The 72,089-nt window shown below is 38.2% G+C and overlaps 6 protein-coding genes across 9 annotated transcripts in view; 2 read left to right on the top strand and 4 right to left on the bottom strand.

Moving 5' to 3' along the window:
• c7b (complement component 7b) overlaps positions 1–2,032 on the top strand; it is a 15,494-nt gene extending 13,462 nt beyond the window's left edge. For both annotated transcript variants that reach the window (XM_026940846.3, XM_053240167.1), the window contains exons 16-18: positions 218–305; positions 894–1,075; positions 1,741–2,032. In XM_026940846.3, the coding sequence (XP_026796647.2) occupies positions 218–305; positions 894–1,075; positions 1,741–1,910 (440 nt within the window). In that variant the 3' untranslated portion in view covers positions 1,911–2,032. The remainder of the gene's footprint in view (positions 1–217; positions 306–893; positions 1,076–1,740) is intronic.
• Positions 2,033–3,091: 1,059 nt separating this feature from the next.
• Positions 3,092–22,340, bottom strand: c6 (complement component 6). 3 transcript variants are annotated; one of them, XM_053240165.1, is made up of 19 exons: positions 22,142–22,340; positions 21,026–21,057; positions 20,122–20,280; positions 19,884–20,040; positions 19,653–19,797; positions 17,430–17,577; positions 17,155–17,293; positions 16,858–17,052; positions 15,545–15,785; positions 15,335–15,457; positions 13,905–14,071; positions 12,810–13,035; positions 12,067–12,235; positions 11,847–11,964; positions 9,932–10,064; positions 8,849–9,043; positions 7,289–7,376; positions 4,953–5,185; positions 3,092–3,474 (listed from the first exon to the last, which is right to left on the bottom strand). In XM_053240165.1, the coding sequence occupies exons 1-19, from the start codon at positions 22,142–22,144 to the stop codon at positions 3,302–3,304; spliced, it is 2,844 nt and encodes a 947-aa protein (XP_053096140.1). In that variant the 5' UTR covers positions 22,145–22,340; the 3' UTR covers positions 3,092–3,301. The 3 variants fall into 3 exon arrangements, with proteins under 3 accessions (XP_053096140.1, XP_053096139.1, XP_053096141.1); XM_053240164.1 differs by lacking the exon at positions 22,142–22,340 and adding an exon at positions 21,296–21,331; XM_053240166.1 differs by lacking the exon at positions 21,026–21,057.
• A 1,444-nt stretch (positions 22,341–23,784) lies between these two features.
• rgs7bpb (regulator of G protein signaling 7 binding protein b) lies at positions 23,785–29,578 on the bottom strand. The gene is made up of 6 exons (XM_026941186.3): positions 29,121–29,578; positions 28,037–28,203; positions 27,821–27,951; positions 25,844–25,988; positions 24,991–25,061; positions 23,785–24,892 (listed from the first exon to the last, which is right to left on the bottom strand). The coding sequence occupies exons 1-6, from the start codon at positions 29,271–29,273 to the stop codon at positions 24,801–24,803; spliced, it is 759 nt and encodes a 252-aa protein (XP_026796987.1). The 5' UTR covers positions 29,274–29,578; the 3' UTR covers positions 23,785–24,800.
• A 2,743-nt stretch (positions 29,579–32,321) lies between these two features.
• On the bottom strand, positions 32,322–41,200 carry rnf180b (ring finger protein 180b). The gene is made up of 7 exons (XM_026940955.3): positions 41,055–41,200; positions 40,104–40,202; positions 38,149–38,235; positions 36,470–37,153; positions 34,716–34,929; positions 33,371–33,496; positions 32,322–32,715 (listed from the first exon to the last, which is right to left on the bottom strand). The coding sequence occupies exons 1-7, from the start codon at positions 41,070–41,072 to the stop codon at positions 32,522–32,524; spliced, it is 1,422 nt and encodes a 473-aa protein (XP_026796756.3). The 5' UTR covers positions 41,073–41,200; the 3' UTR covers positions 32,322–32,521.
• Positions 41,201–42,828: 1,628 nt separating this feature from the next.
• On the top strand, positions 42,829–44,465 carry htr1ab (5-hydroxytryptamine (serotonin) receptor 1A b). The gene has a single exon (XM_026941318.3). It carries the CDS (start codon positions 42,997–42,999, stop codon positions 44,248–44,250), a length of 1,254 nt encoding a protein of 417 aa, XP_026797119.1. The 5' UTR covers positions 42,829–42,996; the 3' UTR covers positions 44,251–44,465.
• A 6,602-nt stretch (positions 44,466–51,067) lies between these two features.
• LOC113543228 (homeobox protein Hox-A3) lies at positions 51,068–56,562 on the bottom strand. Its single transcript, XM_026941315.3, has 2 exons — positions 56,491–56,562; positions 51,068–55,406 (listed from the first exon to the last, which is right to left on the bottom strand). The coding sequence occupies exon 2, from the start codon at positions 55,269–55,271 to the stop codon at positions 54,645–54,647; it is 627 nt and encodes a 208-aa protein (XP_026797116.1). The 5' UTR covers positions 55,272–55,406; positions 56,491–56,562; the 3' UTR covers positions 51,068–54,644.
• Positions 56,563–72,089: the final 15,527 nt, after the last annotated feature.

A 72,089-nucleotide genomic window follows, 5' to 3' on the forward strand; every position in this document is an offset into this window, starting at 1 on the left:
AGCCAAGAAAGACATATGTTCCATGCTCTCCCTAATGTTGGCCAAGCTCAGAGCACAGCTGCCTTTTAAATTGAACAGTCTTTTTTTTTTTTTAATCCACTTTTTAGGAGTGTGCAAACCCTGCTGAAACATACTGCATTCTTTGGTAACCCTGTTGCTGTGCAACAATAATAATATCCTCTCATTTTCTTACACTGAAATGAAATGTGTGTTTTAGTGGTCCAGTTAGAGTCGACCCTGAGCTGCAAACCTTGGGAGAAACCTGGACGGGCCCAGTGTGTGTGCAAAATGCCATATGAATGCGGGTAAGCTGGTTTATGGGCTCAGTTCATGTATCATGTCATATACAGTACTCTGCAAAAGTCTTAGGCACCCTATTTTTTTTAAATACAAATTTTGTCTTATACAGTTATTTGATGTCTTTTGCATTATTGGATCAGGGAAATTGAGTAATTTTTAGATTCGCAAACATTGCAGCCTCCCTAGCCTATCATCCCCCCCACCCTGATTTTTTTACAAAAAAAAAAAACAACTTTTTTTATGTCAGTAGAACATTTGTATGTCAAAGAATATAAACATATTTTGAAATAGACATCATTTCAGACAAAAAAAAAAACATAAAGAAGTTGTCAGTGATTACCTGCAAAAACAAAAGCAAGTAGCAGTGTACCTGAGACTACTAATCCATATATACATAATATACATGTTACTGTAACATATCGATATTTTACTGATATTTGTCTTCTATATGGATCTGTATCAGTTATGTATATCATATAGCATATTGTTAGCTATCATTGGATACCTGAGCAAAACGCGCATACACAGATTATGTGCATTTTATATATTTGCAAATTAAAGCCTGTATTATTGCCTTCTGTCTCATTCCACAGGTCTTCTCTGCAAGTGTGTGTCTCTGTGCGTCCCGGCCTAGTGAACCGAATGGGTGTGTGCCAGCTTGGTGCCCTGCAGTGTCTGGGCCGGACATTCTCTCTGCTCCAGGAAACTGCGTGTGATTGGCCAGAGACCAAATTCATATCCTGTCAAGACTGCAAGCCATGGGAGGAGTGCACTGGTATGACTTCCTGATTATTATTTTAGGAATATAATACATGGGGGCATACTGTAATAGTAAAAGTTATTGGTACTACCTTGAAGTGAATTATTTTACTAGTGGATTAGATTCGTCTCATACCACAATAATTTGCCAACATTTGCAATTCTTCATTTATTAAAGAATGAAAAGTTGTGGAACATGCGTGACACAAGTTAGTTCCTGTTATCACTTGCACTGTAGCAGCTATAAACAATTATTCCCTCACCTAGCTCTCTTTTTTCTCTTTCTTGAAGTTAATAAGACAAAAAGACTTAGATTGTCATATTAGCAAGAAACCATGTAAACTCCTCTGTCCTGAAGATTTTCCTGTGTTGGAAAGCTTAAAGTTACAGCTTTACCTCTGACTGTTATACGCTATCACTGGAGAATCCTTCCATAAATGTTCAATAAAAATCTCTACACAGGTTTTAATCTGTTTATGTGAAGCATTAATATAAACCTGTGATTTGCAGCTGCACTACTGTCAGAGTTGCTGTTATAGAAAACAAGTCATCACTTTCTGACCAATCAGATTTGATAATTCAACAGCTCTGTGGTATAAAATATTATATTGAAAATACAGGTCTTGCACTACAGAGAGGGGGATAGCTGAGACTGATCTGAATGCCACTGTGTGTTTTCAGGTGTGAAGTGTAATTGTAAAGACCCAGAGGATTGCCCAGAAGAACCCGCCCACCTCTGCGTCTCTGTAGAGAACGGCGGCCATGAGTCTATGACAGAGTGTGAGGCTGGGGCTTGGAGGTGTTTGGGGAAAGACGTCAGAGTCATCAACATTGGAAAATGTCCAAATTGATCTAATTCAATATAACCTTCATATGATCCTTTTCTACTTTATTACTACTATTATTTAAAATGCTGTGTTCCACATGCTGTTTTTGCTGCTGATGTGGCTGCAAATAAAGCTTTTGTTTTGTATCTTGGGACTGTTAGTGTTATGTATTACTTGTATTACAGAATATATAAATTCAGAATTTATATCAAATGGTATTGATTAGTATAAAGCCGGCTTTTCCCAGTATGATTTTTGCCTGATTTTGCTGTTCCAGATGAAAATCATACATTGTAAAAGAATTCTTTGGTCATAGATGATCAGAGGTATTAAAACACATAATGTGCTCACCTGTGGCCGATTTAGTGCCATTATAACCAAAGACAGCCAACAACAAAGTCCTGCCAGTGCGAGACATTTTTGATTAAAAATCTCAGGTTATGCACTCCTATGATGCTTTTACAAAAAGCCACCAACAGGAGGATGGTAATGGCAAATGGTAAACAAAACAGGCTAATGGAAAGAAAATCTATCTTTATTACCTCAAGCTCATTTTGTCTTTATGTGTGTTTAGTTTTCTGCATGAACCCAGATCACGCTGAATGATGTAAGCAGAACATAGTAATTTTTTTTTAATCTCAGGTCTATCATTATCGTTAGTGATTGTATAATGGAAATGGAGAATACTGTATGTTATCACACGATCCGTTATAGAATTCAGCCACAATTTCAGTGAAAAATTGTTAGTGAGCAAATATGAGGAGATTTACGATTGATCATTGAATCAAACATTTTTCACTGGCAATATTCCAACGTTGCAATGTAAATAAAAATAACAGCATGTGTATTTTTGGGGCATTTACCAGTACATACAGTATGATGTCTCACTTTACCTGTGGCTAAAGTCAAGTCACACAAGCAGCTCAAATTCTCTTGATTTTCTGCCTCCAAAGCTACAGCGAAGGCAAACAACCTCCTCATCACCAGCATTACACCGATCTTTATTTCAACTTTATTTCTATATTTTATTTCATATTTTACTTAATATTTTACCAGTTATTATTGATAATAATAAATCAAATAAAAAATGTGATTTAAAGGTACCATTACTTGTTAGCTATTAAACAGTAAACATTTGGTGTAAAGGACGAACTTGTGTACAGTGATTTTTAGATAAATTATCACTCTAAACGAGAAGACACACATTACACTTGAAAATAGCTTTATTCAAAATAGTGCTCCACATAAATATTTAATACCAAGTAATTCCGAGTGAAAATGTGTATAAAATGTAAGCTCTGTGGTTGAAGATATCAGTAGAAAATGCTGAGTGAACAGGTATACGTAGAGGACGAATATGTCACAGGATCAGCTGTTCTGTGTGTAGATATTGAGTATAAATCTATTTATAGGCTTTAACATACACCTTCATGAAGAATTTCCAAGTCAAAGCCGCTGCACTTCATGGCAGCTATGGTACACAGACTGATGCTCTGCTGGCGCTGAAGTCTCACGATTTTTACACAGTAGGTTTGTCCCTCGGTCTTTGGACAATTTCTGGGAGGTTTGCACACACACACACCCAATGCTGGGGATAAACACAGAGAAACAAAAACAGTTGTATAAAAATACTAGCCAGAATATGATAGGTATAGTGCTTAGAAATTAGCTAGGACATTATTGGCTAGTCAACTAAGTTTAGCTAGTTGATTTGCTATGCTAGTACATTAGCTATACTGCTATATTAGCTACTTAATTAGCTATGTTTACACATTAGCAAGTGCATTAGTTATACTACAGTATTAGCTGATCTATTTGCTATACTAGTATGTTAGCTAGTCCTTTAACTGTGCTAGCTAGTCCTTTAGCTATGATAGTATATTAGCTAATTAATTAGTTATGATAGCACATTCCATTAGGTATTCTAGTATATAGTGTATTTGCTATCCTAGTACATTAGCTAGTTCTTTATCTTTGCTTTATTTTGCTAGCTAGTCTATTAGCTAGGCTGCTATATTGGCTACTGAATTAGTTATGCTAGTCTATTAGCTCTGCTCAGATTTATCAGCAGCCCTGTAGTTTTTGCAGTTTCTTCTGAAATAAAACATAGGCTCAGAATAAAGAAAGACAACATAAATCTTGTTGCAAACATTTCAAATCACTGTTTAAATGTAACCAAAACAGTGTAAATAATGTGTGGCATTGGGCTCAAATAACAGGGTGCATGTTTCTCCATAACTATTTATAAGGAGCAAAGAGCCATATATGTGTGCATCAGTATAAGAATCTGATAGACCCAATGCTGTTTATGTCTTAACCAACAACACGTTTGGCTCTTTTTACAGGAGGGGAAGGACTTATATAGTACAACCTCCAAGTTGAGCATTATGCAATGCCACATTCATAATTTAAGCAGTGGTCTGACTCTGTTCATACCATCTCTGATCCCAAATATATGTAGGAACTAGAGTTGTAGAGTAGTGGATCAAGGAGACATCATAGGAACTGCAACAAACTTATTATCCTTTGTGAAGATGGAAACAGCAATTATAAGAGTCTGATTATGAAATTTTTTAGTCTTTTCACTGACACTGACCCACTTATAGTGACCAAAAGCATTCACTGAGTTAAAGGGCACAGATCAGGTTTGGAATGTGACTCACATGAAAAAACACTGACAGATAAACATAGAGAACATGAAGTTGATTATGCATATATATTGAAATGTAGTGCTTTGGCTTCCAAGTTTCAATTTTACATTTTACAATTGCGAACCCCACCAGCAGCAACTGAATGAAAGGAAAGACTCAATCCATGGCAGTGACTGATACTGATTCATTTGATGTAGTGACTCATTCAAAAAGACTGAATCAATTGTCAATGAAATGTCTATTCAGATGATTTGCTTCACTAAAAAATCCTCAGCATTGAATTAACACTTATAGCTGGTATTGTACATGTTGTTGCATTATTTTGCTGTCATTCATTCTGTTAATTACCATAGATAAATGACAACTCTTGCATGCAGAAGTGTGTGTGGCATGTTCCTCATGAGAGCAGGTGTACCTGAGCAGGTCTCCCACTCGTAACAGGTGTCTGATCCACATGGCTCCTGCACCGAGCTCTTCTCAGAAATGCTGGCCCTGAATATGGCCCAGTTCACATCCCCTTTACATGGACCGTCATTAATGAAGTGTAGCTTGTCTCCATGGCAACGGTCAGCGTGAAAGGAGCATAAGGACATCATCAGGGCGCTGCCTTTTGTCGCGTCCAAAGCACAAATGTCGTTATTATACTTCCTACAAGAGATTAATGGATTTTCCAAAACACATAGATAATGTTCAGGTCCTCCACGTAATGTAATGAAAAATAATTGCTAATATAAGCAATAACACATGATCAATCGTAACACACCAAGCTGGCTTGATACAGCCCAACATGAAGCAGACTACAGTGATTTGCTGTACTATTACAATTACAATTTTTAATGTATTAATGAATGACATATTATTCATTATTCATTATATCATATTATTTAACCATTTCTAGTTACATTTAATGTTATGGAACGTCTGTGAGATGTTAGTTATCTATTCATAATAGCAGCTATAAACAGTCATTCCCTCACTAACCTCTCTTTTTTCTTTCTTTTGAAGTTAACAAGAAAATAAAATGCAGCTTGTCATGTGACTGAGAAACCGGCAAGTGCAAACTCCTCTGTACTTCTGACTGTTACAATGCACTGACACACAAAACTCCTTTCATAAATGTTACATAAATGTCTTCAAAAAGCCTCAACATATCAACGATTATAAGTTTTTCTTTGTTAAACAACACCATATTTTTTAACAGTTTATTATTAGGCATACACTGAAAAAGATGAAGTGGTTCAGTAAATATGACAAAAACAAATCTGTGGATTTTGCACAAAAAACAAATTCTTAGAATTACTATATAGAATTACTAAATACTGTACTAAATTAATTCCTGGAAAATATGCAGCTAAAACCCAAAGTGTACACCAAGCCAAGCCCAAAATGGCAAAAAAAAAAAAAAAAAAAAAAAAAAAAGCTCCCAAAATTAAGCTTTCATGGTCTTAACAACAAATCACTGGTCAGGAAATTAGCAAGAATTAAACAAATACTGTAGATCTCTTCCTGCACTATCAATCCTGGTTCCAATTATGAGTTTGCTATCAGACCCTTGATGGGCTGCATGAGGTGTGGCAGATAACCAAATAATGACTAATCTTTTAAGAAAAAAAAAAAAACATCCCAGAAGATATTTTTGGAAAGTTTTGTACACCCAGACATGTGTTAGTTTGAATTTTATATCAAACATTTTATCATTATTATAATTTTACCTTTGCATACAAGAATACTATATAAGTGAATTTCCCTGTTTCTAGCATTTCCCCAGACAGCTCACTGCAGCGAAAGTAAACCAGCAAATGGTGGCACAGGAGCTCTCAGGAGTGGATTTGTTTAATTCTAGCTAATTTCCTGACCAATGATTTGTTGTTAACACCACTAAAAGCTTAATATTTGCCATTTTGGGCTTGGCTCTTTTTTTGCCCAGGAATGTATATTTTACTTACTTTACTGGGTTAAATTTAATATTATTTTGCAAGTGCGCACAAAACTAGAAAAAAATAAGTAACGTTTACTTGAAACAATTGCATACTAAAGTGGGGGCATGGTTTTCGAACTTGGTTTGCATAGGCTTTAACATAACTTTAAACTTATTTAATTTTGAGCACTATGGGTGGGTTCTTTTCAATATATCTTGTTTTGTCTTGGCTTTAAGGCCTAAGGTTATTGTATTATGAAATGTGTTGAAAGATCAAGTGTTTTGGCGAAGTTCATTATCATTAGCTTGCTAACTAGCCAAGCCGAATTTGTAGCTGCATTGTATTCTGGGATTTTGAGTCCAGCATTTGCTGTCTCCACTACTTCTACACTGGATTTCTCATTAATATGACACTGGAATTTTCTTTTCCTGTTAAATATCACATCTCTTATTAAATACTATTGTATTGGTTGGTGAGAAAATAAACATTTGCTCCTTTGTTTCAGATGCTAACAGCAAAACCTGATTGTTATCACTTATGTTTGTGATCGCTGTATATTTTCTCCTGTTAAACAGCATTGTAATTATGTTAACAATAACAATGTCCCGCTGTGATGTCAACTGCTAACTTCCCATGAATAATGAAAATACAGCACCTACCAACAAATTAGGACCAGAATCACTAAACTCATCACTAAACTCATCACAAATGTTTCAGTATAAATATATTTAATATATTTCTGAGTGAAGGTATCCTTTAAAATCTGAAAGTCTGTGTCCCTCCCTCACAGCAAAAATTTGTCCCTGCATGTGGGTTATTAATAAGCACTCACCTGCAGTCTTCTCGAGGAATGCAGACACACGTGGAACCCACACGCCGCTTTCCCATCCCACAGCTACTGTCTGGTATAAAGGGCTCATCTGTAGCCAAATAATAATGTCCATTATATTTTTATCAAATGATAACAAATTACACATGTAAGCACGTTTCTACTGCAAGATCCTTTTCAACAACATGAACTTTTTAAAGTATTTCAGACATTTGACACATGGACGGACGGATGGCAAAAATCTTAGATAGCCAGAAAATGGACCTTGAGTACCTAAAGATGGAAATGTAAATAACATTTCTGTTATGTCAGACATTTGACCTTGCTTTGACCTTGGCCCTGTTCAATTCCAAAATCTAATCAGTTTACAATGATAATTCCATATCAATCCTACAAACATTCACCCACTCCTTCTTGAGATATCATGCTGAAAAGAATCTCAGATGGAAACACATGTGGACATACGGAAGGACGGATGGAGAGCAAAAACTGTAGATAGCCAGAAAATGGGCTTTGAGTTTCTGAACCTGTATAACAACAGGAAGGAAGCTGTTGAAGAAAAACTATATCAGACATTTGACCTTGCTGTGATCTTGAACCTGTTTGGATCAATTCCAGAATCGAATCCGTCGATTTGCTGATTACAATGAAAATTCCATCTAAATCCTACAAACATTCAACCACTCATTCTTGAGATATTGCGCTGAACATCTCAGGATGGACAGATGGACGGACAACAGGAAAAAATAAAGCCTTCGCCCCCTAGTGGTGAAGGCATTAAAACTAATTTTGGAGAGTTTGCTGTACTGAACATCACTGACTGGTGAAAAGCAAGCTCACAGACCTTTATTTTTAAAAACCTGCGTTTAGCTAAGAAACAATTAGAAAGACACAACCAGCAAAGCATCTTGATATCACTGTTTTTTAGGAATGTAAAAGTAAAATAAAAGTTCCATCCTAAGTCATTTTTAGTTTGCTCTTCTGGGAGAAGCCTTAAAGGTTCTACGTAGAAGTCTGCAATAGTGGATTACTTTTTCAGACATGGTTGAGGTGCTGGACTACAGTACCCACAAGCCATTTGCACGGCACATGCTCACTGCATGCACGATGTCACATGATCATGAGCACCCAAATCACATTGTTGTCTAATTAGCACAGGTGTTTAAGTCACGTATTGTCTAGCACACATTGTCGGTCTTTAGAAGTTGTCTCGTTACTCATGTATCATGTTTATGTTGTTGTCTAGCTGCACTGTTTTTTGTTCATGTTTCATAGTCTTCGTGTTTCTTTATTTTCACTGTAAATAAATGTATTCCTGCACTTGCATCCACTTCTACTACATATTCCTGAAACTTACAACAAAGCTTCAAGCTCAACGTGTTAATGTGCTCTTGTATTGTGTGGATGTATTACACAGCAATGGAAATACAAAAGCTTCCTCAAAAAGTTAGTAAACCTGAATGGACATGCCCTCAGATAAACCAGCACTGAGCAGTAATGAAACACCACTGATTAAACAAACAGCTTGTTAGGAATTGTCCAAGATGTGGACTTTAATAATACCATTTTTGCATTGTATGTCATTAGGGATGGATGGGTCCCAGGTGAGTTCTTTGGTGCAGATGTAGTAACGTGGTCCTGATGGGCTCCTGGCACTGCCCGAGCAGCTCAGAGAGAAACTGGAGCCAATATTGTACTCCTCTTTGCTTGGGCTTATGTTCATGTCGTTTGGCACTTTAGGTCTGGAACATACCCTCTCTGGAAAGAAGTGAATGCAGAACATGGAAGTTATTGCACAAGACAGTTCCTCTAGAGATTTTAATGGTTTAAGTAAAATCTTCCTATAACAGCATATTGCCAGGTGTATTATTATTCTTATACCACAGCATTTTACCAACTATTACAATTTTATTTATTTATTAAAGAACATCACATCATACTTTTTATCCCCTTATAGTTACATTTAATGTTGTGGAACATCCGCAAAACAAGTTCGTATTATCACATATGAATGAAAGAATGGCAAATTAGAACAAGCACAATAATATAAACCTGTGATTTGCAGTTGAACTACTGTCAGAGCTGGTGTTATAGAAGATTAATCAACACCTTCTGACCAATCAGAATCCAGAATTCAACATTCAAATTCATTTGTTATCATTTGTTATCATTTGTTATATTGTCATTTCTGTAATACCAGCTTACACAGGGACTTTTATGGTGGATGCTCCAAATAAGCACAAGGCTGTTGAAGGAATAACTGTTTATACCTGCTATAACATAAGTGATAACTAATGTAAGTGATGAACTTACTTGTTTCACTGACATTACAATAAATGTCAATTTTTTTTTATGAATACAATATTCATTAAAAAATTAATATGCGGCTTTTGTTTTGCACTGAGGTAGCTAAGAAATTGTGTAAGGCATAAAACATTTAAGGGCATGTTGTAATAGGAAAATAATCAACAGTATCTGATTATTTTCCTATAAGAGCACACCCCTGAGCACTTTATTTCCTTACATAATTTATTAGCTACCTTGGCCTCATAGCCTTAGTGCAAAACAAAAGCAGCAAACTTTGGATATCAAATATGTAATGATTGATCATATGATTTTAAGATTAGCTGATTTTCTTGGACGTACTGACGCAGCTGCCCTTTGCTTCCTCCCATGTTCCATCCTGCTGACAATGAATGAGCTGGTAACCATTCAGCTCAAAACCAGAGAAGCACACAAACTCCTCATGATCTCCATAATCATACACTCGCTTATTGATCTAAAATAGGAGAAGAAGAAAACAGTGATGGAAAAGGTGTTTGGAAAGAAGGGACAGCGAGATGTACTAAGTGAATAAGAGCATTAGAACATTAGAGACATAGGTATAGGTGCTCTGTTAGAGGGCTCAATTATGCAACACATTTGTGTTTCTAAGCAGGAACAGAACAACACTCAGGTCCTCAAAATCTTGATAAATTTAACATAATGCAGTTTTTTTTACAGCTGGTTACACACATTTCTCAATACTGAGTTCACTTTTTCAAAACACTTCAGAGAGTCCTATTTACCAACATCTGAGCACAGCACTTAACCTCACATCCAGAATGCATTAAAGCTAATAACACATCTCATACAAAAACCCTAACCCTCAAAATCAACTCATTCTATCAGATCACTCACAAAGGTTCTGTCTCAACAAGATCTCTTTATCATTCATAACACAATGACCTGAAAAACACTGACATCATGTAACAACACATAGCCTCAAACTAAATTAAGTTGAGAGGCTACTATCTACTGAATGTTTAGAGTAACTCCATAATAGTGAGTTAAGAGTCAACAATATAGTTGCACATAGACTTTGCACTGCACTTACACTTTGCCTTTGTTTGTGAAAGATTTAATTCTGATTATTTGCTATAAAACAAGATGTTATATATTACAAGATATTTTTAATCCAATTTGGCATAGATATCACAACCCTGGCAACTGTATCATTAACTGTCCTGTCCGCTGCTCCTCCTCCACTGAAAATGTTCACAGAGCAATCATGGGGCAGCATGACTCTTGCCCCAAGCTTGTTGCAGTTCCCATTTTTGACCACTAGGTTCAACTCTATGGAGCTAAATGTGACAGTGAGCACTCTGCCCCACAACTGCGAAACATAAAGGTGAGCAAATCAATAGAACCTTAGCTTGTATATATTAAATAGGAACATGTTTAAATAGTGGGTCACTCAGAAGAGGTATTTAGTATTTCAACAAAATTTAAAATGTATCAAAATTTTGTTTATGAAGATTAAACATTAAATTAATGAAGATTAAATTTGTTGAATGGCTGAAATATTTGCTGGTCCACATAGGCCGCCCATGAAACTGTGTGAAGAGTTTTGAAACAATGAATGCAGTATTAATAACTGCATGTTGTTACTGTTTGTAAAAAAAAAAAAATAATAATAATAATAATAATAATATGTATGTATGTATGTATGTAATACTAAGTGGTAGAGAGAGTCTCTTGCTCAATCTGATTCTCACACTATCATATAAATGATGATCCTTGTGCTGTGATTCTTTTGTGAAGCTCAGTAATTAGCTAGCTAGCAACTTAACCTTACCTACTTATATACACTGCAATTGGCTTTGCAGATAGATATTTAGAAAGCTATAACCTGTAAACATTCAAAGAACCCTTGAGGAACAATTTTTATGAGTTGTTTGTTAGTCTGTGGGAACGTAACATTTTTAGGTTATTTAAAGGATCATAGAACAGAGAGTTTCCCTTTCATAAAATGTTTCAAGTACTGTAGAACCCCTTTAGAAAGCAAAGAACCCTTGAGGAAGCCTTTTCTCTGAAAGTATTTAATAACTGTAAACTATAAATACTTAAATAGTAGTATTTATTTTTAAAGACATTTGACTATGAATTATAAAACCAACTTAGATCCAGCACTGGACCCTATCTAAAAGCACCACTGATACGTAACAAGTTCATTGAAATAGTGTGTGTGTGTGTGTGTGTGTGTGTGTGTGTTAGAGAGAATGAGAGAGAGAGCCCTAACCCTCAGGTAGCTGTGGGCAGGAGGTTTAGGTTTGGCACAGCCAGAAACTCCTGGAGGCAGAACGCTCTCACTGTCTCCCTCAGACTCAAAGTCATCATCATTGATGCACACATCCTTCCTGTGAAAGAAGCATTGATCAAAGTGAGGATGTAGAAACTACTTTAGAAAACCACAGCCACATTTCCTTCTCCATGTTGCTGTACATTGAATGCACACTTACTGTTGGAATATAGAAATGGTGCACTCCTCCTCTTGGCGCTCAGGGCCCTGGCAGGGTTTCCCTCCTTTCTGAGGAGCAGGGTTGTTACAGGAGCGAGTGCGGTGCCTCCTTAAGGTTGAATCACAGACACTCCATGAGCTCCAGCAGCTCCAGTAGCCATCAACTGCCTCTGGGCATGGAGAAGATAGCACATATACATTCATAGGAACTTGACTTATTTATACTATAATAAAATCTGGTAATGTAATTGGCTCTTCAGTTTGTTGCTCTAGAGGAGTTTCTGTGTAGAACCCAATAACAGGGGATTTATAGCTAGAACCATTAACCATATAGAATACCCTTGAGTAGTTCTTTTTTAAGTACACTAAAAAAAATTACAATATTTTACTGGCAGCAGGGTTTCCAGTAAAGTACTGTAAAAGTTACTATAAATAACTGTTAAACATATTTACAGTAAAGTACTGTAATATCATACATAGTACATAGTATAAAAAATCCACACAATCCAGTACATTTGTTCAGTTGCATTTGTAAAATTTACAATCAATTATTTTACTGTGTAGTGTACACCAGTAACACTTTACTTACATTCTGCATCATAACACTGACATTACCATGTTATAAACATGTCATAGCTAACTTTAGCTAACTTACTTCCATATTAATAACAATAATGAATTAAAGATTAAAAATCACCAGATATCTAAATCAGTCATTTACACTGCCTAATTAAAAAGAGAAACCTGAAGTGTAGTCCTTGGCCCGTTTCTCACAGTTGGCCCCGTAGGTTCCAGTCTGGCAGATACACACACACTCTGTCCCTGACAAGGTGGGACGGCCATTGTTGGGACAGGGGGCACATTTACATGAGTCAAAGGATGCCAGATACTCATTCAGAGCCTTCTGCATGTGTCGTCTCTTAGTCACGGCACAGGGAATGCCACGTACTAGATCCAACAGGGGCTTCAGCTGGGTAAAAAAGTAGAGAAATGATCTCATAAACTCATAAACATGACACTTTTCGTATGTGTTTGTGTTTTTCAAAAGCAGGACACATGGATGTACAAAGGTGTACAAATCAATTTATTCTGTCCAGTCCCATGTTTGGTTGCTCTTTGTTTTGCTTTAGTTTCAGACTGCATATACTTAAACAAACCAAAAAGCCCCCCCCAAAAAAATAAATTAAAAATTAAAAAAAAAACAACAACAACAAAAAACAGTGGCTGAGGGGAGACAGTCTTCGCTGCAGAACAAAAAGTCCAGGGGGTGGAGTACTGGCCTCATCCAAGTCCTCCTATAATCCTAGCTCGTAGCCCATGAGAGGCAACATACCACCCCCTGGACGTTTGGCTTGACTCCACCCAGGTAGGAGGAGCTGGATCAAGTCTAACTCCACCCCCTTAACTTAAGGCAAGGGGAGCTGAGGGTCGTGTAGGGCTGAAAACATTCTCATAAAGCTTGTTTTTATTGGTTATAAATACAGTGACAGAAAAAGGTAGGCTACACAAACCTTTACCAAGTACACATAGTAATCATACAAATCCCCCACCGTGGAGAACACACAGTCAACTCCAAATAAATGATTAGATAATTATATAAATTATAGTTTCTTTTTTTATTATTACACACACAGTGCTACAGCTCTGTCCTGTGGCAAAGATTGGACCGTGCGGCTCAATTTAGCTTTTTTTTTTTTAAGGTATAGTGAAAAAATGTCTATAAAAATATGTTTTAGCTGTTTTTTTTCTAAATGAGGGATAGATGGAGTATGATGAATGTTTAATGGTGTACCACATCTTTGGTGCTCTTTTAGACTGACTGACAGGAGAATTTCTGACCTCATAGTCTATGACAGTGGGGTTGTCTATAGTAGATTTGATCCAGTCCTTGTAAGTCGTGCTGTCTGGTGGAGCACCTTTCTGTTCCCAGGCCAGAGCTGCAGCATATTCTGATCTTCCTCCCTTCACTGATGATATGGATTTCTCTGACGTCTGCAAGAAGGATCCTGAGGAAGATCCAGATAAGATGCATTATGCATGCAAATGTATAACAAAGAAAAACACAAGAAGTTTGTTTCCAAATGTAATCAGTCAAGCAAGATGGTGTCATCTGTGATGTTTAGACATTTAACTTCTTTAGAGGCTAATGCAGTAATCGATTAAGTCAGGTCTAACCCAAAATCTGTCTTCAGTGATGTCGAAGACTTGCTAATGTGGTTTAGGACACACTGTAATCTATAAGCATGAACATAACTTTTTCATCAGCGCTGGTTGGTGTCACTCTGCCCTCTGAGCCCCCCTGCCAGAGTAGGCAGTAAGGTGACAGTGCATGCTAAGAATGTTTCACTTTAAATTCAAATTAGTAAATACTGACCTCTGACTGCTAATTTTTATATAATTGTATATTTGGGCATTTGGGCATAAGAAGATTTTGTACATTAAATAATAATAATAATAATAATAATAATAATAATAATAACCTTTATTTATATACCAGCTTTCATACATTAACATGTAGCTCAAAGTGCTAAATATGTTTTAAAAAAGCACAAGGGAAGAAGCAGAAAATAGAGAAAATAAAAATGTAATGTAATTCTAAAAATAATTCTAAAAATAATAATAAAGTAACCATAAAATAAATAGGCAATTAAGATTAATTAAGTATTAACATATTGGGTAAAACTGGGGGTTATAGCTTAGAAAAAAAATAATTAATAAAATACTTAATACAAATTGAAAATAAATACTTCCAAATAAAATGTCAAATGGCAAGAAAAACCTAAAACTAGAGAACAGAAATAAAAGGATGTTTTAAGTTGTGTTTCTTATAAAATTGATGAAGATTTTTATATGTCTTGGGGGAAGGAATTCCACAGTTTGGGAACATTTACTAATTTACTAATATTAAATATTAAATTTAATTTTTATTTTATTATTTTTATTGAATTATATTAAATAATTACTGCTTCTTTTGTGTTTTGCTTGTGGAACAGAAAGTAATTCTGAGTTTGATGATCTTAGACATCCTTGTGGAGCATATTCAATTAGACTTCAATTACCTGTTACATAACTTGTAGCTTGTGAAGAATTTCAGGGTGCAAACATCTCATTGCTGATGGATACATTTAGTATAACAGGCAAAAGTAGTATAAATTTGACACACTGATACTTTAATCTGGCTCCATTATTAAATGAAGGAGTTCATAAGATTACAGTGGCAGAGGATAGGAATACGGGGTTAAATCTAGTATATGTAATTAGAACATTACCTTCATATGTGGTGGTCTGAGTGTTGGTACCACATCTATTGCTATGTGACCTTGAAAAATAAATAAAGAGGAAGATGGAATATTCATTTCGGATGCAGTTTCTTGTCTGCTCCTGTGTTAAACCTGAAAGTGGCAGATAATAAGAGTGAAGCTACAAGATAAAGCATTTAATGATGTATAACATCTCAACCATGCCAGTGTGTTAGATACCCTGAGTCTTGAGCTGTTCACGATCATATTGGAAAAGCAGGTCGTACCGCCCTCCCAGTGTACCAGAACTAAAGTAATGGGTCCCAAACTGCTGAAAGATCTGCCTGTAGAGGGCGTAGTTGTAGTCCAGAGGTAGGCTGTTGAGGAAGGTCAGGAAGGGGTGCGATAGGTACAAGTCAGATGATTTTGTTCTGAAAGTGGACGTGGCTATATCCTGGTTTAGCCTGAAATACTCCGAGTCCTGCAACACAGGTTAGGAAATACTATATAATTAGAAATTATAATTAGAAAAATCATATTTAATACAAGATGCGATTGCATACAAAAAAAAAAACTGTCAAAGAGCATGTACTATGAAAATGAACACTGAAAGAATCAATATTTCAAATAAAACTTTCTAGTTTTAGTCATGTCTTTGTATTTTGTTTATTCATTCATTCATTCATTCATTCATTTTCCGTAAACACTTTATCCTGATCAGGGATTAATTCAATTGAATAAATGAAGTAATAATAATAATAATTTCCTCCAGGTTCTCCGGAAATCTTCCACCTCCCAACGAACATGCTTGAAGGTGGACTGGCTATGTTAAATTACCTGTATGTGTGAAAGAGTGTGTGGATGTGTACTTGTAAGAATATTAGTAATCATGATCATCAGCAATGTGATATCTACCTGTGGTTTCTTGCCTTAATTAGTGGAATTAATAAAACAATTAATGTTTAATGTATTACTTAATAATAAGGCTTAATAAATTGTGGACAAATATATTATTTAATGAATTAAGAACTTGATGACTGTCATAAGGTAGGAGGCTGAGAGAGATGCAGCTGAGGCTGATTTTTAATGAAACACCAGGCAAACAAATCCAAAACGCAAGGCAAGCGCAGAGTCAAAAACACAAACTAGGTCAGGTGAGGCACAGTCAGTATAACCAGGGCTTAGGCAAAATAAGAGGGTGAAAAACTAGCAAAAGTCAAAAGACTGGAACACTGAACACAGTAATTCAAGGCTTGGTATAGTTTCAGATGAATGCACAAACTGAGCGCTTACTTCACGGTGATATTGTTTGTGAGAGTCCAGTATATAGTGCCGGTAATGACAGTGACAGGTGTGCATAGTTAGATGTCAGGTGACCGTGAGTGTGCTAAGGTGCGTGTGTCTTGGGATGTGTAGTCCATGGTGGCCATGTTTGTAGGCCGCAGTGTGTTCTGGGAAACTGAGTTCGCAGGCTGTGATGTCCTGATAATGAGCAGCATTGTAAATTCTGATTTTGCAACTCTTACTGTAACATATTATCTAACTTTCCTTACCTTTTTTTGAAATGCACTCATTTCTTCCTTGAAGGATTTGGACTGTAGAGAGTTTCGGATGATTCTCAGAAAGATGGGAATTCTAAAGGAAAAGTCCTGTGGATAAATCGGTCCAGAATATGAGGTCTGACTTTTCGAAGTGACCTGCTGAGTTTGCACTGGCGGGTTCTCCTCAATATCCTCAAGTGTTTCCACCTAATAGATCAAATTAAAGTGAGAAAAAAGTCCATACTACATCTGTAATAAAAATCTGAGTAGGGCAAGCACAATCAAAAAGCAAAGAGAAAACTCCCTGACATTGATTTCATAGCTCTCGATGTTGGCTGGGATTCGATAGACTTTCCTGTTTGCTTTGCTGCGGTTTAAGAGACATTCATCTCCCATGATGGAGTTGTCTAGGACCGCACCCCTCATCTGCTCTGCAACTGCATCAAACCTGCAGTCCAACAGAGAAAGACACAGTTTCACTCAGTGAGTTCTCAATAGTCAGTTCATCTCAGCATCTTATCCTCATCTCCTCGTCACTTCTATTATGTTTAAATCATGACACTCATTGTCTAAAGAATTCTTACCCGTTGCCAATCAGATCCACTCCAGGAAGGACATAAAACACTCTTTCTGTAGCACACACCCGTTTGATTTGGCCACAGTTCTTCTCATCAGAGTTGTCCAGGCAGTCATTCTGGCCATTACACTCAAGAATAGCTTTTATACATCTGCCTGTTGAAAATTAATTTGAAAATAATTATTTTCTCATTGTAGCATTGTAGTGTGGATCTAGAGTAAAAGTGAACTGAGTGGGTGTGTGTGTGTGTGTGTGTGTGTGTGTGTAGCTGTGAACCCTTGTCCTAGAGAACCCCCTTTCCTGCACATTTTATTGTTTTCCTGCTCTAACACACACTTGAACTTAGCTGATAAGTTAAATCAAGATCAGGGTTGGGAACCTGTGAATTAATACAAAGGAACCACCACAGAACCACTGCTGTTGCATGAACATAGTAGCGTTTGCGATTCATACATAATTTACACATAATGTCCACATTTTTTAAAAATTAGGCCAATGAAGTTGTACAAATTGAAGTGATTTTTTTTTTAAAACAAAAAAACATGATCCTGACATGTGTCTGGTGCTAACACAAGCATACCAAGCAATTTACAAATGATTCATGAATGATTTGTTCTTTCATAATCACTCTCAGGTGAATTGGGCAAATCAGTTTGTACACTACTCCTAACAGTATCAATAAGACAGTACTATGTGTGGGGCTGGTATGAGTGTATGAGGTGATTCACAAAAAATTCACAAATGATTCATTGACAATTCTTAAATAGTTGTTCTTTTTGAACCGAACAAAAGTCACACAAGCAAATCAAATGTTTGTTGTGGTTTTTTTTTCAATGAAAAGAGGCCACTATAGGACCACCGTTAACATTGACAATTGCAGCGTGTGGGATGCTGGTACACGTAAGTGAATCAGGAAAACCTATAACCTAAATCAAGCACAATCTTGATAAGCCGAAATCCATTTTATGTGGTTAACACTGGAGCTTGTGCAAGCTTTCTAGGTGTCATTTAGAAGAGTTCATCGAATGAATCAAAACTCACAATTTTGACTCTCTTATATTAGCAGTTCAAAAGAATAAAAAATGAATCATATGCCCAACACTTACATACAGTATATACACTCACACACACACACACAACTGAGCATCTTTTGCACATTACATTATGCTGCTACAATATTTATTATACTGTACATAGGCTGCTACTCTTATGTTTACACTATTCCAGCTACTTATATTGTACTCTTGTACTCTTTGCACTATTCTGACTGGATTCACTTTCAGTTAGAACTGTGTACTGGTCGGCGCTGCACTGGGACTTACTGTGCCCATTGTCTATCCCAGGAGTCATTGTACTGTCTTGTGCTGTCTGCATGTTTGCACTTGTGCACTTTATGTATAAATTTATGTAGTTCCTTGTAGTTCTGTGTCGTTCTGTGTTTGTCTTATTAAGCACCTTGGTCCTGGAGAAATGTTGTTTCGTTTCAATATGTACTAACTGGCTGTATGTGGTTGAAATGACAATAAACTCCACTTGACTTGACTTGACTTGACTTGACTCACTGGCCACTTTAATAGGAACACCTACTGCTACTGCTGTTTATTCATGCATTTATCCAATCAGCCAATCATTTGGTAGCAGTGCAAGACCTAAAATCATGCAGATACAGGTCAAAAGCATCAGTTCATGTTCACATCAAATATTAAAATGTGGGGGAAAAAATGTGATCCCAGTGAGTGTGGTCTGGTATTTGGTGTCAGACATGGTGGATTGAGTATTTCAGAAACTGCTAATCTCCTGGGATTTTCATGTACAACAGTCTCTAGAGTTTATAAAGAATTATGCAAAACAAAAACAAAGAAATCCAGTAAGAATAAATTCTGTGGGCAAAAATGCCTTGTTGATGAGAAAGGTCTGAGGAGAATAGCCAAATTGGTTTGAGCTGAGAGAAAGTCTACGATAACTCAAATAACCTTTCCTTACAACCATGGTGAGCACAAAAGTATCTCAGAAACCACAACACACTGAACCTTGACAGGCTACAACAGCAGAAGACCACACTGGGTTCCACTCCTCTAAACCAAGAACAGGAATCTGAGGCTACAGTGGGCACACTGTCACCGAAACTGGACAGTTGAAGATTAGAAAACATTGAGCGGTCTTTTTCCAATCTTCGGCTGTCCAATTTTGGAATAAAGTGGCCAGTAAGTGTGCACTAACAGGTAAGTACCGTTATCACAGGTGAATTTGTCCTTGCAATTGCCTTTTTCAATTCCACATTCTTTAGAAGAATGACAAGGTCTTTCCTCCATCAGAGGTTCATTGCAGTCCTGTCCCCCAAACTGAGCTGGCCTCAGGACAGACTTGGTTCTGAACTGTTAAATAAACAACATGAAGACATAAAGAAATGGGGATGATAAGTTCACACTGGAAATGTAAATGATAATTGATTTTTACTCACCATTTTTTTGGCACAGGGTGAACACTCTGACCAGGGTCCAAACTCAGTCAGTTGGCAGTTTATTGGACACGGATCCACATTACATGTCCGGCGCTCATATGTCTGGCACAGTTGGCCACAATTGTTCTTATTCCAGTGGTCATCATACCGGACATTTCTGCAAAATAGTCGATGCCCTTTTCAAGAAACCTGGCATGATAAAACTTAAGTTAAAGGTGACTTGTTGAACAAACCATACCTGGTACGTTCCTGAGTCCCCTGGTCACAAGTCCTGGTGCAATAGGACCACGAGCTCCATGCATAATGATCACAGTAACAGCCAGAAATGGCCGTGACAGAGGCCAGGATTATAAGGAATGCAAGGAGGAACCTGATGTGACCCATAAGTACACAAAGTCTAGAGAAAAACAGATTTTGGGTTAAATATACTTTTTGATAGCTACATTAGCCTAGTACGTCAGGTCTCGGCATAACACGACAAAGGGGTGTAACATAATGCCACTATCTCTATCTGTTTAGTACTGCAATTATTCATATCTGTATCTTTATAGGGGTTTAAATCTGAAGTGGGTGTGGCCTGTTTTCATTCTTTTTTTTTTAAATAAACATGAACTTTTTAAAATTAAGTACACCACTATGCCCCTAGAAACTGTCAACTGTCAGCAAAAACTTTCTGAAACACCTCCTATTTGTATCTGTATTTATATCTGTTTAGAACACATCTGTCCATTCCAAAATACATATTCAGTTATATTCCTAACTGGCTGATCAAGAGGTGAAAATTTGGTTTTCTACCAAAGTACTCATTTAATCAAACCTGTACTGGGACAAAAATTCAGGCTGGGAGTCTTACAACCAACTGAGCCACCCCATACATCCAAAACTAATTTTGAGACCACTAATCATTTACTGTAATGTACACTCACTGATCAATTTATGCAAATATCTAGCAAATATCAGCCAATTTTTCAGCCAATGCATAAAATTATGCAGATACAAGTCAAGAGCTTCAGTTAATGTTCATATCAAACATCACAATGGGAGGAAAATGTGACTTCGGTGACATTGACTGCGGCGTGGTCGTTGTTGCCAGACAGGGTGGTTTGAGTATTTCAGAATGGTGGGAAAAATGAAAAAACAACCTGTGAGCAGCAGTTCTGTGAGTGGAAATACACTGTTGATGAGAGAGAGGTCAGAGGAGAATGGTCAGACTGGTCTGAGCTGACAGGAAGGCTACAGTAACTCAAATAAGCACTCTTTACAACCATGGTAAGCAGAAAAACATCTCAGAATGCAGTTTTACCCAGTTTTAGAATGGAGTTCCTAATAATTTGGTTGGTGAGTATCTTAAATCAAAAGCATGAGTTGTATTACTTTTAACAATAATAAAATAAATGTCCTGAAAGTGATACCTTTGTTCCTTTTGTGTGCATTTCTAATAGGGACTACCATGCTATGCCATCTTCTCTATAAAGTATAACAAGAAAAGTGATTTGCTAAATGATCCACATACATGTAGTTGCAATCAATCAGGCCATTTATTTAGTACATGATCAGTATCTTAAATAGAAAATTGAGATTCCCCCTTGTGACAAATAGCTTAAATAGCTTTTTTTTCTTTCTGCCTGCCCTGTACCTGTATTTCACTCCCTGTTCTTGGTGGACCCTTAAATTTCTTTCACAACTAGCTAAAGCTAGCCAATAACTTTGCAAGACTAGTGGGTTCATGATTTATTATCCGATTGCGTTTGACTACATTGACCAAATTTCTCACAAGTGCAGGATTTGCCAGCCACTTGGTGCATCACAGGCAAAAAACAAGTCAAACATGACAGGGATGCCACCATCACCAGCAAGTCTAGTCCTTCTTGTTACTAATTTATATGCCAGAAATACACTATATGGCCAAAAGTTTGTGGACACCTGATCAATCACACCCATATGTGCTTTTTGAACATCCCATTCCAGATTTAGTCCCCCTTTGCTGTTACAATAACCTAAGAGAAAAGCTAAGAGAAGTGTGCATTGTAGAATTAAGAAAAGAAACACAAATATGCATTGGAGAAATACAGAAGTATGCACTAGAGAAGTTCAGACGTATAAGCTGGAGGAAGAGTGCAGAAATATGCATTGGAGGAGAAGTACAGAAGTATGCATTGGATAAATACAAAAGTATGATTTGGAGGACAAGTAAAGAAGTATGCATTAGAGATGTATTTTAAAATGTTAAGAGTGATGATAAATAGTCAGCGACTTACCATATACTGCAGACCCCAACTTAGTATGTCTAGATTAGCTTTGTGGTTGAAGTTCTAGGATATTCCGCCAAATATAAACAGCCAAATAATTTTTATTCACAACTCATCACTTTGTCCTTTTCATAAGATGTCTCACTGCAGAAGCTCAGATTAAAAGGAACGACTATTAGAAGCAACAAGCCAGAGTGAATTATTACCCCATCTCTGTGTCCTCCTTTTTCAACCCCCCCATCCTCCATTCCCTCATCCATCAGGCCAGCCCTCCGACTTCCAGTAAATCCACCAGCTGGAAGCTGTCCTCCTGATTCCAGTCCACACAACCTCTGACCTCTGACCCTCTTGGACAGCAGTTTAGAAAAGGAATGAGGGGGAAGTGCAGAGAGGTTAGAAAACTCCACCACGGAGTCATATACAGATCATCACTTATGAACAAAACATGTTTGGCGTCTTAAGTTTCTTTTTTTATTTTGCAATGGAACTAATTAGGAATCAAAGTTTATATCAACACTATATGGACAAAGGTATGTGGACACCTGACCAATCACACCCATATGTGCTTGTTGAACATCTCGTTCCAGATTTAGTCCCCCTTTGCTGATATAACCTCCACTTTTCTGGGAAGGCTTTCCACTAGATTTTGGAGTGTGGCTGTGGGGATTTTTTTTCTCATTCAGCCACAAGAGCAGTAGTGAGGTCAGGCACTGATGTTGGGGTGAGAAGAACTGGTGTGCAGTCAGTGTTCCAGTTCATCACAAAAGTGATCATTGTGGTTGAGGTCAGGGCTTTGTGCAGGCTATGCGAGCTCTTCCACACCAACCTTCGCATATATACCATGACTTTATGGTCCTCACTTTGTGCACATGGGCATGGTCATGCTTGAACAGATTCATGCCTCTTAGTTCCAGTGAAGGGAAATCTTAATTCTACAGCATACAATGACATTCTAGACAATTATGTGTACTTTGTTACAACAATTTGGTGAAGACCAACTGGTTATGATCAATAGGTGTCTACATACTTTTGGCCATATAGTGTATTAGTTTAGCGTTTGTTTCGAAGGAAATCCTAACTGTATCCTTCAAATCACTTCCAACACACAACTCCAGATTCTAACATAAGGCTACACCCCCTACCTTAGCATTGGAAAACCCTCTAGTGAATTGTAGATGTTTTTGATGTTTTCCATTGCACGCTGCTGTACTCCAGCAGAGGAAGAATGCTCAAAGCTGTGGTCTTGGTGTAATATCTGCAGTCCCCAAATCAAATGTGGTCTTCAGAATGTCCAGTGCTTTACTGCAGTCTTTTACAGAGACCGTCCGTGACAATTTCAAATGCATAGCAACCATCAATGTTTCCAGGCTCTCACCTTCTTACTTAAGGTGAGATTGTGATGGTTTAGGTATGTGGTTGGCAAGATGCTAAACTAACAGCTATAAGCTTACATTTCTTGTTAGCTGCATTAGCACTGTAGAGCCAGTGCAAAATTAATGGCAACAAACATATCTTGGTTGATGTATTACATTTGGGAAAAGCAGGGAAACTATGTACACTTTATCTCTGGCTTAAAAGCCAACAAAAACATTCATCTTTTAGGAAGTGTATTATATGTAATGTATGAAACTGGTAAAATGTACATAACAGCTCATAATAAAAAAAAAAGTTTATTATCATTATAAAATGGCCTTTACATGATGGATGTTGGACTCTATGCATACCTAATATACTGGACACTAGAAGCATGCTGCAGACTCTCATAAAACACACACAAATCACACAAATGAATGTGTAAAACATCCAGAGAACAGCACATGAATCATCTTGAGCTTTTTGTATACATTACACTGTATTATGTACATAAATCTATTCTGTCTTCATGTTAAGAATGAAGAAGTAATGGCTTTAGTGCAGAGCACTTGTGTGCCCTAGAAATGAATCGTAATTGTTTACTTTTCCCATTTATGGAAGACTAAATAAGAAGCCTTGCACAGTGACCGAACTAAACTGGAGTAAAGTCATGGAGCCTGTACTGAATATTGTTGCATATGTTCACTCTTGGTGAGAACAAACTTCCTGACTGCAGACTGGGACAAAGACGAGCATCAAAAACAAGGAGAAAAGGAGTATTATGTTCACAAAATACAGTATGTCCGATTCTAGCTTTTTCTTTTCGAGACGTGTTCATATACTGTATGCACCACAAATAACAGAAAATGAAAGGACAATCGACAACAAAAAAATCAGATTTGGATAAAAGTCTCTCTATTGAATTTAGAGGCGGGGCAAGGTGTGGTGATGTATGGAAGGGTGGGACAGGGCAGGGTCAAGAAGGGGCAAGGCAGGGCGGGGTGGAGCAGGGGGTGATGGGTACAGCCGGGCAGGGCATGGCAGGGTGTTTGCAGGGTAGAGTACAGTAGGGGAGGGTATGGAAGGGCAGCATGGGGTAGGGTGGGGCAGGGTGAGGTAGGGTGGGCCAGGTGAGGCAGGGTGAGGCAGGGTGAGGCAAGGTGAGGCAGGGTGGTATGTAGCATTTCTCTCTAGTAATGAATGAAGTCTGTAGTGATGGTGGTGACAGATTTAGATTACTGCTGCACATTTACAGTGAACAAAATAGACAAGTGGAACTCGAAGTTGCCATTGAGAGGCGAAGACTGTGGGTGGTTCATCCCGACACAAGGCAGCAGAGCCCAGAGAAACGCCTCTTCCTCTGCCTCACCAGTGGGTAGGGTGTCAGGTTCAGCAAACTGCTGTCATCTACACACAAGGAGAAGAGCCATGAGAATTTACAGTTGTTGTTCAGTGATTTAACTGTCAATATTCTATACATGAACACTTTTTTTTTTAGCACAAACCTTGGTTCTTCAGTGGCAAAGGCATGGTCTCCCTGAGTTTGCTTAGCAGATTTCTCATCTCACGCATGTCACTAGAAGGCAAATTACCATACAAGTCAGAAAAAATGTAGCACTTTAATAGTGGAGTTAATATATACCCTAAGTATTAAAGCAAAATGAGAAAAATGGAGAAACAAAGCAAAATCTGATTCCTTAGAAAATCAAAATTCCTTCAATTTTAACTATGACAGTGTGAGCAACAAAATTCTTATTAAATCTGACATTTTCAGTTACAGTTTGGGACACTTAAATATGCTACTGAAATCCAATATATATTTGATATCAGCGATTGAAAAAAAATCCTTTGTGCCTGAAACTGGAGTCTATCATAGTTTTTGAACATGTGGAGGTTTTTTTTAAATGTTTTATTACAGTTTACTATTTATTGGCAATCAAAAAAGTTTAAAATAATTAAACAAGTATTCAATCAAATATGAAAATCTGTATTTAAGGACTTATATTTAAGTCCATAAATTCATATATGTATTCATATACATATAATTCATATTCATTTTTTCCACTGCTGGCCGCCCAAGTTCCAATATTACACTAGAATAACAACAGAAATAAAAAAATAAAAAATAAAAATAAAAAAGTTCCTTTATTGAACTTAGCTGGTTTAAAGAAAATAGCCAATGTGTACCTATTTCCCATTATCAGGAAAATCCATTTCTATAAATAGTGTCAATTTTTGCATTTTGACTCATTTGTACACTGAAATGAATTCTCACTAAATTGTTTAATTATTGAAAAACTGGATCTAGGGTGACTTCTAGCAATTCCACTAGTGATCAGGACTCATTTAAGACAAGACCTCTCTATGTTCTCGATATCTGTGCACACAAGCCAGGATTCATGGGGGAAGTCGACAGGTGATGAAGACCTGTCCTCCAGTATCGGGACATCAGAGCTTTCGTCCACTCTGCAATCTGCATTTGACTCGGGGCACGGCTCGTTTCCTGCAGGAAGTAAAACATACAGAGCTCTATATCTGTGTATATAGAGAGTATATATAGAGGAAGGAGGCATCGATTCTAGGCCAGTTGTGGAGTCAGGCACCAGAAGAGAGGAAACCTGGTAATTAGCAGGTAGGTTTAATCACAGTTCTCTGAGCATGGTAAACACCAAACTGTGGTTAGTGATGGGAGAAACAAGACTTTTTAAAAATGTTAAATACCACATACTAGCGCCATCTGATGGCCAAATACATGTAAATGCATTAAGAAAACCCCAAACAAATGCAGTATCTATCTCAAATAAAGCAGAGCTACAATATATTGTTATAATTCAGTAACTTTCATTTTATCATTTGTGTATAAATATATACAATAGAAATATAAATATAGTGTGTATGGGTGCAGTTGGTAATTTTGACACAGCTCCAGGGTCCTGGATTCAATCCTGAGCTTGGGTTACTGTCTATGTAGAGTTCTTGGGCGTGTTCTCCTCGTGTCTGCATGGGTTTCGTCTGAGTTCTCCAGTTTTTCCTCACCTCCCAAAAACATGAATGCAAACATGACGTTATTGGAAAATAATCAGTGACGAGGTGGTGTGATGAAGTGAAGTTACTGTTACTGTTAAGTTGATTCTTTTCCTATAACAGCATGTCCCCAAGTGTTTATTTTCTCTTACACCACAGGAATTATTATTATTGATAATACTATTTTTATTAACTAAAGAATGGCATGTCATACTTTTCATCCATTTATAGTTACCTTTAATGTTCTAGAATGTCCACAAAACAAGTTAGCTCCTGTTATCACTTATGTAACTTAAACTTACACAGGTTTTTATTCAGTTTATGTGGAGTGTCATACAAACCCCCGCGAATGAGCTGTTACTACAGAAATATTAATGTATTAGAACAAGTGCATTAATATAAAGAAGTGATTTGCAGCTGCACTACTGTCAGAAATGCTGTTATAGAAAAATAATCAACATCTTCTTTGCATGCATCAGTGAAATTTAGTAAGATGTGTTTCAGTGACTATTCACACATTCACTCACACCTAGGAGCAATTTAGCTTAGCCAATCAACCTGGAGCCAATCCGCATTGTTTGGGACGGAGGAAACCGGAGAACTCGGAGGACATGAGGAGAACATACAGAAAAAACTCCACACAGGCAGTAAACCAAGCAAGGATCCTGGAGCTCTGAGGCGACAACACTACCCACTGAACCACCATGCAGCCATTATTATTATTATTATTATTATTATTATTATTATTATAAACATAGCAAATGTAGCCAGGACTGAAAATGATGACCTCCGGTCAAAAACCTTTCCAGAAGCTTGGTTTAACTGACATATAAGCTCTTAGAAAGTGAAGAACCCTTATACGATCTTCAGTTGTCCCTCTCAGGACAACTGAAGAGTGTTTACGTTCGCTTAACCCGTAAATGTTCTATGTAGAACACTGCAGCCGAGTGCTTCCAACAAAAAGGACCCTTTATGGAAGCTAATTACCCTTAATTATCCACTGAACCATTAAAGAAATCTTAAAGAACCCTTTTTCTAAGAGTAAAGAGTTTTCTGTTTGTATTCTCAATTCTCAGGCCAATTGGACTTGATGTAATTGTGATATCACTGTGATACTTTGCCAGAGACCAAAGGTGCAAACACGATCATAATGCCTTCTGCAGGGGTCACTGTGCACTGCATGGTGTTAACACTGCCACCTGGAGTATACACTTTCACTGCAGTTGAGCTTTTCACCAGGCTAGACTGAGGCTGGCTGGTTTAATTTTCAAATGCTTTGTCGCCCCCTGCTGTACTCATGCAGTACCTCACCTTTCCTGTGGAGCTGCAGCACACCCAACAGACACATGGACTTGAGCATCTCGGTGATGTACATCTCCAAGCAGCACTGCAGCTGGATGAAGAGCCTGCAGATTTCAGGGTGGATCTCGCCATCCTCTGGCCTACGAGTCCAGAAAAGAAGATATGTCACATACGAAGGGTACTTTTCCAGGGCATGAAACTAATAACTGGTGAAAAGTTTCCTACCCAGAGATGAGCGTGAGGTGCTGGTAGGCGCTCTGAGCCACCGTGCAGCCTTTGGTGCGTGTGCTGTGCATGCGTGCCCTCAGAGTGGGACAATCAGCCGTGATCTCTCCTATGGAGATGACCTGCTCACGGTGGAGTGCCACCAGAGTGTTAAACTCCTGCACCGCCTGAACATGAACACAAAGCTTTCTCAGTGTGATGTCCACAGCAGGACAGTGACCATTAGCATCACACACAGTAAATGATTTCTCTTGGTTTCTGATAGGTCCTATAGGTGGATCAGGTGACTATCTCTATGCATTTAATGGTTTCCAGGGGAGTTGAAAGCTCTTAGAAGTCTGCTGGTCTCTAATGGTGACCTTGTAGCCATAGATGTGGTTTATAGGTAATACAGAGAACCTTATGGTCCACATCTGTGATGCTTCTCATCTGTAATGTGTGTCTCAGCTGATTCAGTACACCACTTATGCAATGTTACATGACATTTTCTTTGCCATAGAGTTAGTCCACCACAATAAACAGTAGCCTTAGACGGACAAACGGACAAAACAACCCATTACTGGTTCCTGGAGGTTTCTAAAAGGTTTGGAATGGTTGCCTGTTTTTGTTGTCCATATGCACAGATGTGACCATGCAGAGGGTCGTAACTCAGACGGCATAAACACAAAGCATTCTCAGTGCTATGCTAAAAACAGTATAGTTGCCATCATGCCTGGATGTATCACGTTGTGGATGTGACATCTCCAGATGACTGCGTTCTAGCATGAAAATTAATCTGCGTGAGTCACGATACTGGGAAAGCTAAATCTCAGTGGCAAATTACCAACCAAACATCTTTCTATTATTAATGAACAGATCATTTGACACGCCGTAGCAGGGCATTTACCAGCAAGCAAGCCTGACAACAATCACATCAAGGCGCATCGGTCATTTTATATCTAGCCTCTTACTGATTGCTACAATTACAGACAAATGCGGCGGTGCGCATTTGGGAAAACACTGCAAAATCTGAAAGCCCCGGCGTGATTAAACGCTGATAGAATGATGCCGCGGTAACACTGCGGTATTCCTGCTGTCTGCTCACCGCTCTGCAGTGCTCCAGAGCCCGCTGTCCTCCCCTGCGGGCGCTGTCCGTGCTCTCCCGCCGCTCGGGTTCGCTGCGCGCCGCTTTGCCCAGCTGAAACATGCGGCCTGCGGATCCGGGGCGGCTCTTTCGCCCGTTCGGTGCGGAACACATGCATACGCGTCCACGGACGAGCCCACCCCCCGCACCAGCAAATTAGCCTGCGTGTTCGTGCGCGCCAGAGGTCGTCGAGTCGGAACGAGTCGAGTCGCGGGTTCGTTTTTCAGCGTGATCGCGAGCCGCACGGACGCGATCGACTCCTCTGCATCTCTTCCTCGGATGAAGCGAGCGGCGCACACAGCGACCGCGCGCGCTCACACACACGCACACACACACACACGCACGCACACACGCACTCACGCACGCGCGAGCGCCAGTACGAGCAGACACAAGAAGCCGTCTGCGTGAAACGCTTCTGTCCTTCAGGACGCAAGGACTGACGAGAAGAGAAGCGTGATAGCCCGGTCAGCCTCTCAGCACGACACTACTCTCTGCTGCGGCACTACTGAAGCTCTAATGTTACAGGACAGTTTATTTTCCACACTGACCACCAATCCGTGACTTCTTACTGTGTGGCTTTCATGCAAACTTGGTGGTTTATAAGCGTAATAACCTGAAATGTTTTTATTGTGCTTTCCATATGCTTGGATAGTATAATGCACGAAAAAAAAAAAAAAGGCCTGAAGGTAATACAGGAAGGTTTACTAATGGCACTGTGGCGTTCCACAAATTTCTGTGGGCCCCTGTTTCAAAAAAAAAAAAAAAATCCAGGATAGTCAAAAAATAAATAAATACATAAATAATCCAGGATAGTCAGTACTTCTGCTCACTGATGACCTGGGGGCTGTGATGGTGACCTTGTAGCCATATGAACTAATTAATCTACACTCATCAATTAATATGTAAATTAGCATTTCAATTAATTAATTACTATTAGCAGCAAATATTTTGGTGGGTTTAGGCAGTAAAGGGAAGCTGTAACAACTGCAGATGCAGGTGCTGCGTTTCAGTTTTGGGCCGAATGTGGCCTTGTGACAGGACAAGCTTACACATGTTTCTCTCGGTTCCTAATGGTTTTCTCTTATTAATGGTTAGAAATGCTACCTTCCATAATACCTTCCACAGGCATTTAGGGCCAGGTTAACTGTGCCACTTAAGAGGAAGCTGTGGCAATATTGTGAGGGGAAGTAATTATTCAGACATGTTTTTTTTTTTATTTCATTTAATATATATTCTGGTTTACTGTATATATGCACTTCAGATTTCAAATTATAAATATGAACATAAAGTATGTATTCATAAGCATAAACAAACATGTGTTTATAGAATGAAAGTAATAAGGAAAAAGTATTGAGACACCACAAATTAACAACTTTGTTTAACTTTGTTACCCACAAAGTTGTTACCCATAAACTCTTGCCAAATCCTTTTCAATTAAAAGCTATATTGTTATATATTAGATGCTTCTACTGTTACCATAAACAGGCAACTCAACTGGGCAGCGGACTTTGAAAAAATAAATTAAGTTCTGTTGAATGTGATCTAATTACTAAGAATTAACAAGTTTTGAAGTGTGCTTCAGGTCCATCTGCATTGTGAAGCACTTTTGAATGAGTTTTGAAGAATTCGGCTGAATCTGGGCAGATAATAATATATATAATATAATATAATCCTATACACTTCAGAAATCATCCTGCTGCTTTTGTCATCAGTCACATCATCAAGAAATGCAAGAGAACCAGTTCCATTAGCAGCCTTTTTTTTTTTTTTTAAAAAAAACCTCTAATCTGATTTTCCTGTTTTTGAGGCTTACCAGTGGTTTACATCTTGTGGTAAACCCTCTGTATTTACTCTGTTAAAGTTTACATTTGATTGTTGACTTTGACACAGATAGGCCTACCTCCTGGTGTTCTTCATCTGGCAAACCGTTGTGACAGGGTTTTTCTCCACCAGAGACAGAAAAATACTTGTCATCCACCACAGATTTTTCCATGGTCTTCCGTGCCTTTTGGTGTTCCTGAGCTCACCAGTGCTTTTTAAGAACGTACCAAATAGTTGATCTGTCCACATCTAATGTTTTTTGCTATCTCTCAGCAACAGATTCCAAATGCAAATGCTTGAAATCAACTGTAGACCTTTCATCTGCTTACTTGTAAATGAATTACAAGTATGTATGGATTACACTGTCAAGTTTACATAGCTCATTTATTTCAATTACACACACATTAAATTTCAGATTTATGTATTAATAAAAGAAATGTTAAATATGGAAAAAAAATATAATTAAAGAAAGCAAGTCAACACAAAATCATAAATTAAGAAACTAGCCGCTAGCCACTGCATCTTCTTTTAATGCTTTAGAACCATGACTAAGTGATCGATATTTGACCTATGTGGTATGTCTCAAGCTGCAATGAATGCTCCCTAGTGTTGTGTATTCTCATCAGGCATCCTGAGTACAGGTATTCTGACACATCCCGTCTTGCTTTTCCAGCACAGCATTGGGGAGGGCACACTGGTGTGCAAGAGGTTAAAGTGTGTGAGAGGCTGAAGAACAGCTTTCTGGCAAGCCAAGACTTAAAACAATTAAACATTGCAGTTTCCCTGTGTGATGTGCTTGGTGATCACCTGGGTACAGTGTAGATTTCTTTTTTTTCTCCATTTTCACATCGAACCATTTTCTTAATTCATAGCTAATTCACCTTTTCTGTCTCCTGATTTTACTCTTTTCAGGTACTGTTACATTACAAAATCAATGTTATTGGTGTAGACCTAAGTAAAAATTAATTTTCACACTTTCAGCGCTCTGCAAACCCTAACTTTTTGGAGTTTTGTGGGCGTCACTAAATGTAAATGAGCTGTGGCATGCGTGTGCATCTGTTCCAGGGTGTATTCCTACCTCACACCCAGCGTTCCTGAGATAGGCTCTGGATTCAACTTGACCCTGATCAGGAAAAAGCGCTTACTGAAGATGAACGAATGAACGTAATAACCAGTAAAATGCATTTTAAAACCTCCAATACATCATATCCTATCTTGATTATTAACAATATAAACTCAGAAGTCGCTTCCCATGCTGGGGAAATATCCTAATGGGAACCGGGTGTGAAAATAAGAGATAAGAGGGAATGGGGCACTAATAATATCACCTTTTTGTTCAGATTTAAACCAGTCATTATTAACACTTTTATTATCACTTTGTTGCTCTCAGATCGAAACGACCTGAACAGTATCTCTGAAATGTATATCACTTAGAAAAAAATACCTTTTACTTTCTAAAAATAATACATAATGTGTATAGTGATAGTATGTGTCCACGGCTTTGCCTCATACATCTCTGACATGGTCGAGTTCTCGTCATATCACCAGAGGAGGATGTAGAAAAGGCCACACAAAATGATAAAAGAGGAAAGCACCCAGTGGAAAGAGAAGATGAAGGTGATCATATCAGAGTGAAAAGTCCAGCCCCTTATGTCTCCCAGTTCCAGTCTGTTCAGTCCCAACGCTCTGAGAGGGAACTGCCACTGACCAGCCGAAGCTCTGTGTCTCTGCAGACCTGAAACATGGACAATAACACTTAATGAACAGTTAACTAAGTAAACAATTACAGAACTACACATCATACTTGTTATTAATTTATAGTAACATTTAATGTCATGATAATTTAATGTCATCTTAAAAAAGGTTTGTTTTCCCTTTCTTCATAGCAGCTATAAATAATCATTCTCTCGACGGCCCCTCTTTTTAATCTCCCGTGAAGTTAATATGACAAAAATTGCAGCAAAGCGTAACCTCCGTAAGACTTTCCTGTGTGTAAAGTTTCAGCTTTACCTCTGACTGTTACAAAACCCCGAAACTAAAGACTCCTTCCATAAATGTTAAATAAACTCCTTACAGAAAAGTTCACCATATCAATAATAACACATTTTAATTGAGAGTCTGCCTCTGAGTCCCTGTGAATGAGCTGTTACTACAGAAACACTACTGTATTAGAATGAGCATTAATATAAACCTGTGATTTGCAGCAGCATTACTGTCAGAGCTGCTGGTATAGAAAGTTAATCAATACCTTTTTAAAAAGCACAATATATTATGAATACACATCTTAAATTGTACTAATAAGACTAGGCACTCGGCACCAAAACAGATGGAAACAATATTGAATAATATTTTAAAAACAGCATAAGTAAAATATCTCTCAAATAACAAACCCCATAAAAAGTGAAAATGCTTCGGACAGCTGGGCAGGGGCCATTTGGAATAGTTGGTCTTATGGAAAGTCTCATTTCTCATGCGGTATTCTTTGGGGAAGTGGGTCCTAGTGTGTTGGTGAAGCTCTGAAACACAAACGCATCCATGATTCATTCAGACATCAGAAATGACTTACGACCACATTCTTACTGAGTACTACTGTTTCTGTTTCTAATAGGGAGAAAAAAAAAAAAAAGCAATTTTTAAAAAAAATCATTTTTAGTACTTTAATGACAATAAGTCAAGCTGGAGTATGAGACCCACGCTATTAAATTCTGTCTGCTAAAAGAAAACAAATCAATATATAGATTCCTCTGACACATAAAGCCAGTCAGTTACAATCTTGTTTGTTAATTTAAACTCACACTGCAGCTAAGACCTATCATTAATATTTTCACCAAAAAAAAAAAAAAGCTGGTAGAGTCTGAAGCTTGACGGCCAAATCAGCCCTCCTACTGGTGTAGTCTAGTGTTTGTCCCTTGTGTTGTGTTGCCGTTTTCAGCACTGTATTTTTTCCTGAGCTGAAGCCTTTCCTTTAGTCCTGGCTGGTATGTATAATTTGTTTCTTCTTCTTCTTCTTCTTCTTATTATTATTATTATTATTATTATTATGTAAACATAAGAATTCAACACTGGTATGACAGTGCTTTGTGTATGAATTTTGTGCACTTGTTTTGGCACAGAAACTGGGCATTTCGTTTTTATTTATGGCGATGCAAATGCCAATTTATGTTTAAGGTTTAGTCCTATGAAGAGCTCTTACTCTTCCATTTTAAGTGAAGCTTTTGGCTGAGATTTGTTTCTGCTTAACACAGAACCCTGAATTTAATCCCTTTCTCAGGTCTGGAAAATATATCTCTCTATCTGTCCAGCCTTAACAGAAAGTCATAAGATAGCAATGGTTAATGGCAAAACCTCATAATTCACTTTATGAGAAGCTCTTGTTTGTCCAACTGCTGCCACTACCATGATGCTATAAGGTTTTATTAATGCTATATAAGAACCAAGCTAGCAGTAGTACACCTTTCCATAATTTTACTGTAGTTGCTGGAGTAGCATGGCTACTGTACAACACTAAGAAACAGCAATATTACTATTTGGCTAATGCAAAAAATTATAACATATACCTAGCTGGAAAATTCATAGCAACAAATAAAGAATTTCAATAAAGATATGTTTCTCCATGTGGAACTACAGTTTAAACCAGTGCTAGTGTTAAAACAAGACCATGTTCCCATTATATTTAACTAATCTCAGTCCTAATGCTACTCTGCTGAAAGAGATTGTTTTCATCGATTTGCTGACCTTCCTGGAAGATCACATGTGATATGAGAGTTCTGCAGAGAGGACATGGTGTGCTGCTGGCCCGGCTCTTTGCCAGCGTCCTCAGACAGGGCTCACAGAACACATGGCTGCAGGGCTGACACATGTACGGCTTGTAGTACACGTCCAGACAAACGGCACACATGCAGCCCTCTTTCTCCTCTTCATCGCTGCTCGTCAGATTCCAGCTCACACTCTGAAACACACACACACCACTTACCATCCTTACACTCATGCATACATGATCATCTCAACAAATGGGATTATTTTAAGAAATCCTGATTGATGGGGTTGTGTGATGCAGCCCAATACAAAGCAAAGATACTGTTATCACTATGAAGTTGATTATTTTCCTATAACAGCGTGCCCCCAAAGTGTTTTATTCCTCTTATAGCATAATTTGCAAATTATTAAATTTTTTTTATTAATTAATGAATGATTAGACAATTACAGGATTTAACAGTACTGTGGTATAAATTGTTTCATAAAATCTTAAGTCATAACTCAAGTTATAAAATCTATTTATCTATACAAATGTAAAACCAGTAAGGGCCACAAATATGTGCACTGAAAATTAGAGTCAGCTACCGCTACCAACCTTCACTTAATAGAGGCAGCTCAAAGAGTCGACTCGTTCACAAGTGAGATCACTGATAAACACTATTGTCCATATTAACGATACAGTCATAGTTAATGAGCAGTAGGTGAATGCAAAACATCATCTGTAAACCATCCCCTAAATGACATACTACGCAACTACAATGACGATTCTTCTCAGAAGAACTTCAAATTCCTCTACACCAAAACATTAACTAGACAGAAAAAAAACAGATAGAAAAATAAAGAAAAATAAATTGATATAAACCATTTCTCTGTGGTAAACAATAACCAAGTTACTCCGCATGTCTATTCCTAAAGCATTTCAGGTGGCGCCATTTGTAAATGTAAAATTGTCAAACCAAAATGACTAGTTCATACTTCTTGTGTCTCCTGAAAAACAAACCAGAAATATGCAAACATTAACAATAAATGATCAATTGTCATTAGCGGAGCCTCTGAATAAGAATTTTTTCCCCCCGCAGACTTCTACCTTGAAGTGACTTACCCTAGTGTGTATCACTATCATGTTGATACAGAGTGTGTTTACACCAGAGAGACAGTGAAAGCTTATTATTGTTTGGATGCTTCCAATTACTTTTTTAGCACTAAGGTGAGAATATGTTTGCTCATATAATGGATTAAATTGGATTGTATCTGTATTGCGTATGGAAAATCTGGAGTCAAACACTGTATAAAATATATTCAGATTGATTCATTGCTACCTAGTTAAGTTACTGGTTTGGAAAATGAATGTATTACTCAGCTGAGTATTCAGCCATTTAGGATACGCTATGTAGCTCATATTGATCTCTGGTTTTAAATGTCTGTTAAACTCTGATACAGTTTGTTGAGGACTCTTTTCACTGCAATCCAAACAGACTTTATTTCTGAAAGAAAGTATGACCCTGACCTGAGAGAACTGCCAATAACTGAATAACACAGTCCTAATTTTAATTTGGACATCCTGTCATTAAATCGAGCTACCAGTCACATAAAAAGAGGCGCACGGAGTATGTCTCTTTGCTAGTGTTTTGAATTATGTTTACCATCAACCGGATTTGTTCTAGGAACAGCGACTTCACTTCTATCATTTAAAAAATATTCATCTGAAAGTCTATAAAATATCTAACCAATACCTTCTCCTCAAGCTGTCTCTGAATCCAGCGTTCTTTCTTTCTCTGCTTTCTCCTCAGGCTCTTTAAGCGATTCTTCTCTCTTTTGGTCAACATCTGCACAGGAGTGAAGTAGGCATGGTCCTGTGTTTCCTCTGTAACACCATCACTGATATCCGCTTGTCCCGTGACCGTGTCCTGAGTAGGTGATGGAAAGGAATCAAGATGACTGTCCTGGTTCTGCAGATGATCTGATAGCTCTGTTGGTGTCAGGTGTGTGTGGCTGTCATCATGAGCCGCTGCCTCGTTCATTTCCTCATGTACAGGATGAAGGAGAGGCAAAGAAAGCGGACGACTGAATGGAGAGATGACAGATGGCTCACCATCGAAATGAGTTGCTTGTATTTCTCTGCTCTGGAGCTCAGGCTCTGGGTTTAGTCCATGAGTGACCGGATGTAGGTCACAGCCCAGGTTTCTGTCCTCTGGTCCTTCTAGATCTTTGTGTTTAACCTGAAACCCTGTGTGTACTCTAGCTGTACCTGGTTTGCTCAAGTAGACCAGATGCTTTACGACCTGATCAACACGGCTTTTAATGAGGTGCACGGTCGTGTCGTGTCCACAGGGACATCGTGAACAGTTTAGAAAGTTGAAACCACCGAGACGTGCTCCACAATGCTGGCAGTTCAGTTTCCCTGTCGTCCAGTGAACCTGTGAAAAGAGAAGTCATTCACTAACATTTTTTTAAAAGATTGCTTTAAAACATTCACTGACACTTTTAAAAACCCTTATTTAGTTACAGTTTACATTAAGTTTACAGTATTTAGTGTGTTTATATAGTATTTAGATACAGTTCCAGCATTCTTTATACATTTATAGACATTTTCTAGCAGGTTCTGTGACTTATCCAGGTACACCTTTTTGTATTGACCCAATTTTATTTCTTCTTACACCCATTGCTGTCAAATGTTGGTTCTGATTAAGTGATAACAAGTGTTGGTTAATTTTCCATAACAGCAGCTTTGACTGCAAGCTGCAAATCACAGGTTTGCATTACTGCACTTGTTCTAATCCATAATCATTTCTATAACAGCTCATTCACAGGAACTTGTATAGCAGATGATCCAGTTGAAGGGATTAAAAATGTGTGTAATGTTTGATATGGTAATGGTTTCTCGTAAGGAGACTTTTATTCAACATTTAGGGAAGGAGTCTCCAGTGTCAGCACTTTGTAACAGACAGAGGTAAAACTGTTACTTTAAGTTACACTGGGGAAACTTCAGGATAAAGGAACGCTTTGTGGTTTCTCACTAACATGACAAGCGGCATTTTATTGTCTATTAACTAAAAGAGAGAAAGAGACAGGTTGGTGAAGGAACAACTGTTTATACCACATAAATGAGAACAGAAACTTGTTTTGCAGACATTTGACATTAAAGGTGACAACAAATAGATAAAAAGCATGACATGTCATTCTTTAATTAATAAGAAAAATTGCAATTGTTGGCAAATAACTGTGATATTTTGGGATGTGCTGTTATACAAAAATAATCAACATTGGGGTGATAACAGTTACTCACGCCCCACCGTGTTTTATTCCTTACTTAACTGTTACTGTTTTTGAGTCACATGACCTTAAATTTGATGACACCTGTCTTGAACTGCTAATTTGAAAAGCTTCAAGAAAAACTTCACAAGGCCAGTACCTGATTAATAACTGACAGGATCCAATCAGGCAATGCATCAACATCCACATGCCACACTGTGCATCCAGCCATGAGGTCTTCTGAGGCCTGTGAGGAGAAAAATTAACAACTTCAGCATTTATTCACCACATCCATTATATCAAAACAAGAAGCATAATATCTTAAGCCTGATTATTCCTTGTCACACGAGAAGATTCCAGTGAAGTCTTGGCTGAATGCTACAACAGACTGCGTGATAATGTGTTCTTCATGTCAGATTAAACGGGCTCGCAGAACACAAACATTCTTCAAACTGGGTTTGAGATAGTAAGTATATTTTTTCCGTACATCAGCATGTTTTATTTACATTTTGCCATTGCCACTACCATATTTTTAGCTGTCCCATGAGTTTTATGTAATCCTATGCCATTCTCTTATTGGTGGCTTTTTGACGAATGTCGTAGCCTTGCACACACCCTGAGATTTTAATCAAAGTTTCTCACACTGACAGAACTTTGTCTTCATACTGTATGTGTTTGGTAGCAAGGGCACTACATCAGCTACCGATGAGCATCTATTATGCATTCTAACACCAATCTCAACTCAGGGCCTAAGGATTCTTTTATGAAGTGCGATTTTTGTCTGCAACAGAAAAGATCGGTTTCAGGTTTTGATAAGGAAAATGAAATGTATTCTGCATTCAGACATATTCAAATTTTTTCCCCCAAGAGTCCCACCTCCCATTTTGTTTTTTTTTTTTTGAGCCCACTAGTGCTCCAAGTACACTTGGAAGGCCGCTTGTCCAATCAATTTATATAGTTATATATGACTATATATATAACTTATATAGTTAGGTTTGACATACATTGATAGTTTTTATTTCACATTGCACAACAGTTAGTTTCAGTCCACTAAATTGATTGGTTGAGTAGTGTTCCAAGAGTGCTTATATTTACCATTATAACCAAATTTATATTTATATTAAAAGCACTGGGACGTTTCACTGCGTGTATCACTCTGCTCGTCTGTGTTCATTATGTAAAATTCTACTTCTTAGGTCTAAACAGTTACTACAGTAGTGTTAGTGACATCATCAATGGACATGACAAACGATACATTTTTTCATGAATACAACTTTTGACTTGAAATATGAAAGCTTGTCAGATGAAGATGAGAAAGAAGCGAATCCAATTTCACCGGCTGCACCTTTAACGGGAATGTACAAATCATTGTGAGATAGATAGTGAGCAAGCTGATGGGCTATAAAGTGAGTGTAGCTTCTTCAGTATCTATTTCCACTAGAAGAGCAAAAATAAACCGAACGTTTGTCCATATTGTGCCTGAAATTATTTTACTCAATATTAATTTCTTGTTTATAGAACTGCGGTTATACTGAATAGAGGCACTGCTGTGAGAGAGCTCAAAACTCCAGTGGAACTGTCAGTCATTTTGGATTCATATGTTAATTGGCTCATCTGCTGATTTTATTAGGGAAAAAAGAAGACTGCTCTTTTGGTATATTTTGAAATCTATCATTAAATGCATAAAGGTTGGCAGGTCTGAACTGAGTCATATAATTTTTTTTTTTTTTTAATGTTTTGTATTTTTCATCTCACACGCACCCGTCCTGCAATTCCTGCCCCACAATTTGAATACCTCTGGGGTATAAAGGATGTTGCCAGATTTTACTGACTATATACTTATTTACGTCAGACTTCTGAAGTTAATAAACAGTTGTTCAAGCTATAGGTTTCTACTGAGTCTAAATAACAGCAGTACAGAGCTGCACACACACAGACCAATGTGAAGCCCTGGGCTGGACAGATGAAGCCCCTGCTTAGTCACATGGAAGTAAACTCCTTTTTCTTGCATTTGCGATTCTGCCCAAGCTGAAATTCAGTGTGAATTCTCTCCTTTTGGTAACCGCTGTTCATCATCTGAATGTACACAAATTTTCAGCATAAAAACAAACTCACTGAAAGCAAGCATGATGAATCTACAACACATCTTCGGCACTTTTTACAGCGAAGGACTGACGGTTCCTCGTGGATTCCAACAGGGTCTGATACTCCGTCCTGTATTTAAAAATGTGGAACACTAGTTAATCAGCAGCAGGCACATAGAAATGGTGAATTGTCAAGGCCAGGATTGTTTCTGTTAGCCACAGAAATGAAGTCAAAGTCAAATATTAGAGGATGCGGTGAGAGACAGGTGTAGGAAAATTTTATTCCTGTCACTAATTTATATTTCATATAAACTAGAAGCTCTATTCATAAAAAATCTTAAGATTAAAAGTTACTCTTAAGCAGCCAATTTAGCAGGGGGTAAAAAAGATTTCTTTAAATCATATAGAAATCATTTTCCAACAAACTTTTTGGTAAAGATTTTTCTACTGAGGAACTGAAATAAACATTTTAATTCTAAGAATATCAAACGACTAGATTTTTGGTTATGCATATTTAAATAAACAAAGCCTTATTTGCATAAATAAATTTACATTTTCAAAAGGTTCCAATACAAAGAATAACAGCAATCAACAATTAACAATCTATCATAAACAAACAAACAAACAAACAAACAAACAATCAGATTAAAATATAACCTTTTTCACCTCTGCTGTTTGGCTTTAAAGCAAAACTTTTATAATACATCATTCAAGTCAAGTTTCTGAATATTGGTGATATTTGTAACCGGTTCACCAGGTTGTAAATTTGTTAACTCTCTACATATTGCAAAGATTTAATAGGTTAATAAGTTATAAAGTACATACTTGATAGCTTTCCTAATACAGGTTAAATATCCGGTTAAACTTTAGGCGTAGCTAATGTACGGCTTAAAGGTACTTTAGATTCACAATACTTATTGTCAATGACTTGAATAAAGATTATAATCAATAATGTAAGGTTAATAATACAAAATGTAAATACCGTATCAAAGGAAGCCATTGTTTGGACGATATTTCCGAGAAAGACCTCGACGAAGCTGAAGCTAACTAGCAAGCTGGCTAAAAACAAATAACACGTTGAGTCGGCTTTTTCCTAACAGCCAGGATACGGAAGCCGTTTGGGGGCATGTAACGTCTAAAACGCGATTCGAAATTAACCATTCACCTCCCAGGCTGTACTTAATGGTTATACTGCTTTATTTTTTATTTTCTTTCTTTTTATTATGGTGATATATGATAAGACAGAACATGCTTATTGTATTTTTTTCAGGGTTTATACGTAATAAATTATTAACTTTAAAAACATTAAAAAAAAAAGTAATTTCTTGTTCATTTTATCAGGCCCCCTGTCATATAGGCAGCTACACTTTATCTTATCTCTTGCTCTGTACAAACTCTATACAGTTTGTCATTCCATCAGTGGAAGTAGACCAACACAGGACTACCACTGAGCAGATATTATCTGAGTGGTAATCCATTCGCAGTAAACCAGTGACACTGACATGGTTGTGTGCATGGCTTGGACTTGTATGGCTGCTTCTGGAACAGGCTCAAATCTTTACTGATGATATAACTCATGATGGTAGCAGCAGAATGAATTCAGAAGTCTACAGAAACATTTTGTCTGCCAAATTACAGAGAAATGAATCCCATCTAATTGAGAGGTACTTCATCATGCAGCAAGACAATAATCCTAATCACAATGCCAACATAATCACAATGCCAACAATAACATGCCAACAATAACAATGCCAACAATAATCACAATGCCAGCAGTAATCACAATGCCAACACAACAAAGGACTTCACTAGAGGATAAAGTGGAAGGTTTTGGATTGGCCAAGTCAATCAGCAGATCCTAACCCAATGGTTACCAAGATCACCAGATGCATTGCAAGCATGCATTTCACTTCCTGAAGAGGAGACTGAAGAGATGCATGGGGTATACAAAAATAAAAATAAAAAAATTAAGTGTTATTTACTTTAATTTACTTTAAGTCTATCTGTTCCGATACTTTTGCTCAGCTAAAAATTGGGTGGTCTGCCACCAAAGGTGTCATGTTCTAAGTTGTTTAACACATCTAGATGTAAATATCAGAGAATGAAAGCTGAAATTCTGGTCTATCGTCTCATTTTCATCTTTTGAACTCAAACCCAAATGTCTTCAGTGAATAGCAGAAATAATAGAATTGGCCTTAAAATTCCAATGCTTTAGCACACACACCCATAACACCACACCCACTAAACCTTATGTGGTCCCTGATGGCTGATGGCACTATATGGTAGATATACTGGCCAATGACTATGTTGTTATTATTTATTTATTCATTTATTTATTTATTCAGTCGTATAAAGGTGATGGACTGGCGTCTCATTCAGGGTGTATTCTGGTCACGTGCTTAGTGTTCCTGGGATAGACTCCAGATTCACCGTGACTGTGGCCAGGATACTGAAGATGAATGAATGAATGAATGAATGAATGAAAAGACGTATAACGATTTGAAAGTGCTTGTTACACCAGGTGGCAGCAGTTGCACGTTTCCAGTTTGTGAATATCGCTGGCCACGGAGCTGAGCCTGGAAACTTTGGTGTCATAAATTAAGTTGTCCATTATTTTGATCCATTTGTACAGCAATTAACAAGCAGCGCGCATAAGAGACCGTACACGTGACATTTTCAGCCTTTAACCAGGATGCTCGTTGTCTCCTGTTAATGATGACAGGTATTGCATGCGCGGATGCACAGAGTGTGAACTCTCATCCACCTGCGTAGGTAACTGACGTGTGATCCGGTGCTGGTATAAAAGCTCGCGCACTCGTCACAAGCCGTCAGTGACGATGCTCATGTCCTGTTCGCGCGCGCTCCTGCAGAAGGAGTTCAGTAGGTAGGTGAGCGACGCTTTTTTCCGACTTTTGCGCTCGTTGATGCCCCGCGACATGGACGAAACAGAGAACGCGTCCTCGTTGTTCCAAAACGACAGCAATCTAGAGGACCAAAGTGACAAAGTGTCGCTGACAGCTAAGGTACCACTGAGTTATCAAATATCGACGTCTGTGCTGATCGGCGCGCTTATCCTGTGCTCGGTGTTTGGAAACGCGTGCGTCGTGGCCGCTATAGCTTTGGAGAGGTCACTCCAAAACGTGGCCAACTACCTAATCGGGTCTCTCGCCGTGACGGACCTTATGGTGTCGGTACTCGTCCTGCCTATGGCGTGCCTCTACCAAGTTTTGGACAAATGGACACTCGGACAGGTTGCATGCGACATATTTATCTCGTTGGACGTTCTGTGTTGCACGTCTTCGATTTTGCATCTGTGCGCCATTGCGCTGGACCGCTACTGGGCGATCACCGAGCCTATAGACTATATGAAAAAGAGGACGCTGAAGCGCGCGGCGGTTCTGATCGGCGCTACGTGGCTGGTGGGCTTCTTGATATCTGTGCCGCCCATGCTGATTATGAAATCGCAACCCAAAAGCAAAGCAGAAGGCATGGCCAACCCCGAAGCGTGCGCGATCAGCCACGACCCGTGGTACACCATTTACTCAACATTCTGCGCCTTTTACATCCCGCTCATCCTCATGCTCGTGTTGTACGGACGCATCTTCAAAGCGGCACGGTTTCGTATCCGCAAGACGGTACGCAGGACGGAGAAGAAAAAAGTCACATGCTTGACTGTGTCCCCGGCGCTGTTTCAGCGCGCCAATGGAGAGCCGGGTAAAAGCTGGAGGAGCAGCGTGGAGCCCAAGCCGGCGTCGTGCGTCAACGGCGCGGTCAAGCACACGGACGACGGCGAGTCTGTGGAGATCGTGGAAGTTCAGGGCAATTCAAAGCACGATCTGCCTTTGCCTAACACACCGAGCTCGGCGCCGCTCTTCGAGAACCGACACGAGAAAAACACGGAGGCGAAGAGAAAACTGGCGCTGGCGCGGGAGCGCAAAACCGTAAAGACGCTGGGCATCATCATGGGCACGTTCATCCTGTGCTGGCTGCCTTTCTTTATCAAAGCCCTGGTGATGCCCTTCTGCCCGTCCTGCGAGATGCCCGTGTGGCTCCAGGACGTGATCAACTGGCTCGGCTACTCCAACTCGCTGCTCAACCCCATCATCTACGCCTACTTCAACAAGGACTTCCAGAGCGCCTTCCAAAAAATCATCAAATGTCACTTTTGTCGAAAATAGCTGTGGAAAAACTCTAGTAAAACATTCCTTCAGTGGGATAAAGAATGATGACGTTTATCCCGTGGTGGAAATGGGTCATTATTCTCATCGTTTATTATTTTTATTATAAATTTGTTTCTGTTTTCAGAAAAGATGTATAATACTGTGTATAAAGGAACCCCATGTACTGCTCATGTCCATTGGAAGCATGAATGTGTTCATGCTGTGAAATAAACTGTCTCTAATCTGACTCCTCTGTGCTTCTTTATGTGTCACAGCTTAGAAATAAAACAGCAACAACAAAAATTTAATCAAAACTGGCATCATCAATAATCTTTGCTAAATTGTTGATGATTTATGCAGCATAACTCTGTTATACAAAAGAGGCACAAGTATAATTAATGACTTCATATAACACACTTCACCCTCATAGCTTATCATAAATGGAAATATTTGATAAAATTAATAAACACTAAAATTTAAGAAAATGGGAAACTTTAAAACAATACCTTTAGTTAGTTTTATAGTGCGTCATCAGGCATGGTCACTGCTTTCTTTAAGAATTTTTTAGTTAGAAATAATCACATACTGGTACTATTACCAATACTACTACTACTACTACTACTACTACTAATAATAATAATAATCATCATCATCATCATCATCATTATCCTCCTCCTCCTTCTTCTTCTTATCCTTGTTGTTGCTGTTGTTGTTGTTAATTATATATTTTTATATTATACATAAAAATAGGTAAAATATATCATTGCTATTTTTCAGTGTGCTCAAAAATACATTATATCCCCAAATAGGTGAATTTTAGATTTTTCACAATTCATTTTAATAGTTAGGAAAACAGGAACATATGATAGAAAATGGGCTCATATACTGATAAAGTTCAATTTATTCTGTGAAAATTCATTTCTGTGTAATTTTCACCTCCATCCCTCATGGCAAAGAGCAAGCAGAGGACAAACAACAGATGAAGCAATTTAATTTATTTTTGCGTGATCAGGCTTCCAAATGCAAGGTGATGCAGATAAATGATGGTGAAAGATCTGCAAATATTTAATGAAATAGGTACAGGTCACAGTCAATACAAGGTACATTATTGTTCACCACGCACAAACTACTGGTCCTTAATGGCTCTATTATGTACAGTAATTGTGTTTCTATAGCTATAGATCTGAAAGAGAAGTGCTTAAAGGAAAAGTCCACCTTGAACTACTTAACCTTTATAATTAACATGTGAATTTCAGTGGCGTCCGATAGTTATTGAATTAATTAATTAATTAATTAATTATGAATTTCAGCAGTGCTTTAGTCCTTTAATCTGTTTGGCTCTCTCACCTCCTCATCTATATACTCTGCTCAGACAGATCAGGTTCCAAAACTTCAACTTTTGTACTAATAACACCATCAACGTCATCGCACTCATCATCTCATAGACTGCTAACCAGTCGGAGCCGAGTCTCTGCCGTAACTCAGCACAATAGCTGCGTTGCATGTACATCTGCATTTCACTGTGAAACTTTGAGTCCAGTGTTTGGTGTATTTCCACTACCTCTATGCTAGATTTCTTATTAATATGATTTTGAACATAGGTTCAAAATGGTGAGTGGGAAAAGAAGCTCTTTGCTCTTTTGTTTATATAGGAGCTAGCAGAGAAACCTGACTGTTATAACTTATGTTTGAGAATGATGAATTTTGCTTTCCTATTAAACACCAATGACACTGTGCTAGCAATAACAATATCCCCCTGTTACATCAGAGCAGCAGAAAGCTGCTAACGTCTCATTGGGATAACAGAAATACAGCACCAACCAACAAATTAGCACTAAACACATCACAAATATATCATTATACACATATTTAATGTATTTCAGGATGGAGGTTTCCTTTAAAGGTTCCACCCAGTGACAAGGGTTTGTCACATAAAATGTGGTACATTTTATAAGAAGGTATCTTCCAAACAAAGAAGCAAGAACGCATACATACAGAAACATATTTACACTCGAAAAAGAACCCTTTAAAGCTTCTTCGGATAGCCAAGGATTTCTAGATTCCTATAAGGGTTTTACACGTGTGATTTTTAGTCACTTGACACGTGGCTTTTAGTCACTTGACATTATTAGACTTTCTTCACATGTGGACTTCACTTGTACTGCTTTTCATTTTTCCTCATGTGATTGTTTCAAATGATTAATTTTTTACAGGGGATTTTTTTTTTTACACATGATTATTTTCACATCAGTTTTTCATGTGAAGGGCATGTTGTTTTATTTTTCACATGATTATATCATAATTCTCGCAGAGATTTATTTGATTACACATCAGCAATTTCATGGAGGAATACACCTTCACATGCTTCTCACATCATCACAAATGACTCACATGTCAAAAACATATAATCAAGTGAAATTGTGAAAGTATGTGATTTTTCCATAAGAGAAATGAAACTGTACATAAAACATGTAAGAGTTCTAAATTTAACCTTTTTAGATTTAGAGTGTAGGATCCAAAGACAATATTCTATTCTATTCTATTCTATTCTATTCTATTCTGCTTTGTTATCAAAATGCATGTGTCAAAAAATAGAAAAAAAAAACCATTCTCTTCTCATCCAGCTGATAATTTTTTCACATTCTCCCATGACTTCATATTGGTGAGAAGAGCTCATATTCCCGAGTCACTCTAGCGGTCAAACTGAAACCACTAAAAGCCACTCCACACAGCTGGCAGATATGCCGGTCTCCATAGTGACACTCAGAGGTTGAAAACTCTGGGTTTGAGGGGCAATTATCTGATCAAAAGCCCAGGACAATAGAGCGAGTGTCACGTGGGCACCACCAACTGGACAGACACAGAGGCCGTAGGGTCCACACACAGCTACAGTGCAATAGGCAGATAGTGCTCCAGAGGTAACCAAATAAACAATAAATAAAGAATAAAACACAACAGGACATGCTGAATGAACAACAAGTCATACTTTCTCTCTCTTGAAGTTAAAAAGACAAAAAAATTCAGCTTGTGAAACTCAGAAACTGCAAAGCATAAACCCCTCTGTCCTGGAAAACTTAACATTACAGCTTTACCTCTGACTGTTACAAATCACTAACACTGGAGACTCCTTCCATAAATCTGCTTACAGACAACTTCACCTTATAAATAATTTTGATTTGTTATAGCAACACGATCTTTTAAAACTTATAATCTGTTTATTATTAGTCTTAGATTATGTGCAGCATCCACAGTACAAGTCCCTACGTATGAGCTGTTACTATAGAAAGAATAACATGTTAAAACAAAGGTATTCATATAAACCTGTGTTGATTTACAGCCTGAACTACTGTCTGAGTGGCTTTTATAGACAATTAATCAATACCTTCTTACCAGGTAGATTTGAGAATTCAACAGCACTGGTGTAATTATTTATTTACTGACAATATAATTAAAGATTTATTTACTGATTTAAAATGGATGCATAATCTGGTTTGAGCATTATGTTTCCTGCACATGCTTCATCCCCTGACATCTGAAATGTGTTGCTTCTCTCGGCTTTGCCTGATCCCCGTTACCCAACATGCTCCTCTCCCGCCTACTCAGAAAGCAGATGAAGGCTCATCAGGTGGCGAAGCCGGTGGCTGGTGATGCACTGGGAAGAGGAAAGAACGAGATGCAGAACTCTTACACGTCGAGTCATCTACCTTTCAAAGCTTCATTGTTGATTCGAGCTGTCATGCCGAGCAGAAATAAGAAGTGTGTGATTACCTTCAGGACCTAGAGATGGAGATAAGAGGCTTCAAATTCGCTCCCTGGCATTGAACCGAATGACGAGCTGTGATCCGTGTTGTGATTGCTTTACATTCTTCAGTTCAAATCAAGACAGCTGATTTGAGCCCAAAAATATGTAATGCAAGGACATCATGTACCTATTTTTTGAGCTCACACACACACACACACACACACACACACACACACATACACACATACAAACTGAGAAATTAGCAAATTAGCCAGTTAAGTAAGTGAAAAATAAACAGTATACCTAAGACAGATTTCCTATTATAATTCAAGTTGGTACACCATAAAACAATTGCTGTAAATTTACAGTATTTATTTTACAGAAAATACTGTTTTATTATTTTGCAGGATTGACTGTAAAGGAGTTGCAAATAGAGCAGTGCACTGAATTACAGTAAAATTCCAGAAAATGCAATGCATATTGGGATATCTAACATTTTAGTCAGTTTTAGGAGTGACAATGGTAAAAATTCTCTTGCTGTCAACATTTGGAAATTAGTGGATCATTTTTATGATCTCTATTTCAAGCAAACACAAACCCTCTCTGAGGAAAGCTTATACACTAGTAAGACTTTTAGTTTAGTAAAGCACTGAATTTTGTCAGTTAGTGTGAGTTCACATTCAGGGATAGAAGTATTTGGTACAGTGCACACTAGCTGAGGGAAGTGGCTCAGTGGGTAATGCTACAGCCATACTACTGATCAGACGGTTGTGAGTTTAAATCCCACTACTTCTATACTGTCATGGTTGGGTCTATCAGCTGTATCCTGCCTTAGTTAGAAACTGATTTGAATAAACACACATATAGTGCATTACATTTAGTTCTATAGTGTACATTTTAGTTAATACTTTAATCACATTTATAGTAAATGCACTCTGCTGTGAGGAAACTGTAAAATCATCTGGGAAATGTACCCTATATTACTGGAAACATATGGTGTTATATTGTAAAAAAAATAGAGCAATTACCTATAAACATGCCACTGTAGTTTATTGTAAATGTTTCAGTTATTTACTATAAATTTCTGTTAATTTACAGGCAGCTCTCTAAAGTAGTCTGTTTACTGTAATGTTACTTGATAAGTTAGCTCATTTACTTGTTTATTTTGAAAGTTTCTGTTTACTATAATGCTAATTTGTATATAGGTCTGTTTACTATAATCCTAGGTTATAGATTCATTTTGTTTACTGTAAAGACAGTTCATGGAATAACTTTATTACTATCATGCTACATATGGGTTAGCCTGTTTACTATTATGCTAGTTCCTGGTTAGCTTGTTTCCTATAATGCTATGTTGTGGGTTAGCCTGTATACATTACTGCAAGTTAATGATTGTTCTGTTTGCTGAAAAGCAAATTGATAAGTTAGCATGTTTACTCTAATGCTAGTTTGGTTAGCTTCTTTGATATAATGCTAGTTTGGTTAGCCTGTTTGCTATAACTCTAGTTGATATGTTATCCTGTTAACTTTGATCTAGTTAGTGCCTTAAACTGTTTACTAGGGAACTGAAGGAAGACCTACAATGTTCACGACATGTGACATCTTTTTCACCGTTTGACTTTTGTCAGGCTAGATGTTGCTGTAGCATATTCCTGTGCCTCTCTGCTTCAAAAATGCTACTGCACTGATCTCTCAATTTTTTTTGCATATAGGCCTTTAAATAGATTTACCAAGTACCAGAAGTACCGTGGAGAACTGCTTCCTCATTGCCTTCGGCAAATCAGCTTCACAGTTTCTAATGTTACACATATCGTATGTTTTCCTTTATGTTTAGTAATATTCCTGCCCACAATGCCCCATTCTTCATCTGCTCATTTCAACTTCTTCCTCTTTACTTCCTCTAAATCTTGGCTGTGTGACTCAGGTCAGTTGGGTGAATAGTTGGCTGTATAGAATTCAGGTATCCGTCTTCATTTTCCCCCTTACACATCAATTGTCACTTGTTGTAAGCCCATTTTTTTCAGCCAAGCTTTTACCCTCCACTTTGTTAAATGGTGCGGTACATTGACATCTCCCTGTCAAGTGCTGCCTTATCAGCTGCCTCATTCCTCTCAGTTCCCACATGTGCTAGAAATGTGCTCATTTCAAACAATATGAAATAGACACAGAGCTCTATATTGGTTCTGCTACATGTTTCAAGAAAACAAATGACTTGTCTGCTGTGCTATACACTCACTGTCCACTTTATTAGGAACACCTGTACATTCATGCAGTTATCTAATCATGTGGCAGGAGTGCAATGCAAAAATGCGGATACAGGTCACATGCTTCAGTTAGTGTTCACATCAAACATCAGAATAAAAAAATAGTGTGATCTCTGTGACTTTAACCGTGGCATGGATGAGGACAGACGCACCGAAACTGTACAGTTGAAGGCTGGAAAAAGACCAGGTGATTTTCAACTGCCCAGTTTCTGTGAGTCTGTTCCCACGATAGCCTCAGATTCCTGTTCTTGGCTTTTCCAATGTTTTTGTTTTGTGCACCATTCTGTTTAAACTATAGAGACTGTTGTGTGTGAAAATCCCAAGAGATCAGCAGTTTCTGAAATACTCAAATCAACCCATCTGGCACCAACAACCATTACAGTTAAAGTTACAGAGATCACATTTGTTTGATGTGAACATTCACCGAAGCTCTTGACCTGTATCTGTGTGATTTTATGCATTGCTCTGTTGCCACATGATTAGCTGATTGGATAGCTGCATAAACGAGCAGGTATACAGGTGTTCCTATTCAAGTGATCGGTGAGTGTACTTTGTAAAAAAAATAAAATAAATGCTTTACATTTATTACTGGATTGCTAATGATACTGTACCTGTACTGTAGATAGTGTAGCTAACTTCAGTGGTAAGACTAGGACATCGGTTTCCAGTTTAAGAGTAGCAGCCATGAACAACCTGTCACTTGATTTTCTTGATTTAATTTTCCAGTGCCTGAGTTCACCTCCAATACTCAATGATGCTAGTTATAACAATTACAATATATAGAGGTGTTCTTGATCTTGCCCAAATATTGAGAAAGAATCAACTGGTCATTTGGCACCATGATCAAAGTGAAACACATTTATTTTCAGTGACAAGATTTTTATTCCTTGTCTTTTATTTAAATAGAATGTTCAAATCTAATTCTGCAAGAATTTGCTCATTTGTTCCAAGCAGTTAATCTAAAATATTCCTCCAGCTTTCATCTTTTTAGCAAGCACTCTGCTTTTCTCAAAATCCCAAGGCTGGTGGTATGTTTCAAGCAACAACAAATCTTTGCCAAACTCACAGTTGTTAATATACTCAAAAAACTTCATCTTTATAGAACACACTGCAATGTTAGGGGGCACAGAATTGTTTTTCTTTTAATGCTATTAGTTTTACTACCACCTCATAATGGTAAATGTATTGTCCAAAATTCCTTTAAAAAAATCACAATACACATCGCAATGGAAGTCATGCTGTTAGACTTTAAAAAGGCATTTTATACACTATTAAAAACCCTTAAGTGTGGTTCATATGTCTCCTCATGAGTTAGCCTGTGTATTATACGTAATGTTAGTTATGGGTTAGTCCATATACTATGATGCTAGTTCTGGTTAACTTGTTTAGTAAAATGTTAGCTTGTTTACTATATTATTAGATTGTGGGTTAGCCTGTTCACTATAACACTAGTTATGGGTTAACCTGTTTACGAGAATGGTAGGTTAGAGGTTAGAAGTCAGTTGTGGTTTTGATTTATTTTGCAAAGCAAACAAACAATAAAGTCACAGAGAAGGAAGCGGCATATTGAGTTTTTCCTTAAAAGTGTTGTGCTGGTGCTTACACAGCTGCAATCAAATGCGCAAACACCTAACCCAGAAACCAAACTACACAAGCAAACATGATGTTTTAGATTACAGACAGGGAAAGTCTCAGAACAAAGATATGTTGGTTGGGAGTTCTGTCTGGATGTTTGCTCACATTATGGCATATGAACTGAAACCCACATCTTTATTTCTCAAAAACATCTTTTTGCATCAAAATGTCTTTTTGTTTGAAATATATCACCAGGTTACAGGCGTGCTCTTAGTTATTATGTCCTTTGGGATTGTTCTTACTTGGCAAAAAGGAACACAATTCCAAAGTTCACATGCTTGGTACTGGGAAAGAGCCATGGACTTTCCAGGCAAAATTAGTTTCTGTATTATTGAGCAGAAAACTTGTAACATTGGAACGTTTCTCTTCTGGTTGATACCTGCTTTATTTGAGGCAGACAGATTGCTCCATTATAAAGCATTGTGTTTTGGGAGTAGGTGATGAGCTCTCAGATCTGGGAGGACCTGTTCTAATCAAACAGCTGTGTACATTTTCCCGCAGGTTTACATCAAAAATACGACTAAACCCACGGCAGTATTTGATGATTTACTGAAAGGTTTTGCTAGATGAAGGCCTGCTGTCTTCTATCCCAAACTGAAAGGCCCATACATGGTGAGTATTTTTTAAAAAACAGAAAAAGAAAGAAGAACAATAGATCTGTTATTACTGTAGAAAAGGTATGAAAGCCTTGAGGATTAAACAGCCTCTGTTCACTGGCCATGAAAGGAAACATTTCAAAAGCATTTCTTATGAAACAAGAGAAACACAATATCACACACATAAACACAAAATCAAACAAACACACAATATCAGATATATAAACAAAATATATCGCACACAAATGCCACATCACACACAAACACCATATCAGCCAAACACAATATAACATATATAAATATAATATCACACAAACACACTATCGGGGAGGTTCCAGGGAGAGATTATTAACATGTCCAACCTGTTGTATCTACTTTGCTGTAAATTTATCAAGCTCTTGGAATTTCATTTTGTAGATACATTTTCCTTTTTCATTTCCATTCAAAAACAGTAGGGGATGTCAACTGTTTCACTTGACACGTTATTGCAAACAACGGAATCTTATCTTTAAAGAAAAAAAAAGCCCAGTGCGGGCCACTGAAGCTGTGTTACATTATTGATGAGATGTTTATTTCTCTAGGACTGCCACCTTTCTCACCTTTCTTATCTTCTAATAGCCAATAGAAATAAGGATTCAACAAGTGGAACTAGTTCCATAGATGTTCTACAAGACTAAATGTAACTATAAATGGATAAAAGTTGTTCATTTATTAATAAGTAAGAAATTGTAATCACTGGCAAATTGCTGTGGTATATGGTAATCAATGTTAAGTGTCTAAACTTTTTTTTTTTTTTTTTAGTTAGACTTGCTGATGTTGATTTCGATGCGGTACGAAACACTGTTATCTCTAAACATGGACAAAAACAACAGACTCATGTAGGAGGTGTGGCCTAAAATCTAAACCTTAAATTTTAATATGGTCTGGGATTTTGGCTGAACTTCTCCTTTAAGACAGAACTGAGGAAGTGAAAAGGAATGCAGTGGAAAAGCTCTCCAGGAAATCCCACCCTAGGAATGAAACCCAAAGTTACAAAGGAAATAAGAGGAACATGCTGGAGCAAAAACAAAGTCAATATATAATAATAATACCATCAAAAGGAACATGGCCACTGGTCCTAGCAATCATATAGAAACAGCCTAATATCATACAGAACAAACAGCAGTATGAATAGGACATCTCTGACTACAACTTCTAATATTGTAAAGGAATAGTGTAACAATAATTACAAAAACATGCATAATTTCCCACTTAAGATGACAGCAGTTATGACAGTAGTGCACCTGAAAATCACAGGTTTATAGTAACAGCTCATGCACAGGGGATTGTATGGCAGATGCTCTACATAATCTAACGCTATAAATAAACAGAATTTAAAAAAGTGTTATTTAACCAAAAAAATGTATAATCATTGAGATGGGGAAGTTTTCTGTAAGGAGATTTTTATTTAATGTTTATGAAAGGAGTCTCTAGTGTCAGCTCTTTGTAATAGTAAGTACGTTTTGCGGCATGTGGAGATCTTCAGGACAGGAGTTTACGCTTTGCAGTTTATCGTTAAAACATGACAAGCTGTGTTTTTTGTCTTATTAACTTCAAGACAGGGAAAAAGATAGGTTGATGAAAGAGCGACTGCATATAGCTGCTATAACATAAGTTAAATAATACAAAAATACAATTGTTGGCAAATTGCTGTGGTATAAGAAGAATAAAACGCTCATACTATATTGTCCTTGATTATTTTCCTGTAATGGCACACCTCATATTCCTTACATATCTGTATTATCTCTTCTAATGTACACATTATGTCTCAGCACTGTTTGAGGCGAGTGTGTGATGATATTAAGGTATATAATTTGTGCAGTGCTAAACTGGAGGCTATAAGCGTCCCTTGTCTGTTACAACCTTCATGGCTTTAGTGCAAATCTAAAGAAGCAAATAAATTTAGAGTGAAAATGGTACTATAAACAGTCAAAACAGCCTCAACACACTGTTATGTCCATGTGAAGATGGATGAGATGTATTAGTACCACAGGCTACATCCGAGGATGCAAGTTTCCAAAAAAAAAAACAAAAAAACATGACATAAAAGTTGCCTGAATCACTAGACTGTGAAAGTCGGTCTCTTAGCAAATGCTGTGATGGACGAGACAGATGACAGTGTTCTTCTCCAAAGGGTCACAGGGACGAATGTTCAAAGAGAACCACCTGCGTCTGACTCGCGCTTGAGTGCCTGGAGTGCCGCAGAGTGCCTATGCGGGAATACACCTCGGCGTCAGACTGAGGGCTGGGTGGGGTAGTGTAGATGATGGGGTGAGGCAGAGGAACAACGGAGGGTGGTCGAGATGAAAGTGGAGGTGGTGGAGGGAGGAGTGGAGGGATGACCGGCTGACTTGGAACCACAGGTGGAGGTGGAGAATAAGGAGGCACCTCCACAGGGGGATCGGTATCCACTAAAGGTAAATCTGGGGGTTCCGGTAGGTGTTTCAGGCTGTAGTTTGCCATGTGGTAGAAGCCAAAGTACTCTAAAGCATTTCCTGCCTGAGCCAAACGCAGTTTGTGCCGCAGGAGAAGGACGCAGTAAAACAGAGCCAAGATGAGGATCCCGGCGAGAACCACAAGCATCAGGGTCACGTTTACTTCCCAGCAAGTCTGGGAAACAGTTGAGGTCTTACAGCTGTCAGATGGTGAACCCTCAGCCGATGGTACATGTTCTACGTGCTGAAGTATCAGCCCATCAGAACTCTCCACAGGCTGTGTGGGAAACTGCAGAGCAGTGATTTCAGTGACTGATTCAGTCGGCATGGCTGTTTCCACTACAGATAGACTACAGAAGACACATCGGTGTAGGCTGGTGTCTCTGTAGAGGCTGGAGCAGTCGAACGTAGCAGAGCATCTGCTTCAGTTGTGCACTCGAGGACTCAAAACAAAGCCCAGCTCCTCAAAAAAAAAATGTATCAGAACATAGTAATTAGGGAAGCAAATATATTGCAGGGAAAACCATCAAAACATTTCAGTAGATTAACTCTGATGTCATAAACACAGCACTGCACTTACTAGTCAGCTTAGCTAACATCTCTTCAGCAGGTAGGCTAGTTGAAGTTCATAGATAGACAAGTTCACAAATGATTCACAAATGTTCACAGATAAGACACATATTGTAACGTACATATACTCTGTATATTCACAAACACAGCATTATCAGTGTTAAGACAGACATGCATCCACTGCTAGTCAAAAGTTTTTCTGCATCTTTAAATGCGACCTCATGTAAAATTCTCTACATTTAGAACATCTGAGTAGGAAATAATTATAAGTGAACTGAGATATGTTTGTGGCTTTTTATGTATTTACAAACAAGCTTTATCTAATTGGAAAAATCCTCACTCTTAATCACTGTAATTAGATACTTGGCACACAGCATGAGTCTTTTATCTGCAGCTTATTTATCCTGCAAGTGCACCTGTTTTTTATAAAGCACTATTTTAGTGTCTCATCAGGACCTTAGAGCTTCTGGTTAATGAGTCCACACACACACGATTTAGGTCTACCTGTTTAGTATTTTTTTCCTATTCAGTTATTATTCTCCTTGGATTCCAAGCATTACAGAGCTGTGTGTCATTTTCCTTTTTTTTTTTTTTTTTTTTTAACTACATGCTAACTGGTGACGGGAGCTCTAGCTCTTCTTAGCTAGTCTTAGTTAGTCTTAGTGAGACTCTTTCAACTCCCAAATCTTGCATTGTGTTTCAAATCTATATTGTTAATCAATCACTTACACTGTTAAATAAAATCTTGCTCTACCCATAAGTTGCTACTATAGAAACAACAGCATATTAGAATATATGAATAGAAACCTGTAGCTGCGCTTTTTCAGAGCTGCTGTTTTAGAAAATTAAATAAACACCAGATGGCCAATCAGAATCCAGAATTCAACAGCACTGTGGTATTATATTGATTAAAACTGTAATAAAACACAAAAAACTACATGTTCGAAAACTAAGTACAGTAGAACAGTTCAACTTACTTGAATGGTCATGCTATAAGCACCTCCTAGATGTAGAGACCATCTGAAAAGTCAGTAACAGTCAGGTCTGGAGCTCTCTGGATGGGAGGAAACTCAGCTTTCAGGAAACAGAGCATTTCCTCAGACACATTCCTGCCTGGTGATTGGTCACACTGGTGTATACAGAAAATGGGCAAAGGATCACTGTGTGCTAGCCATAGAATTTCTATTAAATTTTTTATTTAAAATTTTTATTTAAAATTTTATAATATTTATTTTGCTTTATTTACTTGAGATAGTCATCTAACATAAATGGATGTTTCTGCCAATTATGAGATAAATATCACATAAGCTTTTAAATATGTAAACATTATTGTGTGCAATGCATTTAAGTGCAAACTGCACTGCTAATGGCTCTCACTCAGGAAGCTCTTACTCAAAAAAGGCCATTACAAGTACTATACTGGGCATTACAACCTGAGTCTGTTATTATAAAGACACATTAAGGACCTTCACTGCCTTCAAAGCCATTCCATATCAAAAGCAAAAAAGAGGTAATTATTTTTAGCATCATGCCAAATGTAAGAGGATTTAAAAAAAAAATAAAAAATAAAAAAAATACAGAAACATAAAAAAAGAGCACCCTACAAGAACCCACCTCCTACCTGAAAATGTCCATACATGTGTATGTACTGAGAAAGGAAACAATTCAGTATGGAGCTATGACTGTTTTTAGCTCTGGGACATCCTTTTATCCATGTTTATAGATAATAATGTGTCATACAATCATAAATAACATCAGCAAACCTGTTCAAGACACCGAACAACTCCACAAAGCCCGTAGAGTCAAGTGTGTTATTTCTTAGCTACATTCAGCTCATAGTTCCAGAAGCAAACCCTGGACACCAAACTTGGTGTAATTGATTGCAGTCTAATGTCTACCACAAGTGCACATTATCAGGTGCTGGGTATTTTTAATGCTGATGCTCTGCCAGTTCTCAGATGAAGCTGGTGGTTTCATGGTGGTTATTGATATGCCCTGAGGAGAATTCTTGATCAGTTTAGCTGTTTTCTTTTCTGTGCATTTTCTACTGTGGTATTCTTTGGGCTGCCTGTTTAACTGACTTTTGTATGACTTTATATGACTTTACCCGGCTCACTGGTGCATTTCTTGCTTCTGAAAAGAGCACAGTTCAGGAACCGCTTTAAGACTCAGCTATCCTCAAAACTCTAAATTATTAATTCAGAAACAGTTCCATATGCAAATTTTTATTTGCTTACTAACGAAATGAAATGAAATGAAAATGAAAGCCTTTATTGTCATTGTATATCTCTGTATACAACGAAATTAGGGGCACTGCTTCCGACTGGTGTTGGAAAAAAACAAACAAATAACATCAGACAATAAATAGACTATAAAGTGAGTATACCATATAGTATAAAAGTATGTATGTATGTACAGCTAGTATACAGTATAAAGTATATACAGCAGGTGACTAAGTCATAATATTGCACATTGAACATTCAGAACATTCTGAAAAGTGACCAGTGATAGAATTGCACATTACCCTTTACATTGGTGTAAACAGTTTAGTATAGACACACAAAGTACAGATTGAAATGGAGTAAGTGACCAGAGATAGTAATTGCACACTTACAGTCTACATTTAGTGCATTGAGAGTTTAGAGTCCTGATAAATAAAGTGCCCAGTATTGCACATTGACATTCTACATATGATATATACAGCAAGTGTAGACAACAATAGAGATTGTTGAAATAAGTCACTGTAGTTGGACACAGTGATCAGAGGTAGTACCGTACACTGACAATTTAACTTTATTGCATTTGTAAGTTTGTGAGCTTATTCAAATTGAATTCCATGACATCGAAATGTCAGTATAAACTACATAACTTTATTTTTAACCGAAAATCAGCACTTACTAAGCTAAATTGTGATTAACAAATATATTGTGTTTCTTTTTTTTTCTTATTATTAATCATAATGGAGTTTTGCATGTTCCCCCTGTGTTCATGTGGGCTTCCTCTAAAAAACACACTGGTAGGTGGATTGGCTTTGCTAAATTGCCCCAGATGTGAATTTGTGTGTGAATGTGTGCCCTACGATGGACATGCATCCCACTGGCGTGAATTCTCCCGCCATGCACCCAGTGTCTCTTCCCACAGGATACAGAGCGCCGGATATTTTCTGCAGTGTTGCCAGCTCATTTCAGGAGAAAGTAACTAATGCATACTCAAAAAGTCACTAAAAGTCACCAGATGGCATCACAGACTAATTTGCATGTTTATTGAATCATCACAGTCATTTGCATATCAAAACATGTTACATGAAGAAGTAAGATTTGCTGAGGATACTTACAGAATAGAATACAGGGTGTCTCTATACATAAGTCTCCATACATAGGGGACTATGTATGCCAGCACCACGTCGTGGAAGCAATTGAAGCACGTTGTGCTTCCTGTTAAAGTCCATCTCAACCTTGCCGAAGCTTCCTAATCCAGCCATGAGAATGACTTCAATATGTTCTTCTTTTGTCAAAGGCTTTCTTAAAGGCTATCTGAAAAAATCTATATAATATAAACTAAATATGAAAAATTTTTGGGAGACATTTTGCTAAAAAGTGTTCATTTTCTCTATGTATGGAGACTTTTGGGACATCCTGTAGAATAGAATAGAATATGACTATTTCTTTTAGAAAGAAATTATCTTTGGTCACTACAGACTATTTATATACTGTATTTACAAAATACTGTAATTTCTATAAAGAACATAGAAAAAATGTGGTCAGGGGTGGGGTCAGGAAATAGACACAAATGAAATGGTTACAGATGGAATAACTCGCTTTTATTACTATAAATATTGCCAAGAAGAGAATTTAAAATTGTGAACAAAGACAATGTGCTGGTGGACAAACAATGCTGAACAGTGATTGGTCATTGGGGACAATGATGAACAGGAATTGGTCATTGTGAACACAAGCACAACCCAGTCAGGCTTTACACACTGGTAGTGAGTCGAGTAAACCTGCTCTCTCAATGTATAATTAGCAGCTTTAATGTGAGCTGGAGAGTGCAGAAACCTAACATCTGATCAGAAAATCACTAGATTTGTCGCTAGACATTATTTCTGAAATAAATTAACTTAAAAGGGGTCTCAAAAGTTGCCAAATATAGCAAAAAATTGTTAAATTAACAACACTGTTCTTTTGTACATTTTGCTGGCCACAAGCTTCAGATCTGAAGCTCAAGGTTGCAATCTGATTGGCACGTCACACTTCTCTGTACTTCCCATCCGGTTTCTATCAGGAAAACAAACTTTTGAAAAGCACCACACAGTGAGTGATTGGAGGAAAATATAATCAGTGGACTGAAAAAAATTCAATGTCATTCAAGGTTATTAAAGAGTTTTGTCTGAAGCACTTAGTGGTGAGTAAATAAGATAATCTTGTTTGCTGACAGTCTACAAGCAAAAGTCTGTGATTTGTCAAATGCCATGCCAGTCTTTTCCGTGTGAACTGATGAAGCGTACCAGACTGTGTAGTGAATGCTATGAAACCAGCAAAGGCTCCTCATAATATGTAATACATCATGAATGATCTATCTATCTATCTATCTATCTATCTATCTAAAATACAAGTGTTATGGACAGCATGTGGTAAAAACACTTGAGTATATTTGACTAATGGCTTTGTAAAAACTCTTGCATTGTCTACACAAAGATAGTTTTTTTTTTTTGTGCTTTGATGCTAAAGTTGCAGAATAACCAAAGCAATAAAACACACAGACACCCCCCCCAACCACACACACACACACACACACACACATGCAAAAAAAAAAAAAAAAACATATCTTATTTCAGCTCATTTTTAGTGAATGATACTTGAATATCAAATATTCATGAGCCTTTCTCTTAAATATATTCAGATAAATGTAGGTCTGTTGCAGTTGTTCTGAATGGCTTGGTATGATTGGTGCTTGAGCTATTTCGATTTCCTGTCCCTGATTGACGTGCGTCACCCATCTCATCACCACCGCCTCCCGAGTGTGGAGAAGCTCCTTCAAATCTCTTTCAACCGGCTCAGGCATCAGTCTGTGTGTGTGTGTGTTCAAATCAAGTCTCCAAGCCCCAGTTTGTACACTGAAGAAAGTTAGTAGTTCACAGCTAGGGTATGAGATGAGGGAGTGGGATGGTGATAGTGCTCTGAGTCATGACAATATTAAATATACTATGAATGACGTCTTATGACCAGCTGCATTATAAGTGTTAATTTCTACATATTTACTGTCACAGCTTTAAGGTTCTCTTTGTTTGTTTGTTTGTTAATCGACCTACTTACTTACCTATTATTAAGTTTTTTTTATTCAGTCTTTGCTCCAGAAAACAGCTGGTAAACACTAAAAAGAAAAAGTTACTTTCTCCAAATAATCACCCAATTCATTCTGCATGATGAAAGAAACTTCAAAGGCTTGAAATCATTTTAATTAAAGCAATTGAACTATGAATTTCTCATCTGCTGATTTCTGAGTGAAGTCTAGAAATAATCTATTAAAAAGCAATTACAGCCAGGGTCAACAGGTCTTTCCAAGTCCAGGAATAATTGTGAAAGTGAGAAGCGAGAATGAAAGTAAAGGAATCATTAACTGTCCTTATGAATTTTAATTCTTTAGTTAATAAAATGTTTATTTCTCTCCTCCTCGTGTGAGAGTAATGCTTATTGTGACAGCCTGTTATCTTTCTTGCAGTTCTCCAAAACAGCACATAATAAAAAAAGCCCAGAGGTGTCCTCTGTCAGATTGGCATTTCACTGAACACTGGACATGACAAGGTCATCTAGCTATCACCTCTGCACACAGGATGACCCTCAGGCCTCGGCTGTCATGAAGAATCCTCTCCCAACCATGTCACGCTTGAACCCATTTGCTAAAACTAGCCATTTTCACATATGAGGATGGTGAGCAATAAGTTTAAGTATCAGCTTAACCAAAACACCTGAATAAGAAGTAACAGAATACGCAGGCTTCTGTATTATTGAGGGAAAGAGTTAATAAGAATTAATATTCTTTTAGGATGTACTGATTGTTGATATGGTCACCACTGGTCATAAATCAAATCATTGTCACTGATTCAAAGTGATATTTGACATTGGGTTACTGTGTGTATGGAGTTTCATATGTTCTCCCTGTATTCACAAGGGTTTCCTCTGGGCTCTCCAGTTTCCTCCCACCTCCCAAAAACATGCCAGTAGGTGGCTTTGCTTCGCTGAATGCCCCCTATGTGTGAATGAGTGTGAATTTAGTGTTCTGCAATGCATTGGTGTACCAACCAATTTGTGTCTCTGTCTTGCACTCAGTATTCCCAGGATAGACTGCAGATCCACTGGCATCCGAATTAGGATAAAGCACTTACTATAGATTAATGAATTCTAGATTAATATTTTTAATTCACAACACTGGGACAGGAAAGGCTCAGTACATTTGCTGCAGGAATATGGTGAAACTTGGGTTACTGGCTACGTTTACATGCACAGCAATATTCTGATATTAATCGGAATTTGGCAATATTCTAATTAGTACTGAGTCATGTAAATGCCGCAATCCGATTGCCTGATTCACATTAAGACAATATTCTGATTCCCCAAATTCCGATTCCCACCCTGGAATATGCCTGTTTTAATCGGAAATTTGTTGCATATAAACACCTTATTCAGAAAATTCACTGAAAGGAGATATATGTGCATGCTCAGTCTGCAAGGAATTGTGGGTACTTAGCTGTAGGCTAGGTATTTAGGAATGGCAACTCAGCCATACTTACGACAGCCATGTATACAGGAATATTCCGATGCCTGTACGCATATAAACATCGCATTTGGAATATGGCTGCAACCTGAATATAGACCTTAAACGGAATTTGATGTGCATGTAAATGTAGAAATTTACAATAAATCTGATAGCATATGAAGGCAGGATAAGTTTTAATGGAGAGCTTGCATATCAGTATTTATAATCAATATCAATATTTAATGGTGCAAAATATTTATGATTAAATTCTGAGGCAGGGTTCTTTTTTGTTGTTGTTTAAACTTTTTTCATTGACACGTTTGTCTAGTTTCATTTTGGTTAATGGCTCACCCACAATACTGTTCACCTGCCCTCTAAAGCAGGGGTCTTCAATCTTATCAGCAAAGGGCCTGTGTGGCTGCAGGCATTCATACCAGCCAAAAAGGAGGCACACTTGATAGGTAATTGGAGACCAGGTTGAACTGATTAAACAAGTGGAATCAGGTGTGGCTCCTGGATAGTTGGAATGAAAGCCTGCAGCCACAATGGCCCTTTGTGGATAAGATTGAAGACCCCTGTTCTAACGGTTGCTCACTGGACCCACCTGATCCATCCTGATGCCCTACAGCTGGAGATTGCTCTATGCTGCTGGGGGTGGCCCCACTTGGACAGCCTGAAGATCATTGGGATTGCTGGGGATAGTGTCGCTTGGGGCTGTGAAGATGGCTTGGGGATCTCATATGGGGAATTGTACAGTGATGGCTTGGGACTGTGATTGCTGTAGTTGCTTTGGAGCTGCGGTTGCTGCGAGCAGTTTTGCACTCAGGTGTCCATCAATGGACAGTGGATAGGGTCAACAAACCAGACTTCATGTGAAAACTGTAATTACTTTACTGGTTGCACAATTGCACTATTTGTCCATGTAGCACACAGTTATAGAAGGGATTTATTTATAATTGCACTATACATTAGAACCCAGATGAGGATGGGTTCTCTTTTGAGTTTGGTTCCTCTCAAGGGTTCTTCCTCATATCGTTTCAGAGAGTTTTTCCTTGCCACCGTCACCTCTGGCTTGCTCATTAGGGATAAATTCACACGTTTATAATTTATTTTGATTTAATTTAATTGGAATGTATTATTCCTGTAAATGTCCATTGTTAAAAGCGCTATACAAATAAAACTGAATTGAATTGAATGAAAGGAAGCAATGCAGCAGCACTTTAGTCCTTTCTTCTGTCCAGCTCTCTCAGCTCCTCATCTGTAGACTCAGCTCAAACAGAACAGCTTCAAAAACTTCAATGCCACCATCAATACCATCACACTCATCATCTTGTAGACTGCTAACTAGCCAAGCCAAGCCTGTGCCACAACTGCAGCTTCATTACATTCTGGGTTTTTGAGTCCAGCATTTGTTGCCTCCACTATGCTGAATTTTTCATTAATATGACGTTAAACATTACTGGAAAAGGGTGAGTGAGAAAATAAGTTCTTGCTCTTTTGGTTTTAGGAGCTAACATTCCACCAAAAACAGTAGTGTTCTTCTAATAAAAATACATTGTCAATTACAGCACAATCAAGAAGAAAGAAACAGTAATGTTGGCATTAATGCAGATCCACTATTTTTCTATAAATCTATGAATTAGTAAAAAAATTACAGTTTTTTAACCATTGATAAGAAACATTTTCAGTACTCTTTTCTATTTCAAAACTCTTTGTATGGTTAGCATGTCAACACTGTATTTGAGTCAAACCATATACAAGTGTTTCCTTGGTTGAATACAAGATGCATTCAGTGAACACAGTTTCCGAAATTCTTTCATTCACTTCTCACTCTGTGTCTGTCTTTAGAAAAACTGTGTATTTCTATAGTTTAAACTGCAAATGCTTGCATACACTGTGAACATATACATTATTTACACTATAAGCTGCCCTGTGGTGCAGAATGATTTGATGGAAGCATTTGTTTGCCCCACCCTTCCTGATCGATAGTTATTGTGTGTCTGGGGAGAGTTAGCCAGTGGGAGGGAATTGGTAAAACCAAATTGAGAAAAAAATGTGGAAAAAAAAAGTAATAGTGTGTATCTTATTCATTTCAGGATCAGTATTATTATTGATGAGTACAAAAACATGATGAAAAAATGGTACCGATGCATCTCCAGTAATGTAATTTTGGAAAAGGTGCTGATTGAAGAAGTGGGGAGTGTTCATGCCCTGGTAAAATCACACCTTGGTCCTCTGATCTAATCTAGAGCCTAACTAAGCATCAGGATTTAGCAGCTCAACCTCACTTTCCAAAGATGTCTATAAAACCACTTCCAATGCGGCACACTGCAGAGCATTTGGGAGCCACTACACTATCATCTACTTGGCTTGCACGCTCAGTAGGGAGGCAGAGAAGAGAGAGTGATGAGAGGAAGGGCTCTTGATGTTGAAGAGGAGCAAAGGAGACTGCAGTCTGAAAATCTTAAACATTTGCTGGCAATCAGTTTGTCTTTCATATGAAGGAGAAAAAAAAAGGGGAGGGGGTGGATTTTTGCCCACTGATGGCCTCTTGAAAGAACCCACATGATGGGAGAAGCTCCCGCTCCCCTGCCGGACCTCAGTGATTTATCTGGATGCTTAATGAAGCCTCTCCGTCCACAGAGAGACAGCTCAATCACACCCAGGCCCAGGGCTTATAAATATTTATCTCATCAGACACAAAAGGCCACTGTTACACTCTTTGTAAGTCAAAAAGAAAAAGAGTGGATGAATGTGTGAGCCACAGTGTGTGTGTGTGTGTGTGTGTGTGTGTGTGTGTGTGTGTGTGTGTTGTGGGATAGACGTTTTATATTTTATACTTTAAATTCGTAACAGTATTCTTTATGAAGCTTTGCATGCTTCTGCCTCATGAAGAGCTTCACCCAGGAGGTTTTTTTCTTAAACTTCCTCAATAAACTGAGCTCTCACTGCTTCTCCTAAGCTCTAAATGAAAACTATTTGTCTTAATACAGAAGTAATTTCATAGATAGATAGATACATACATACATACAGTCCCCTTAGAAAGTATTGGAACAGCAAGGCCAATTCTTTTCTTTTTGATTTTAAATTTCAGCTTTCAATTCCTGATATTTACATCTAGATCTGTTTGATCCCACCTATTTTTCAAGTGATCAAAAATATTGGAACATGTGACTGGCAGGTGTTTCTTGTTGTCCAGGTGTGTCCTTTTAGATTGATTGTATAAACAATTAATAGCTCTGAATGTCTACTTTTGGTTTGAGCCCTGGGTTTTACCCATGAAGACGATGAAGGGAGAAAAGCAAGCCATTTTGAAGCTGAGAAAAGAGGGAAAATACAATACAATACAATTTGGAATGTCCTGAAAAAGAAACAACTACTGCTGTACCAACAACCAGGTCGACCAAAAGAAAACAACAGCAGTTGACGATAGAAACACTGTGAGAGCTGTGAAACCCAAACACAAAAATCAGTGACATCACCAACAATCTCCACAGGGCAGGGATGAAGGTCTCACAATCCACCATTTGAAAAAGCCTTCAAGGGCAGAAATATAGAGGCCATACCACAAGATGCAACCCACTCATCAGCAGTAAGAATTGGAAGGCCAGATTGGAATTTGCGAAGAAATATAAAGATGAGCCTCAAAAGTTCTGGAACCAAGATTAACCTCTACCAAAGTGATGGAAAGGCCACACTGTGGAGAAAGAAAGGATCTGCTCATGATCCAAAACATATGAGCTCATCAGTCAAGAACGGTGGAGGTAATATCATAGCTTGGGCTTGCATGACTGCTTCTGGAATGGGCTCAATAATCTTTTTTTGATGATTTAACTCATGGTGATAGCAGCAGGCTGAATTCAGAAGTCTACAGAAATATTCTGACTGCCAATATACAGAGAAATACATCCAATCTAACTGGGAGGAACTTCATTATGCAGCATGACAATCACCCAAATTACACTGCCAACACAACGCAACAAAGTTTTTATACTGGCCAAGTTATTCACAAGACCTTAACCCAATTGAGCATGTACAAAGCAACACAAAACGAAAATCCAGCAGTTTGGTGATATCTTCAGTGCATAGCAAAAAAAAATATGTATGTACATATATAGATGGACAGACAGTCAGATAGACAAACAGGATGGATGGATGGATTCCTGCAGTGGTAAAATATTATTTGTGAGAAGGGAAAATAAATTCACGGCTGCCGTATCACATTTATTCCATGCCTGGAGAAGCCATTAGAGGCATTTAATAAGAGCCATTCATTAGTCAAATATTAAATACCTAATAGGCATATAATGCGGTGTGCAGGGTCATTTAATCAACTCCTTTAAAAGCAGCCAATTTCCATATTCAAAACTTATGTCTCAGGGTCGACCAGAGAAAAACGATCTGCACTTGCCCTTGAATAGCTGTAGTTTGCATGCTGAAGTCTTTACTGCACAAGCACATGCTTCACATCAGCCAGTAAAGTGCTGGAGTTTATGTGAGAAGTCAGTGGAAATCACCTGCTCTAGTCAACCTTCCTAAACAAGTCACTCAGTTTGTTTTAGCTTTTAAAGGGACAACTCAGCAAAAAACATAATTTCTCCCAAATTCAGTTGATCAGCCAAGACGTTTGGTGTCCTGTATCCTAAATGGGCCTAAAAAATTCTTGTAGTTGCATCTCAGTTGTATCATTTTAGGTCAGATTTCAAACTTATGTTGGCTTAATAACCCCTTATACTACAGCACTGTTGAATTCTGCATTCCGATTGGTCAGAAAGTGCTGATTAACCTCTATGACAATAGTGCAGCTGCAAATCACAGGTTTATATTAATGCACTTGTTCTAATATCATTTTTTATAGTAATAGCTCATTCAGGGACGTGTATGCTGGATGCGCCAAACAAACCGAATTAAAAAATGTGTGTAATTGCTGATATGATGAAGGTTTATCCATCCATCCACCGCTTTTACTACAGAGGGTCACGGGGGAGCCTGGAGCCTATCCCAGGGAACTCAGGGCACAAGGCAGGGGACACCCTGGATGGGGTGACAACCCAATGCAGGGCACAATGACACACACATTCACACACTACGGACAATTTGGAAATGCCAGTCAATCTACAACGCATGTCTTTGGACTGGGGAGGAAACCAGAGTACCCCAAACAGGGAGAACATGTAAGCTCTGTGCACGCAGGGCAGAGACAGGATTCGAACCCCAACTCATCATTCAGAGGTAAAGCTGTAACTTCAGGACAGTCTTCAGGACGGTTTACGCTTTGCAGTTTCTCGGTAACATGACAAGCTTTGTTTTTTTGTCTTATTAACTTTGGGAGTGAAAAATAAGATAAGCGACTGTTTATTGCTGCAATAACGTACGTGATAACAAGAAATAACTTGTTTTGTAGATATTACACAATTATAAATGGATAAAAGATATGATGTGTCATTCTTTAATAAATAGAAATTTGTAACAGTTGGAAAATTGCTAAGAGGAATAAAACACTTGGGGATGTTATATTCTATAACAGCACGCCCCTGAGTGTTTTACTGCTTACATAGCTAGCATACGTTAGGCTAGTATGTTATACACTATATAGTATTACAGCATGACCTAGCCAGCAGGATTAATGATATCTTGTAATAAACCTGAGGCAGTTTTTGGCCTGGAAATCTGGAAATTAAAAAGTATGTGCAGTGCAGCAGTAATTGATGACTTCCTATTGAATAAATAAATTTTAGCATTTACCTGTAATTTTTACATCTGTGATTTTAATTTTTCTGCAGTGATTTCACTCCTAAATAAACTTTTTTTTTGTAAAATGTCTATGATAGTCCTCATTCACAAAGTTCAAAGTGAAATTTTATGGTCTTTGGCATCGCACAGTGCTGCAGAGTTAATAGGGTTGTTATTTTTTTAATAGTGTTCCCACAAATTAATATATATTGAGACCATGAGTTAATATTTCAAGGCCACAAACTAAATATTTCATGGTAACAATGTATTATGTTATGGCCATAAATCATCAAAGTTATGGTCACAAATTGTGTAACTTGAGTCTATGACCTAAAAACTTCTTACGTAATTAACCTTATACTTAATATGTGGCCTCCAGTTAATTATTTGTCAGGAACAGGCGAAAAACATTTTCTTTGAAAATTCGCTTAAGATGATTTATATATATATATATATATATATATATATATATATATATATATATATATATATATATACAGTATATACAGTATATACAGTACTGTGCAAAAGTCTTAGACACATGCAAAGAAATGCTCTAGAGCAAAGATGCCTTCGAAAATCTTCTTCTTCTTTCAGCTTTTCCCTTCAGGGGTTGCCACAGCGAATCATCACTCTCCACCTATCCCTATCTTCTGCATCCTCAACACTTGCACAAACTAGCTTCATATCCTCATTTATTATCTCCATATACCTCCTCTTTGGCCTTCCTCTTTGCCTCCTGCCTGGCAGCTCCATGTCCAACATTCTCCTACCAATATACTCACTCTCCCTCCTCTGAACATGTCCAAACCATCTTAATCTGGCCTCCCTAACTTTGTCCCCCAAACGTCCAACATGAGCTGTCCCTCTGATGTACTCGTTCCTAATCCTGTCCAACCTTGTCACTCCCAAAGAGAACCTCAACATCTTCAGCTCTGCTACCTCTAGCTCTGTCTCTTCCTCAGTGACACTGTCTCTAAACCATACAGCATAGCTGGTCTCACCACTGTCTTGTACACCTTCCCCTTGAGTCTCGCTGATATTTTTCTATCACACAGAACTCCCGACACCTTTCTCCACCCATTCCAACCTGCCTGTACTAGCTTCTTTACCTCTTTCCCACACTCTCCATTACTCTGGACTGTTGACCCCAAGTACTTAAACTCCTGAACCTTCTTCACCTCTTCACCCTGTAATCTTACTGTTCCACTTCCCTCCCTTTAATTCACACACATGTACTCAGTCTTACTACGACTGACTTTCATTCCTCTTCTCTCCAGCGCAAACCTCCACCTCCAGGTTTTCCTCCACCTGCTCCCTGCTCTCACTACAGATCACAATGTCACCCGCAAACATCATTGTGTAAGGAGACTCCTGTCTGACCTCCTCTGACAACTGGTCCAACACCATTGCAAACAGGAAGGGGCTCAGAGCCGATCCCTGATGCAGTCCCACCTCCACTTTGAACTCCTCTGTCAGACCTACAGCACACCTCACCACTGTCCTGCTCCTCTCATACATGTCCTGCACCACGCTGACATACTTCTCTGCTACTCCTGACTTCCTCATACAGTACCACAGCTCTTCTCTTGGCACCCTGTCATATGCCTTCTCCAAGTCTACAAACACACAGTGCAACTCCCTCTGACCATCCCTATACTTCTCCATCAAAATTCTCAGAGCAAAAATTGCATCTGTTGTTCTCTTTCTGGGCATGAAACCATACTGCTGCTCACAAATTTCCACTACCTTCCTTAACCTAGCTTCCACTACTCTTTCCCATAGCTTCATTGTATGGCTCATCAACTTTATCCCCCTATAGTTGCTGCAACTCTGCACGTCACCCTTATTCTTAAAGATCGGCACTAATACACTACTTCTCCATTCCTCAGGCATCTTCTCACTCTCTAAAACCCTGTTAAACAAACTAGTTAAAAATTCCACTGCTGCCTCTCCTAGACACTTCCAGACCTTCCTGCCTTACCACTTTTCATCCTCTTCAAAGCCTTCCTGACTTCATCCTTTCTAATCTTATCTACTTTCTGTTCCACAGAGGTCACACCTTCTGATCTTTTTTCCCTCTCATTTTCCTCATTCATCAGCTCTTCAAAGTACTCCTTCCATCTCCTTTGTACACTCTCTTCACTTGTGAGCACCCTTCCATCTCTATCCTTAATAACTTGCTGCACATCCTTCCCATCTCGATTTCTCTGCCTAGCTAACCTGTATAAGTCCTTCTGTCCTTCTCTAGTGTCTAACCTAGTGTACGACTCGTCCTGCTTGGCCTTAGACACCTCCCTCTTCACTCTGTGCTGTAGCTTCTTGTATTCCTGTCTATTCTCTTCAGTCCTGTCCATGTCCCACTTCTTCTTGGCTAACGTCTTCCTCTGGATACTATCCTGAACTCCCTCATTCCACCACCAAGTCTCCTTATCTTCTTTCCTCCTTCCAGATGACACACCCAGCACCTTTCTTCCTGTCACCCTGATCACTTCTGCTGTAGTTTCCCAGTCATCTGGCAGCACTACCTGACCACCCAGAGCCTGCCTTAACTTCTGTCTAAAGTCCTCACAACATTCCTCCTTTTTCAGCTTCCACCACTTGGTTTTCTTCTCTATCTCTATCTTTGACCTTTTCTTCTTACAGACCATCAAAGTCATTCTACACACCACCATCGTATGCTGTCTGGCTACACTCTCTCCCACTACCACTTTACAGTCATAATCTCTTTCAGATTGCCTCTTCTACATAGGATGTAGTCTACCTGTGTGCTCCTACCTCCACTCTTGTAAGTCACTCTATGCCCCTCCCTCTTCTGAAAATAAGTGTTAACCACAGCCATGTCCATCCTCTTAGCAAAGTCCACTACCATCTGTCCTTCAAGGTTCCTTTCCTTAACTCCAAACTTGCCCATCACCTCCTCATCCCCTGTGTTCCCCTCACCAACATGTCCATTAAAATCTGCTTCTATCACCACTCTCTCACCCGTGGGAATACTCTGTATCACCTCATCTAATTCACTCCAGAATCTCTCTTTCTCCTCTAACTCACAACCTACCTGTGGGGCATAACTACTAACAACATTCAACATCACCCCTTCAATCTCTAACTTCAGACCATCACCCTGTCTGACACTCTCTTCACCTCCAGAACATTCCTCCCAAACTCCTCCTTCAAGACCACACCTACCCCATTTCTCTTACTATCCACACCATAATAAAACAGCTTGAATCCTGCTCCTATACTACGAGCCTTGCTACCCTTCCACCTGGTGTCCTGTACACACAGTATATCCACCTTCCTTCTTTCCATCGTATCAGCCAGCTCTCTACCTTTCCCTGTCATAGTACCAACATTCAGAGTTCCTATTCTCAGTCCTACACTCTTACCTTTCCTCTTCTCTCTCTGTCTACGCACTCCCCTCCCTCCTCTACTTCTTCGACCAACAGTAGCCCAATTTCCAACGGCGCCCTGTAGGTCACTGGTGCTGATGGCGGTCGTTGGTAACCCGGGCCTCAACCGATCCGGTATGGAATTCAGAGTACTGACGATTCGCATGTGTAAATTTGGCAATGTTTTACGCTGGATGCCCTTCCTGACGCAACCCTTTCTATTTATCTGGGCTTGGGACCGGCACAGACGTCACTGGACTGTGACCCCCATGGCTAGATTAAAGATGCCTTCGAAAATAATGAAATTAAATGTTTCTACATTAAAAAAATACTATAAAGAGCAGTAAAACAGTAAAACAAAGTCAATATTTGGTGTGACGATCCTTTCGCTTTAAAAAAATAGTAGTCTCAGGTACACTTTGTGCAGTTTTATAAGGAAATGAGCTGTAAGTGTTATTGAGCATCTTGCAGAAGCAGCCACAGTTCTTCTGGAGACTTTGACTGTCACACTTGATTCTTATTTTTGCAGCAAAACCCAGCAGCCTTCATTATGTTTTTTTTGTCTGAAAAGTGGTCTCTTATGTAATATGCTGTTTTCTCTACTGAAATACAAAAAATTTTCTGTAACATTTAATTTTCTTCTGGAAAACTAATGTTTGGAAATCTAAAATGTTTTCATACAGAATCAATAATGTAGA

The sequence above is a fragment of the Pangasianodon hypophthalmus genome, chromosome 15, assembly GCF_027358585.1.
Source record: "Pangasianodon hypophthalmus isolate fPanHyp1 chromosome 15, fPanHyp1.pri, whole genome shotgun sequence".
NCBI classification, from domain to species: Eukaryota; Metazoa; Chordata; class Actinopteri; order Siluriformes; family Pangasiidae; genus Pangasianodon; species Pangasianodon hypophthalmus.

Bases quoted from the DNA above. Each gene is read 5' to 3' on its own strand.
- htr1ab (XM_026941318.3), top strand. From the start codon at position 42,997: ATGCCCCGCGACATGGACGAAACAGAGAACGCGTCCTCGTTGTTCCAA.
- rgs7bpb (XM_026941186.3), bottom strand. From the start codon at position 29,273: ATGTGTTCCGCACCGAACGGGCGAAAGAGCCGCCCCGGATCCGCAGGC. The intron at 27,952-28,036 runs GTAGGAAACTTT...CTGGACTCGTAG, and splicing joins CACCTCACGCTCATCTCTGG to GCCAGAGGATGGCGAGATCC. The intron at 24,893-24,990 runs GTTTGTGCTAAA...CCTTGTGTGTAG, and splicing joins TTTGCCACTGAAGAACCAAG to ATGACAGCAGTTTGCTGAAC.
- c6 (XM_053240164.1), bottom strand. From the start codon at position 21,316: ATGCACACAAAAGGAACAAAG. The intron at 13,036-13,904 runs GTCAGAAATTCT...TTTTTTACCCAG, and splicing joins CCACTGTCATAGACTATGAG to CTGAAGCCCCTGTTGGATCT. The intron at 9,044-9,931 runs GTACGTCCAAGA...ACTTCTTTCCAG, and splicing joins AGCAAAGGGCAGCTGCGTCA to AGAGGGTATGTTCCAGACCT.
- LOC113543228 (XM_026941315.3), bottom strand. From the start codon at position 55,271: ATGCCGACTGAATCAGTCACTGAAATCACTGCTCTGCAGTTTCCCACA.
- rnf180b (XM_026940955.3), bottom strand. The intron at 37,154-38,148 runs GTACTGGCCTTG...CTCTTTTCACAG, and splicing joins TCCTGTCAGTTATTAATCAG to GTTCACTGGACGACAGGGAA. The intron at 32,716-33,370 runs GTTTGTTATTTG...TCCATGTTTCAG, and splicing joins GCATTTTCACTTTTTATGGG to GTCTGCAGAGACACAGAGCT.